At 35.8% G+C, this 72,089-nt stretch overlaps 3 protein-coding genes across 8 annotated transcripts; 2 read left to right on the top strand and 1 right to left on the bottom strand.

The window, feature by feature from the left end:
- The first annotated feature begins 15,458 nt into the window (after window positions 1-15,458).
- LOC131149567 (uncharacterized) lies at window positions 15,459-19,511 on the top strand. Of its 2 annotated transcripts, none has more exons than XR_009135248.1 (5): window positions 15,459-15,692; window positions 17,500-17,540; window positions 18,813-18,921; window positions 19,006-19,061; window positions 19,138-19,511. XR_009135248.1 is itself a non-coding variant. In XM_058100123.1 (5 exons), exons 1-5 carry the CDS (start codon window positions 16,306-16,308, stop codon window positions 19,208-19,210), a joined length of 387 nt encoding a protein of 128 aa, XP_057956106.1. In that variant the 5' UTR covers window positions 15,477-16,305; the 3' UTR covers window positions 19,211-19,511. The 2 variants fall into 2 exon arrangements, 1 of the variants encoding a protein (XP_057956106.1); XM_058100123.1 differs by having other exon boundaries at window positions 15,477-16,413.
- Window positions 19,512-20,180: 669 nt separating this feature from the next.
- Window positions 20,181-21,668, top strand: LOC131149566 (small RNA-binding protein 11, chloroplastic-like). Its single transcript, XM_058100121.1, has 4 exons — window positions 20,181-20,634; window positions 20,728-20,796; window positions 20,904-21,010; window positions 21,359-21,668. Exons 1-4 carry the CDS (start codon window positions 20,595-20,597, stop codon window positions 21,428-21,430), a joined length of 288 nt encoding a protein of 95 aa, XP_057956104.1. The 5' UTR covers window positions 20,181-20,594; the 3' UTR covers window positions 21,431-21,668.
- A 2,374-nt stretch (window positions 21,669-24,042) lies between these two features.
- On the bottom strand, window positions 24,043-62,571 carry LOC131149565 (glycine-rich RNA-binding protein 4, mitochondrial). 5 transcript variants are annotated; one of them, XM_058100118.1, is made up of 6 exons: window positions 62,363-62,571; window positions 57,903-58,030; window positions 49,638-49,706; window positions 49,439-49,545; window positions 49,264-49,326; window positions 24,043-24,424 (listed from the first exon to the last, which is right to left on the bottom strand). In XM_058100118.1, the coding sequence occupies exons 2-5, from the start codon at window positions 57,994-57,996 to the stop codon at window positions 49,273-49,275; spliced, it is 324 nt and encodes a 107-aa protein (XP_057956101.1). In that variant the 5' UTR covers window positions 57,997-58,030; window positions 62,363-62,571; the 3' UTR covers window positions 24,043-24,424; window positions 49,264-49,272. The 5 variants fall into 5 exon arrangements, with proteins under 5 accessions (XP_057956101.1, XP_057956098.1, XP_057956099.1 ...); XM_058100115.1 differs by having other exon boundaries at window positions 49,439-49,548; window positions 62,363-62,568; XM_058100116.1 differs by lacking the exon at window positions 24,043-24,424 and adding an exon at window positions 43,380-43,758 and having other exon boundaries at window positions 49,439-49,548; window positions 62,363-62,560.
- Between the last annotated feature and the right edge of the window lie 9,518 nt (window positions 62,572-72,089).

Genomic DNA, 72,089 nt, shown 5'->3' with positions numbered 1-72,089 from the left:
TTAAATACCTATATTTAAAAGTGAGTTCGATATTGTCGTATCCCTTTTTTTTTTTTTAAGATATCATTTCTCCCTTTTTACTTTTTCCTGATTATAAAAAGAGTCTGATATAGATGTTGCTTTTAGATTTTTCAATAGAGTCCAACAAAGTATCTTAATGGTACCATATGTCTTGATATGTTTGTTTTGTTAATTAATTAATTATTTATTTATTTTAGTATAAAAATACTTATATTTAAAAGTGAGTCCGATATTGTCGTGTCCTTTTTTTTTTTTTTTTTAACATGGTCTTTTCCCCTTTTACTTTTGTCATATATAGATGTTGCTTTTAGATTTTTCAATAAAGTCCGATGCATCTTAGCAGTACCACATGTCGTGTTATGTTTGTTTTGTTCATTAATTAAATAATTAATTTTTCTAGCATAAAAGGATCGAATTTTACGTGAACTCTTTAATATTTCATTTATGCTTATGGAATAATATACTACGAGTCAAACTCATTTTATTTGATTAAATTATTTTTTTTATATTTTTCTATTTATCACGTCGTACATACAAATAACTAGACTGATTGACTATTTGTTCAATAAAAGTTAATTCTAGAAATTAAAATATTTTGATAATAGAAAATAATAAAAAATAAAAAATTTAATTTTAAATTTTTTGCAAACAATTAAAAATCAACAATAAAAATAAAAGATTGTCAATACAAATAAATGCATTTTCATAATCTATTTTTTCACTATACATTAACGAAGAAAGCATAAACAATACCAACCAAACCCTTAATCTATTAGTTTCTACAATCAATTTGCTCTTTTTCATCTCTCCCTCTTCCTCTTTTTTTGTGCATTTTTCTCCATTGCTAAACTACTTGTTCTAATACGACCCTCAATTCTCATTCCTACATACATTATCAAAAAGAAATTCATGTTAGAGGTCTTGAATTCAAATCTTGGCAGGTTTCGAAAGAAATATAGAATGCAAGATGAACTACCTTCTGTTGTATAGTCAAAACCTAATTTAGGCTTGTAATCGGCCAAAAAAAAAGGCCGAAAAATGCCAACGAGATCCATTCATGACTGCAATTGAGAGTTTTTTTACATTTATAATTTAAAATAAATATTAACAAACCCCTTACAAACACCCATTATAAACAACCCATTTTTGATAATAATCAATTAATTCAACCCATTTGCTTTTCATTTTCTTTTTAAACAAAGATAAAAGAGCAAACATGACGCTTTAACATTTAAATCTCTAACGTAAGAATAAAAAATTATAAAACTTAAATTTATAACACTTGTCAATTGTTATTTTAGAGGATTAAGTGCCTAAGGGCTTGTAAGTGTGATTAATTAAGTGAAAGGTTGCGACTACATCATTTTCAAAATGTAAATAGCTTTAATGTTTTCAAAGACATAAAAAAAATTTTAAAGTATTTTTTTTTAAAAAATGTAATGAAATTAATAAAAAAAATAGAATTAGCAGTGGATTTGAGATGCTTGGAATAATTTGGCTGTTGGTAGGATGGAGTTGGTGGTGACTGAGGAATCATAGAGTAAGGTGGAGTATATGGAAAAGCCTTAGGAATATAGGTAGGTGAGGGAATTGGACGATGATCTCGTTCTATCTGAGATAATTGATCTTTAAGCCTTCTGATTTATGCTTCTTTATCATTAAACATGGATCCAAAATATCTTGCAGAAATAAATTGCCTCAGCTCAGCGTCAAGACTATCAATTCTTCTTTTGAGATCAACATACAAAGTCTCGATTCTAGAATCAAGGTGGTCAAATTGTTGGTCCATCTGAGTGCCATGATGTATGAGTTTATCAACCTTGTGATCAATGGCAGATAGAGTTGTATTCTGGGATCTGGCATTCTGAGTTTGCCAATTCAGAATTTGTTCAACCTATGAGGGAAGTTTTCTGGAACCGTATGGTTGGACTTCAGAGGGTTGCATGAAGGGCCTGGTATGAAGGTTGGAGTCTGTATATGATCTTGGTTCCAAGGGAGGAAACTGTTTGTCATATGGAGAGGCCATGAAATAGGGAATTGGTTGTGAATGGGGTAGTTTAGAAATTGGAGTTTGGTAAGGTTCTGGGGCAGGTTCTTCTGGAGGAAGGAGTCCTTCTTCACGAAGAATCTCAAGGGCTCTGTCATAGATCCATAAGGGCTTAGGTTTAGGATCTGGATGCCGGATACCTATCCATGGGTTGCTTGGGTTATCAGGTTTTATGTGAGGTGGAAAAGGTTTGCAGGATGGCTTGGTTTCTCTCTGTTGTGATTTGTGGCAGTCACAATCTGGATCGCACATCGAAGGATCAACATCCCAAATGAAATGTCCTTCAATTTTATCAGTGTAGATGGGGGATCCGTCTGCTTCAACGTGGCTTACAGGAATGTCATCTTCAAAAGTTACAAGCTTTATCATCAAGGATTGAAACACCGGAGGAGTGCTGGATGAAGCTGTATCTTTTGGGTTGAACACCGTCTTTACCGTTCCATCTGGAAGCCTTTGGAACTTGGGATCTGAGAGATGGATGGGTGACGATTGCTGATGAAGTTATTCATAACTGGAAATCCACTCTAGAGGAATGAGTTGCTTTAATTCTTCTCTGGGAATTGTTGTGGAATTTGGAGAATAGTGGGAACATCATCTTCTCTTTCAGCAGTGATCAGGATTATGTCTTCAGATTGTCCTGGAAGGGGGAGATCAACAGCATGATCTTGAAGTCTGTAGATGAGATGATGGTGAAGAGTAGCCATGTAGGTTGAAGAAACTTGCGGAGCACCAGTAATATGAAGTTGAACCTTTATGCAGTTCCTCATATTTTTGTCTTTCAGAGGAATATTGAAATTGGGAAAGAACGTGAGACAGACGCTACCAGCTTGGAGAGTGGTAAGCGAAGTGCCAATTGCTGCATGCTCATACTGAGTGTAGGTAGTATTGAGAAGAGTGATCCTGGCTGTGACAGGAAGTCCTTTACGGCCATGAAGAGTAAGAAGGAGTCTGATAGCACTAAAATGGAGATGAGTATAGCCTTCTTTGATCCATTGGTTGATTAGATCTTGATCAAGCTCAAGATCAACGTATTGTTCTTTGGAAGAGGCTGGGATGAGACACTTATCAAAGGCTATAGTCTGGACGAACTCCTTGACTTGCGGTCTGTTATGAGATATAAGAAGAGTATGGACTTGGTTGGTTAGAGATCTTTTTCTTCTGTAAATATTCTAGGGATTTACAAGTGGAAGGGAGGTTTCCTGGATCTAAGCAGAGTCAGGAATATAAGAGTATTCTACTAAGTTGGTAATTTTGGAAGAGGTGGTTCTTTTGATGGAGGGAGGAAGAGAAATGGAAGAAGAGAGTCGAGTAGGAGTGATTTCTGTACTTTGAGAGTGAGAATCCATGGGTGAAGTTTCCCCTTAAACTATTTGTACCTCGTTCTTCTAAAAATCACTTCTATGATCTTAACTCTCCTCGACTCCAGGAAAGGACATAGGCTCTGATACCACATGAAAGTCGGGAGCCCCAAGACCTACCAGAGGAAAGCAAACAATCTAGGACCACATCTCCAACACAGGCCTTCCCATGGCCACTCAAACGGAGAACTCGGGTCCTTCAACCAAATGCTTTACCAAAGGTGGTCTTCGGGGACCGTACAACCTTTCTGATGTGCAGGATCCTCCTTAGAGGCAAGCAAAGAGCATACTCGGTGCCATGTTATGATCATCAAAGGAACCCATTACAATTTCGTTAAACCAGAGGTTTGCCTTGCTCCAGCACCGTGATTTGGCAGGTTACGGGTATCCACTGTAAAGATATCTCTTATAATATCATAAAGATATTACAAGCTTATAGAAGTGGAAGATAGAAGCCCTTTGGACAAATAATCTTTAGGGGAAAAGAGGGTTTAGAAAGCCATGGAAGAGATAAGAATACAAAGAGGAATTTTATTTCTTGAAACTATTGTTCCAATTTGCTCTAAGTCTGCCTTACAAAAAGGGAAGGCAGTCCCTTATATAGAGGTCTGAGACCTCAAAACTTACACGCTAAGCAAACATTTTACAGACAACTGATAAGGAGATAAAGCAAAAGTGATAAAGACATAAAGTAGACGACGACATAAAGCAAAAGTGGGTGAAGACTTTTGTGGCGTTGACTGACTACTGAAAAAGACGTCCTAACAACTGACATAATTAAAAGGTGACAACACATGGGCGGCTGCATTTGTGCAGGAGTGACCCAACACCTTTAATCATGCAACAACTTTTGACTTATACACAAGCTTATTACATACGCAAACATAAGACGACCCACCATTGTGGACTTTGGTGCCAATAATACAACTCATGGGGCTAGATGCGATGTGACGGAGAGAGGTTGAGGTTGATGTAATCCTCATCAGTGATATCTCCATGGATCGGATAGTGGTAAGTTGGCTTCTTCCAAAGATAATTTTCATCAATATCCATAGGATCCTGATCAGGGTGGTCCTTGTCGGGTGGCTTGGGAGCTGGAATCTCATTTGGAATGGCTTTGACAAGTTCAGAATAGAACTTCAGATCATTTATTTAGCAGATATGATTCAATAGTGAAGGCTTGTAGTTAGGCCATGTATTGGGGAAGTTGTACAGCTTATCCCATTCGTAGACCTGATTCTGGGATCATAAGAGGTTTCGACTTGGATTGTAGAAGTATGGTCTATGTAGGATGAAGATACTGTGTACTGCGGCTGCTTCAGCTGGGTCCATCTTCCAAAGGTTGTGATTACCCATAAGGGTAGTCAACTTCTTTCTCCATGTGAACAGAGGATCAAACAGTTGGAGGAAAGTCCAAAATAGTGATTTCTAATTGGCTGGATCATCAAGATGAGCGTACGTCTCCTAAAGTGGGAGGAATACAGCATGTACCTGCAAAGCAGAGATATATCATAAATACCATAATACATGAGTATTAATGGATGATGGTTTGATAATGTAAGGATTGAGGAATGGGTAAGATGGGAAGGTCAGGTGATGGTCTATCAGACTAGCATAGTAGCCGTAGAAGGTTTTTGCATAGGATTTGATTTTGGATGGGTAATTGGTCTTAGGAAGCATTTCTGGAGGGAAGTGTATCTGGGTAGAGGCACCAAGGTAAAGGACATCTGGCGGTGAAGAGGAGGATGAGGCCATGGGGATAAGTGGAATGACTCGGTGTTTGGATATGAGGAAGGAAGTTTTCTGAGGGCGAGAAAACATATCAACGAGGACATTGTGATCGCCTTTTATATGCTTCACGGAGAAGTCATATCTGTAAAATCAGTCTTTCAGTCTGAGAATCTGTGGATCAGGGAGGACCTTGTTCCGGAATTCAAGCATCTTTGGGAAAGATGAGTTGTCCATTTCAACAATGAAGTGCTTTGATCTGACGTAAAAGTCAAATTTCTGAATTCCATTTTTCATAGCAATAATTTCTTTGAACACAGTGTGATAGTGCTTTTGAGAATCTTTGAATTCTCCATTGGTGTGTCCACAATAGGATCTCTTGTTATCCTTATCTTCAAGCAGTAAAGCACCCCAATAATGGTCACTAGCATCTGACTGTAGGATAAGATTTCCTGTGGATGGAATAGTCAGAGGCGGTGGATCCTTTGCAACTTTTTTGAGATACTTGACAGCCTATGTCTGGTCAGGGCCCCATAGGGGTGGTTTCTTTTTCAACAGCTGTGATAGGGAACTGGTGAACTTACTTGCATGTGGGATAAAGTCTCTGATGTAATTAATGATACCAAGAAATTGCTGTATTTCCTTGACAGAAAGATTATCATCAGGAAATTGTAATAATTGTTCAGCAAGATGAGGACCTGGGCAGATAGTTCCATGGGAAATTTTCAGTCCCGAAAAGTCAATTTCGTGGTGTCTAATCATGCTTTTCTTTTTTGACAGCATTAACCCGTACTGTGATGCCAGTTAGTGGAAATGTTCAAGAAGGTGATGATGATTTGCAAGACTTTTAGAAAATAATAGAATATCATCAATGTAGATCAAAGTACTGTGTAGGATAGGATTGAAAATTGTGGTCATCGCCTTTTGAAAAAGTGATGGAGCAATCTTTAATCCGAAGGGTAAAATAGTCCATTGGAACTGTTCATTTGGAATACAGAAAGCGGTCTTGAATCTGTCATCTGGATGGATACCAAGTTGCCAAAAAGCTCCTTTCAGATCAAATTTGGAGAATATCTTTGCCTTGGCAAGATGGATGAATTGTGTTCTAACTTTTGGAATAGGGAATTTATCATTCCTAATGAACACATTCAACGGCTTGTAATCAATAACCAATCTTTTCTTTCCTCTAATTTTCTCTGATCTTTTTTCAACATAAAACGTTTGACATGCCCAAGAGGAATTGGTTGGTTCAAATAGACCTTGCTTTAATAAAGAATAACATTCTTCTCTAAAAAGCTTAAGGTCTGATGGAGTCATTCCCAGATGGGAGGCTTTGGTCGGGCTAACATCTTCATTTAGTTTGAAAGGAATGTGAATGAAAAAGTCTAGGTTTTTCCAGTGTGGATGATCATGGATGAACTGGTCATGACTTTCTGCACACAGCTTGAGAAGTTTATTTTGAATGGGTTGGAAATCTGGAGGAGAATAGGAAAGAGAATAGATTTTTTTTGTCTGGGTAAAGGGTTTGAATTCTCTTTTGTAGTTAATTCTAGTGGGAAGAATCCTCAGGGATTTTGAAAGACAATAAACATCCCATCCTAATAAAACATCCTTTTGAGAAAGTGGACTGCCGATGACATGAGTCCAAATGATGCAATTAGGAAGGAGTTTAATCCCAATTTTTCTTTTGGAAATCAAAGTGGTAGTAAAAATTTGATCATTTGCAGCTCTAAAGAATTGAGTCTGGGAAAACCAACAATCTGATGGTAGAACTTTTGGATTAACCATGGTCTTATGGGATCCCGTATCAATGTATGCAACAACAGGTATGAGTTTACCATACTTTTCAGGGAGGAGCTAAATTTGAACATGAGGACTTATCTGAGAATCTTGAGAAGAGAGAATAGGTTAGACTTGGAAAGTTTCATCTAAATGATAGTCATCTTCAAAATCAGAATTTTATGAATCAATTAAGACGAGAATAGTTTCTTCAGTCATCTCTTCTTATTCTGAAAGAATAGATTCAGCATCTGCATCGAGTTCTTCATTCTGTAGTTGTTGGGCAAGCTTTGTAGATTTTGTCCTGTTCTTTCCTGGAGTCCAGGAAAGAACAGGACATTACAAAGGACTCCATGTGCTTTCCTGGAGTCCAGGAGAGTTAAGATCATAGAAGTGATTTTCAAAAGAACGAGATACAAATAGTTTAAGGGGAAACTTCACCCATGGATTCTCACTCTCAAAGTACAAGAAATCACTCCTGCTTGACTCTCTTGTTCCATTTCTCTTCCTCCCTCCATCAAAAGAACCACCTCTTCCAAAATTACCAACCTAGTAGAATACTCTTATATTCCTGACTCTGCTCAGATCCAGGAAACCTCCTTTTCACTTGTAAATCCCTACAATATTTTTAGAAGAAAAAGATCTCTAGCCAACCAAGTCCGTACTCTTCTTATATCTCATAACAGACCACAAGTCAAAGAGTTTGTCCAGATTACAGCCCTTGATAAGTGTCTCATCCCAGCCTCTTCCAAAGAACAATACGTTGGTCTTGAGCTTGATCAAGATCTAATCAACCAATGGATCAGAGAGGGCTATACTCATCTCCATTTTGGTGCTGTCAGACTCCTTCTTACTCTTCATGGCCGTAAAGGACTTCCTGTCACATCCAGGATCACTCTTCTCAATACTACCTACACTCAGTATGAGCATGTAGCAATTGACACTTCGCTTACCACTCTCCAAGCTAGTAGCATCTTTCTCACGTTCTTTCCCAATTTCAATATTCCTCTGAAGACAAAAATCTGAGGAACTGCATAAAGGTTCAACTTCAAATTACTGGTGCTCCGCAAGTTTCTTCAGCCTACATGACTAGTCTTCACCATCAGCTCATCTACAGACTTCAAGATCATGCTGTTGATCTCCCCCTTCCAAGACAATCTGAAGACACAATCCTGATCACTTCTAAAAGAGAAGATGATGTTCCCGCTATTCTCCAAATTCCACAACAAATTCCCAGAGAAGAATTAAAGCAACGCATTCCTCTGGAGTGGATTTCCAGTTATAGAAAACTTCATCAGCAATCGTCACCCATCTATCTCTCAGATCCCAAGTTCCAAAGGCTTCCAGATGGAACGGTAAATATGATGTTCAACCCAAAAGATACAGCTTTATCTAGAACTCCTCTGGTGTTTCAATCCTTGATGATAAAGCTTGTAACTTTTAAAGATGACATTCTTGTAAGCCACGTTGAAGCATACGGATCCCCCATCTACACTGATAAAATTGAAGGACATTTCATTTGGGATGTTGATCCTTCGATGTGTGATCCAGATTGTGACTGCCACAAATCACAACAGAGAGAAACCAAGCCATCCTGCAAACCTTTTCCACCTCACATAAAACCTGATAACCCAAGCAACCCATGGATAGGTATCCGGCGTCTAGATCCTAAACCTAAGCCCTTATGGATCTATGACAGAGCCCTTGAGATTCTTCGTGAAGAAGGACTCCTTCCTCCAGAAGAACCTAACCCAGAACCTTACCAAACTCCAATTTCTAAACTACCCCATTCACAACCAATTCCCTATTTCATGGCCTCTCCATATGACAAACAGTTTCCTCCCTTGGAACCAAGATCATATACAGACTCCAACCTTCATACCAGGTCCTTCATGCAACCCTCTGAAGTCCAACCATACGGTTCCAGAAAACTTCCCTTATAGGTTGAACAAATTTTGAATTGGCAAACTCAGAATGCCAGATCCCAGAATACAACTCTATCTGCCATTGATCATAAGGTTGATAAACTCATACATCATGGCACTCAGACGGACCAACAATTTGACCACCTTGATTCTAGAATCGAGACTTTGTATGTTGATCTCAAAAGAAGAATTAATAGTCTTGACGCTGAGCTGAGGCAATTTATTTCTGCAAGATATTTTGGATCCATGTTTAATGATAAAGAAGCAGAAATCAGAAGGCTTAAAGATCAATTATCTCAGATAGAACGAGATCATCGTCCAATTCCCTCACCTACCTATATTCCTAAGGCTTTTCCATATACTCCACCTTACTCTATAATTCCTCAGTCACCACCAACTCCATCCTACCAACAGCCAGATTATTCCAAGCATTTCAAATCCACTACTGAGATCTTTAAGAGACATTTTCTTATTCCATCAACCCCCATTTCTCCAAGATCTCCAATCCCGGAAAAACCCTTGCCCTCTGAGCCTGTTGGTCATAAACTCAAGAGCCCATTTTTATCACCTGATCAATCTCCATCTTTCCTTGCTGACTTTGTCCCTGAAATACCAACTAATGATAACAGTGATGTTTCCACTGAAACATTGTCCTCCTCCTCAGACCAAGAAATTACTGATCTCACCAATATGATGATGTCATCTCCTACTAATCCCGGATCATCTAGAACACAAGAATTTCATGAAGAAACAGACACCATAGTTCCCATTGTGGAAGAACCTTCTGAGGCTACTTCGACTACTCATCATTCGGTCCCCCATCATTCAACCAATGGTTCATGGTTCTCTTTTGATGGATTACCTCCAACTAAATGGAGAGATCGAATTGGTGAATTTGGAGCATGGATTGACCTTCAACTTTCCAAGCCTGGGAATACTTTAGAAACAGTTCTCATTGAATTCACATCCAGATTTACTAGAACTTTAAGAGACTAGTTTCAAAGTCTTGGTGAATACAGACAAGTAACGTTCATTAAATCCCAGACTCCCTCCTATGCTTTGAGAATGCTTTATCAAGAATTCATTGGAGATCCAGATACTCATGCCAATAAGGTCAGACAAGAATATTTTGAAATGAGATGCTGCTCTTTGAAAAGAAAAGATCTTGATTTTCACTATCAAAGAATGTCTAGGCAATATTATCTTCTTGGTGGATTTCATGATGATAATCTCAGACAAGTCTATATTAATTCTTTACCAGAAGACATCCAGCCAAATTTACAGAGAAAGATTGCATCTCTCTCACAACCACTCAGAGATATCTCGATAGGAGAAATTCATCAGCTGGCACTCTCTACTTTTGAAAAATTATGTGACACCCACCAGTTGTTCTCAAAGATGTTGAATCACAATCATAAGTTCACAAAGCAATGCAAGAAGCCTTATTTGCAGATCAAGTGCAAAGAAAATGATTGCATCTGCAGTCCTAAAAAGAAGAAACATTTCAAAGACTATGGTTCTGACAAGCGTTTCATAAAAAATCCCAGAAAAAGGGAAAAGTTCATATTCTTCAAAAATAAGTTTCGACGAGGATATGACAAATATCCTCGCTATTTCATTTGCAAGAAGAAATGCCACTATGCAAAGCAATGCCCTATGAACAGGACAAAATCTGCAAAACTTGCCCAACAATTACAGAATGAAGAACTCAATGCAGATGTTGAATCTATTCTTTTAGAACAAGAAGAGATGACTGAAGAAACTATTCTCGTCTTAACTGATTCAAAAAATTCTGATTCTGAAGATGACTATCATTCAGATGAAACTTTCCAAGTCCAACCTGTTCTCTCTTCTCAAGATTCTCAGATAAGTCCTCATGTTCAAATTCAGCTCCTCTCTGAAAAGTATGGTAAACCCATACCTGCTGTTACATACATTGATACGGGATCCCATAAGACCATGGTTAATCCAAAAGTTCTACCATCAGATTGTTGGTCTTCCTAGACTCAATTCTTTAAAGCTGCAAATGATCAAATTTTTACTACCACTTTGATTTCCAAAAGAAAAATTGGGATTAAACTCCTTCCTAATTGCATCATTTGGACTCATGTCATCGGCAGTCCACTTCCTCAAAAGGATGTTTTATTAGGATGGGATGTTTATTGTCTTTAGAAATCCCTGAGGATTCTTCCCACTGGAATTAAGTACAAAAGAGAATTCAAGCCCTTTACCCAGACAAACAAAATCTATTCTCTTTCCTATTCTCCTCCAGATTTCCAGCCCATTCAAAATAAACTCCTCAAGCTGTGTGCAGAGTCATGACCAATTCATCCATGATCATCCACTCTGGAAAAACCCAGACTTTTTCATTCACATTCCTTTCAAACTCAATCAAGATGTTAGCCCGACCAAAGCCTCCCATCCGGGAATGACTCCATTAGACCTTAAGCTTGCTAGAGAAGAATGTTATTCTTTATTAAAGCAAGGTCTAATTGAACCAACCAATTCCTCCCGGGCATGTCAAGCGTTTTATGTTGAAAAAAGATCAGAGAAAATTAGAGGAAAGAAAAGATTGGTTATTGATTACAAGCCGTTGAATGTGTTCATTAGGGATGATAAATTCCCTATTCCAAAAGTTAGAACATAATTCATCCATCTTGCCGAGGCAAAGATATTCTCCAAATTTGATCTGAAAGGAGCTTTTTGGCAACTTGGTATCCATCCAGATAACAGATTCAAGATCGCTTTCTGTATTCCAAATGAACAGTTCCAATGGACTGTTTTACCCTTTGGATTAAAGATTGCTCCATCACTTTTTCAAAAGGCGATGACCACGATTTTCAATCCTATCCTACACAGTACTTTGATCTACATTGATGATATTCTATTATTTTCTAAAAGTCTTGCAGATCATCATCACCTTCTTGAACATTTCCACCAGCTGGCATCACAGTACGGGATAATGCTGTCAGAAAAGAAAAGCATGATTGGACACCACGAAATTGACTTTTCGGGAATGAAAATTACCCATGGAACTATCTGCCCAGGTCCTCATCTTGCTGAACAATTATTACAATTTCCTGATGATAATCTTTTTGTCGAGGAAATACAGCAATTTCTTGGCATCATTAATTACATCAGAGACTTTATCCCGCATGCAAGTCAGTTCACCAGTTCCCTATCACAGCTGTTGAAAAAGAAACCACCCCTTTGGGGCCCTAACCAGACACAGGCTGTCAAGTATCTCAAGAAAGCTGCAAAGAATCCACCGCCTCTGACTATTCCATCCACAGGAAATCTTATCCTACAGTCATACGCTAGTGACCATTATTGGGGTGCTTTACTGCTTGAAGATAAGGATAACAAGAGATCCTATTGTGGACACGCCAGTGGAGAATTCAAAGATTCTCAAAAGCACTATCACACTGTGTTCAAAGAAATTATTGCTGTGAAAAATGGAATTCAGAAATTTGACTTCTACGTCAGATCAAAGCACTTCATTGTTGAAATGGACAACTCATCTTTCCCAAAGATGCTTGAATTCCAGAACAAGGTCCTCCCTGATCCACAGATTCTCAGACTGAAAGACTGGTTTTCTAGATATGACTTCTTCGTGAAGCATATAAAAGGCAATCACAATGTCCTCGCTGATATGTTATCTCGCCCTCGGAAAACTTCCTTCCTCATATCCAAACACCGAGCTATTCTACTTATCCTCATGGCCTCATCCTCCTCTTCACCGCCAGATGTCCTCTACCTTGGTGCCTCTACCCAGATGCACTTCCCTCCAGAAATGCTTCCTGAGACCAATGACCCATCCAAAATCAAATCCTATGCAAAAACCTTCTACGGCTACTATGCTAGTCTGATAGACCATCACCTGACCTTCCCATCTTACCCATTCCTCAATCCTTACATCATCAAACCATCATCCTTTAATACTCATGTATTATGGTATCTATGGTATATCTCTATTTTGCAGCTACATGTTGTATTCCTCCCACTTCAGGGGACGTACGCTCATCTTGATGATCCAACCAATCAGAAATCACTATTTTGGACTTTCCTCCAACTGTTTGATCCTCTGTTCACATGGAAAAAGAAGCTGACTACCCTTATGGGTAATCACAACCTTTGGAAGATGGACCCAGCTGAAGCAACCACAGTACACAGTATCTTCATCCTACATAGACCATACTTCTACAATCCAAGTAGGAACCTCTTATGGTCCCAAAATCAGGTCTACAAATGGGATACGCTGTACAACTTCCCCAATACATGACCTAGCTACAAGCCTCCACTATTGAATCATCTCTGCGAAATGAATGATCTGAAGTTCTGTTCTAAACTTGTCAAAGCCATTCCAGATGAGATTCCAGCTCCCAAGCCACCTGACAAGGACCACCCTAATCAGGATCCTATGGATACTGATGAAGATTATCTTTGGAAGCAGCCAACTTACCACCATCCAATCCATGGAGAGATCACTGATGAGGATTACATCAACCTCAACCTCTCTCCGTCACATCGCATCTAGCCCCATGAGCTGTATTATTGTCACCAAAGTCCACAATGGTGGGCCGTCTTACGTTTGCGTATGTAATAAGCTTGTGTATGAGTCAAAAGTTGTTGCATGATTAAAAGTGGTGGGTCACTCCCGCACAAATACAGCCGCCCATGTACTGTCACCTTTTATTATGTCGGTTGTTAGGATGTCTTTTTCAGTAGTCAGTCGATGCCACAAAAGTCTTCACTTTTGCTTTATGTCGTCGTCTACTTTATGTCTTTATCACTTTTCTTTATATCCTTATCAACTGTCTGTAAAATGTTTGCTTAGCATGTAAGCTTTGGGGTCTCAGACCTTTATATAAGGGACTGCCTTCCCTTTTGTAAAGTAGACTGAGAGCAGATTGGAACGAGAGTTTCAAGAAATAAAATTCCTTTTTGTATTCTTATTTCTTCCATGGCTTTCTAAACCCTCTTTTCCCCTACAGACTATTTGTCCAAAGGGCTTCTATCTTTCACTTCTATGAGCTTGTAATATTTTTATGATATTATAAGGGATATCTTTACAGTGGATACCCGTAACCTGCCGAGTCACGGTGTTGGCGCAAGGCAAACATCTGGTTTAACGAAAATGTAATGGGTTCCTTTGATGATCATAACATGGCACCGAGTATGCTCTGTGCTTGCCTCTAAAGAGGATCCTGCACATCAGAAAAGTTGTACGGTCCCCGAAGACCTCCTTTGGTAAAGCATTTGGTTGAAGGACCCGAGTTATCTGTTTGAGTAGCCATGGGGAGGCCTGTGTTGGAGATGTGGTCCTAGATTGTTTGCTTTCCTCTGGCAGGTCTTGGGGCTCCCGACTCTCGTGTGGTATCAGAGGACATGACAAAGGACTTTGTCATGTCCTGTTCTTTCCTGGAGTCCGGGAGAGTTAATATCATATATATATATATATATATATATATATGTATATATGTATGTATGTATGTATGCCTTTATCTATATCTAACTATCTTAATTTTATTAATTATTTTTTAAAAAAATATCGGAATGTGCGCTTTTGTATAACAAAAGAGAGGAGATTGACTTATGGATTTACATTTTTCGTTCTCTTATAATTATGTAGGATTGTGACGATTGCTTTTCTTAAGTGTATTTACTGATGTAGGTAAGTTGGGTTTAAAATCTTAATTAATTTGATCTTGTCGATTTGGTAAAAAGTCAATCCTAAATCAAGTTTTTGGGGGGTCAATTTGAGTCAGATTGCGTATTAGGTATGTTGGGTTAGATCAATGGTTTAACTTATTTAAAGGCAAAGTAGGAAAGAAAAAAGAAAACACAAAACGATATGTATGAAAAAGTTTGGCAAACATAATAATATATGTTAACATTGAAAATACTAAAGAAAATATATTAGATAGGTAGATTTCTCATAAAAAAAAAAAATAGTACCACTGTATAATAAGGATTTTGTAATTCTTTTTATTTTTTATTTTTATTGATAACACAATTCAAACAATGTTATGAAGATAATTAAAGAAAAAATATATTTGTTGTCTAATTAACATATATATATATATTATCAATAACATTAAATCACAAAATGTAAAATATATTCATTATTTTCCGAATAGACCAATGCATCATCTATAAATATCAGTATTGTAGAAAGAATTAAAAAATGTGTCTCGAAAAGTTGTAAGTTCTTATTAATTTTTTTTTAATATATATATGCATTAGAGGTGGGTCAGATGACTTAGACACTAAACTCACAAACTAACCCAAATGATTGGATTATATGGAGTGAGAAATCGCCAACTGATCTATAAATCATTCGAAACTAATTTTTTAGGTTGGTTCGATTTAGGTTTATAAACTTGAGTGAATTGTTGAACCCCCAGTTCTTCCTATAGTATAAGATTTACAAATTTTTTTTCATAATTACAAACAATTATTTTGTAAAACTGAAAATAAAATATTTCAATAATTCAGATTTAGCTAGCTCAAAAGTAGAAAGTGCTTAGTTGGGCTGTGTCATTTATTGGGATTAACAATTTTTATTTAATAAAATCTAATTTTTAACAAATTAATTACAGATTAGTTGTGATTTTTTTTGTGATGCTTTGTTGCGATTAATAGGGTTTTACCGAACTGCTCCCTCTCCTCTCTCGTCGTTTATTCTCGAGATGTTGTGGTCCCTTCTGCTGTAAATTGTAAAACCCTAGCTTCTACGGTTCCATCTCGATGGCTTTACTTAGGATTATCTTTGTGGAGCACATGTAAAGAGCAATGGTTAATTTCACAGCTTGATGTAGTTTGTCACTCGAGGTATGTTCATTTAATTCGCAGTTCTATACTACACAATCGTTGATCGCTATTTTTTCCTTCCCTCTGTTAATCAAATTTATGAAAATTTCATATATCCAGCTCTATCTTTTAACTTATTTAATTTTAATGTGGGAAGTGGGTAGGAAGGAGCAATTAGTTTAGTTCATTGCAATATCTCTGAAAGTAAGCAGAAGAAGCTGTAGTAGTCGAAGGAGTTATAAGCCAAATCCAACTCTATCTCGAATAATTATGAGTCATTTAACCCAATTGCTTGCTAGGGAAGGAGGGAATTAAATAAATTTCCTTTGAAAACAACTCCATAAAAGGTAAGCATCATGTCAAAAATGGGTATATGAGGAAAACCGTGGGACTCCAGCCGACCAGCATTCCCACTGTTCAAATTTGCTTTGAAAATTTACTTTTTAAAAACAATTCTTAAGCTAAAATCAAAATCCCCAAGAAAAAAATCTTACAAAAAAGAAACCGAGCCAGGTGGGTTAAAAAAGAAAAAAGACAATTAAACTGTTCATAACCACAACACACTCTTTATGTTTTGAGAATAATTGTGGAGAGAGGCGGCTTCAAAGGTTATTGATCAGCTTGGGTTTCTGCAATGGGGAGGCTCTTCCTGGTTGAATATGATCAAACACCGGACACCCAGTTCTACTCCTGTCGTGCTTGCCGAACCCCAATTGCCTTAGCAGATCAGCTTTTATACCAAGTACATATAATCTCTGTGTGTGTGTGTGTGTGTGTATGTGTGCGCGATTATTTGTGTTTACTTTGAACCATTCAATTTGCATGCTGTTATATTTTTACCTTGTCTGCCTTAAAATTTTAAAGAAAACAGATGTTTGCAGCTGGATACTTTAATTCTTAAATTTTTTTCCCTCTTTTTCTTTTTGGGTATTTGCATGTTTCATAAATTTTAAATCACTGACATTTGTGACAAAAAAGTTCATTTTCCACCTATTGTGAATAGTCTTACAGTATGTTTTGGATTTGAAGGGGAAGGAAAGGAAGGGTTTTTAAAGGAAGTGAAAAATGGAAGGGAATAGAAGGAATTTTTAATCAAATGTAATCATTGAGCTTACTCCCGTGTTCCATCAGAAACCCTCGATTTGGGGGTTTTATATTTTGGTGGTTCAAACATATTTGACTACATGTTTGGTATGTAGGAATAGAACAGAATTGAGGAAAATTGCATCGAGTTTATTACTTGATTTACTCATGTTTCCCATTCAAATTTCTATTTCATTCCTTTCCTGCTCCCATTCCATCCGGCATCCACAAACCAAATATGTCGTGAATGAGAAACCCTCAGATTTCCTTACTCTTTTAAAAAATAGAACTCCCAAATGAAGCTTTTAAAACACCTCCTTCCAGCTTCCATTCCATTCCCTTCCCTTCTGCCCCCTTCCTCACTTCCCAGACTTATTAAGCCGCTGTTTGGTTACTGAGAAAGCATGTGGTGGGAAATTGGAGAGCTAACTATTACATCTTCTCTTGCATGTTACCTTGCTTTTTACTCTAATTGCTATTAATTGGTGATTTTGTTAATGAGAAATGCACAAAAGAAGCTTAGTTGGCATGAAACATAGTTTGAATTTCAACTCAACTCTAGGGCATGCCATGAGTCATTTATTCACTTTCAACTCAAATGGGATCTTGGATTTGGAATTATGTAGAATTGGACAAACCAACAGTTCTATGTTCTCTAATGCATCTAGCTTGTGTTCTTGACATACCATGTTATATGCGGACAACAGTTCCATGTGCTCACTATTAATTTCAATGTGTGTTGCAGGATGAGAGTGAAAGGAGACCAGTCAGAGTGTTCAATAATGTGTAAGATATTATTGTTGTCATTATGGTAACCTGTGTATAGAACTTCTATGGATTGCATGCAAAAAATGATGAATAATTATCCATAATTGCTATTTTTATTAGTCTTCTTAAACCAAGACTCTGTTCTTCATTGTTTCATTGATTCATGGGTGCTAGTGATAATTCTTTTACTTATCTTACAACAATTCCTCACTTAATTCTCTGATAAATCCTGAAGGGATCCCAAACAAAACCTAAAACATAGTGCCACAGGAAGTTCCCAAGCAAAACCTAAAACGGATTCTTAGCTTTGCTGGATAGCCTCGAAATATAAACCTGTTGAATGACTCCATACAAAAGGTTTTAATACCTTTCTCAGCCTTTTGGCTGCCTATATTATTTGAGGATTGCAGGCTCCAATATGCATGTAACACATTTTCTTAAATTGTTCAGAAAACTAATATGAAGCATATACAAATATTTAAATGACATTGATACATACATTGATTAACTGAGTGTATTTGTTGAATACTTAATAACCACTTCAATTCAAGATTCTGAACCTTTTAGAACATGACCAGGGGCTCAAGGGAGGTACATGAAGGAAGTTCACAAGCAAGAATATCAGGAAGTGGCATAAGAAAAAAAAAATGAAGAATCAAGTTTCATGAACTTAATGCTAATTTGCAACACCTCAAGAAGTTTTATCTATATCATGATTGTGAGATTTTCAATTTCATCATGAAGGCAATTAAAATTCCATTATTTTTGGCTTTTCCCCTTCTGTTTTATTCATATACATATTCATATTCATATTAGTGTGTTTCAGCTGAATAAAATATAAATGTGGTGTGACTTGGGAGGAAAAAGCAAAAGCTTTTTGAGGAACCACCTAGCATTGCTAGATGATTTATCCTCTTAAGCTCTTCTAAAGTTACAATAAATGATTAATATTTAATATATGCCAACAAGATCTTATATGCCTTTTAAGTATGAATACGGAGGCAAAAAAATAGTATCTGCCTATGCGGGGCTTTTTTTTTGGGGAGGGGGGCGGGGGTGGGGGGCACTGTAATTGAGATAATTCACCCTGCTAGCATACCTTTGTTTTGAAAGGATAAACCGTGAATGATATGCAGTGTCAATGTCATCATTGACGACCCTGCACGTTATGAAGCAGCATTCTACTCTGAAAGAATTGGCAGTGAGGATTCCTGCAAACACTGTAATTGAGATAATTCACCCTGCTAGCATACCTTTGTTTTGAAATGATAAACCGTGAATGATATGCAGTGTCAATGTCATCATTGACGACCCTGCACGTTATGAAGAGGTGGCCTGCGGTGGCATCGTTGCGGGAGTTTACTGTACCAAATGCAACATACCATTGGGCAGAAAAATTGTAAGATTTTTTCACACGCCCATTAAGATTTCTTTCTAATTTTATGAAACTGGAAATCCTCTTACAGAATTTTGCTCTGTTCAGGTTAAACTACCAAAGTACACAACAAAGGTTGCAGAAGGGAATGTGACAATGAACATGTAAGTCTTCAAGATCAAAGTCTCAAGTACTATACTTTTTTGAGTGTGTGGCTTGACTGGAGCATGTTTTGAGCAGGACCAAGCTGTTGCTATGGGATGGACACCAATTTCTTAATGCCCATACACTGCAATTAGCTGAAAACATCTGATTTCTGTATTTGTGTCGATTTATGAACAGCAGAGTTCTTCCATTTGGTTGCTGTACTCATTGCCCCCTTACCATTTATTTGCTTCTTTTGGTACTTGTGAGAAAGTGAAATAAGTGTGGTGTTGTTGGTAGACGCATATTTTGTGATATAGAATGGTTGAAATGAAAATAAGTAGGGGATGTTGAGAGTTTTGAGGATTATTTATTGTAAGCAACATTTCCATATTGCAATGGCAATTATGTCAATGCTTTTGGCTATTTCTTTCCCAATCAAATGGAATGCCATGCAGAATCTTCATGAACTTGTTGGCTTGGGCCTTACAGTCTTTAGCACTTTTAACCCTTTTTTGTTACATTACACGGACCCTAGAAAACCCTAGGGCCCCAAAGTTATATGGTAGCATATATCGAGCCTACTAGCTTAAGCTTTTAGATTTTGAATCATGTATATCAATCCTTTACACAAGGTCTACAAATGACAATTTGGATTTTCAAAAATTAACTTCTGCATCTAAATCATTAATTCTTTTTTCTAATAAGCTATCTAGATTGTACTCTAGATTGGTTTGTGTGTTTTTGACAAATCTATTTTCGAAACCTCAATGGAAGTTATTGTCTTTTTATCAAACTTTAAGGAAGGTTAATGTTTTTTACTTTATTTTTTATTTTTCAGAAAAATTAAGAATTAAGAATATAATGCGAAAAAAAAAAAAGAAAAAAAAAACCCAACTCCTTAAAAGTATGAGACAATGTGAATTTCAAGACTCTACCTAAAATAGTCTTATAACTTACCCATAAATATCATATTGTTTTTAATTCATCAATTGCTCTTTTAAACAAATTTAAATATACCTTTCAACTCTTAATTATTTTCTTTACAATTTTTTTTTCCAAATAAATATATATATATATTTTAAAAAAATACGGATAAAATATATCCATAACTAATAATTTTTAATGTTATACCTCTTACCCACCTTTAACATTCATATTTTGATAACTTTTTCTTGTTGTACATATGGTTTTTTTGTTATATTTTGATTCATAAATCATAGTTAATCTTAGTTGCTTTCCTTTCAATTTTAAAAGTAGTAGAGAGCAGTAAGAGTTAAAAACTTATTTTTTTGTGGTTGTGGATGTAATCGTAAAGGATAGATTTAAAATAAGGGAGTGAAGAGCTCAATAATGGTGAATTTGTTGAAGAAATTTATTCATGATCGCATAATAATAATTCATATGCAACATACACAATTCCTGGAACAACCAACCGTTCACATGTCCGTGTTTGTTTGCGTTTAATCTAAGAAATCCTTCCCGAGGCTCGCTACCGTCCTTGATCCTCCGTCCCCCATCAGGCCAATTGCTATTTCTGCGGCGGAACTGCGATGGCAAAAAGACTGCTGAGCTCCAAGCTCTTCGTTAGCAGTATCTCTCTCTCTCTCTCGCCGGGTTTTTGTAAACCCTAGTTTGGATTCATTTCTTTCGCCAAACCCTAGTTTTGAATCGCTTCTTTTGCAGGATTATCATTCTACACCACAAACGAAGAACTGAAGCGATTGTTTCTGCCTTTTGGCGTGGTAAAAGAAGGTCCGGCGGTGCTTGATTAGATGCTTTCGATTATTAGAGGATCCATGATCAATTAACTGTTGCGCCATTTCTGCTGAAATTGCTCATTGATTGATTGGTTCTACCAGCTAGGCTCGTTAAGGACCCAATCACACAAAGGCCTAAAGGGTTTGGTTTCGTCACATTTGAGTCTGAGGTTGAAGCCCACAACGCCTTGCAGGCCATGAATGGCAGGGTATTTCTCTCTCTTTCTCCCTCCCCTGTTTAATTCTTAATTTATCTTTCAAAAATAATCTTTAAAGTTCTTCCTGCTCAGCATTTTGATTGGCGTCTCATCAATACAAAGCATCTGAACATACCCAAATTGAAACAGATGCAGGCCTTCGTAATTCGTATACAGCTTTTGCGCTTTGTTTTGCTTACTAGTTCTGTTCAAGTAAAGAAAAACTTTAAATTTTAGATTTTGGTTGCTTTGATTTTATTAATTTTAACGTTGATTGAATCTTTATTTTGAAACCTCCAACAATGTCGCATCAATCATTGTGCTGCTACTCTCTTTTTTTTTTTTTTGGGCCCCTTGCAGATTGTAAATGGAAGGCTGATATTTGTGGAAGTTGCAAACCCTAAAAGTCTCAATGAGGATCCCGACTCTTGAAAAATTACCTCTATTTGTTTTATTGATATTTGTGGAAGTTGCAAACCCTAAAAGTCTCAAAGAGGATCCCCACTCTTGAGAAATTACCTCTTTTTGTTTTATTGTTGCGTGAAAGAAAATCTTCTGTGGAATTCTGCCTTGAGAATCAAAGCCAACTAACTCCTATGAAAGTTAAATTCTATGGGATGAGCTTATGTATTAACTAATTTGGGTTGGTAAGCATGGATTTTTATTTGAATGTGATGTATGACAAAGCGGAGTGATGGAGTATTTCTATTGATGGGTCATGTCATATCGGGCTCATTCACACATCCAATTGCTTGAATTTGAATTATTCCAAGAAGATAGACAATCAAACTTATTTCTCAATTCAATAGAAGGTAGCCTAATTATGCCATTTCTAGATAGAAATTCATATGTAAACATAGTATCTATTTAGATATGCTTGAATCATCTTTTCGAGAATATATATATATTCCTATTTCGGTCTAGTTCGCTATGAAATGAGCTTTAAATCATTTCACGGATTTGAATGAAATTAAATTATGACATTTTATTTCAATTTAATATTCAAATTCTGAGCTCCCAACATCTAACTGGATTGCGTTTTTATTTAATTTACTGTTATTGGTTGTCCTCGAGGATTATATGTTTGGGATTCCTTTGGTTCGGTAGGATAAAGCATGTTTTATTATAGGCTCCTGTAGGATTGGGCTTGGTTCAATTAATGTTATTAAACACTTGAAACACTTTTTATTCAAAAAAGAAAATGTTGAATCAAAATTAAGAAATATATGAAATAATTATTCTTAACAATAAGATAAAATATAATAAGAAATTTATGAATAGATATAATAATTATTCCTCGTTAATTTTTTATTATTTCATTCAACATGAAGACATAATAGTTATTTTTTTTCATTTTTTTATTCCATCTAATATATATATATAATGAGCAGATTTATTCAGTGGTCTTTATTCCCTGTTATGAATTTATACAATTGTAAAATTTTCACTTATTTTGTAATATTAATATATTTTTATATAAATTTTCAAATTCTTATATTATAATTATGCTATTCTTATTTCTCTTATCTAAATGCAACACAAAATAATAATCAGTTTAATAGACTTTTATTTATCAATCATTTAGATCAATAACCCTCGTTTAAACAAAAAATATATACTTTTCTTATAAAAAAATTAAATAATTCAAGTATATTTAAAATAATAATAATAATAATAATAATAATAATAATAATAATTTGCCAACATTTAACTAAGGGTAGAAAATTTAACATACTGTAAGGTTAAATTTTGTTTTTAAGGGAATATCTATTCCAAAGAAATATAATATAACACAAAATATAATAAAAATTATATAAGGATACAATAATTTTTTTAAAAAAATTACCTTTATAAAAATTTGTGTTATCCCATACATCATAAGAGAATTGCATAATTAATAACATTATGATAATATATATTTGTATCATTATCAAATTCTTCTAATGTTACTGTATTTGTGTTCTAAATTTAGCCTAAGTTCTATATATATTTTATAACTATTGATTTGATAAATTACAGTTATTGAAATTGTTAAATCAAAATTGATCAACTAACAAATATTTTTAAAAAAAATAATAGGAATCGTTTTATTTAGTTTCATGATAAGGATCAAAATTCATTTTCATGATTCGTGGCTGGTGTACGCAAGACAAATTCTAGGCCTAATTGGAATACGAATTGATCAAATAAGAATTTCAATTAATATAATAATTCAACTGCCGTTAAAATAAACAGCAGAATAGATACTGCAATGGTATACGCTTGTTTCATCATAGATTCATATGCTTCATATGAAATGAACCAAAGAAAGGATTTCTCATTGTAGGCATTAGCACTAGTATCAAGCAGAATTTCCCCTCAAAGATCATTTTCACCAACCAACCTGCTGCTTAAATTCTTCCAAACAGTCCCATGAATATGCAGCTTCAAAATTTTTTAAAAAAAATTATTCACCAGATGGATCTACAAATCTACCCAAATTGGCGAGGAGGCAGCAGTAGCAGCTGAAGAAGTTAGAAGAGAGAGGGAGAAACAGGAAGAGATTTACAGTTTCAATGAATAATGCAGCTCATAACAAGATTGCTCCTAAGACAGCAGCGTGTATGCTAATGGGGTGTTAAAGAGGGTGGTGGGCAGGCTCGGATACTTTCCCTGCTTAGTGGAAGTTTAAAGTCTCTAATCATCAACAAGCATATGTACTGTGAGCATGCCCTAGGATTATGCATATACACGCACACTAAGCACCTCGAAAGAAAACTGAAAGAGAGACGCAGCAATTTAGCTTGTTTGGCAGTGTGCCTAGGTGTCTATAGAGCTCCTGCAAAATTCTCCACTATACTGTCAAGGAACACTGCTTGATGACTTCAACCCCGGGCTACAAACACAACACTCTGTAAGAACTCCTAAATATCCTTGTATACCAATATAATGACACTATACCTGTGCTTAAAACCTTCTCCTCAAAAGTAGACCACTCCTATAATATCTTTGAACACATCAAATTCCTCCAACTTCCCTTTTTTTCTCCCCAAGAAAAAAAGAAAGAAAAAAAAAATCCATTGCTCTTAATATTTGTCTATCATTTCAGCCATACAATGGTGAACAAAGACAAAGCCAATTAAAATAGCTTTATTTGAATTATAAGAGCAGATGAATCAACAAATACAGCAGTTCTATCTCAATCTAATTTTTTACACTTTTAACAATTAATTTTGATATGATTTAATTCCACTTGGGAGGCTTTTTCCTTAAAGAGGCTGATTGTCCACATATCATATCCTGGACATGGTTGGACATCACAGGCTATTTAAGTTCAAAGTCAGCTCACCATGCCAAGTTGCCAACAGCATCAATTCACCCACTTTTTGTTGAAAGAGTCGAGCCTTGGAGATCCAACCATGAGACCATCAGCAAATCCCAGCTTTCCTACACACGAATACAGAGAAGATGATGAAACAAATGAAAAGTTATAGGATAATGCTAGGCTCCCATCCTCTTCCCTGCCACTACAGATGAAAACTGAAAAAGAAATTTAATAATAGGGCGCCCCAGGCCATAAGGCTTCTCACTTTGCAAGGGTAAGGGGAGGGTTGTCACACAGACTTGCCCCGCTTTTATGCTGAGAGGCTGTTTCCTTAAACCCATGACCAGCAGGTCACAAAGAGAAAAATAAATTTAATAATAGTTCCATTAAAAATATTAGGCCATTAAGTGTATAGAAATCATGCTCCAACGTTTTAACCTAACAGTATCTAATACATGTCCGTAGAAATAAGAACACCACTCGCGACATGGTCCAGAACTCCGCTTTGCATAATGATCTGGACAACGAATTGGTAAATTGAATTATGTGATCCTGAATTGTGCTTTTTGAGGATGAATCATTCCTCTCAATTTACCCTGACAGATGAGATTATAAGTATCAAAAAAAGATCCAAGATGCTGTCATACTGTTAATGGGCTATATAAAAAATACATTATATCTTGAAAAAATGATAATATTTTTGGCAGTTGGAACTCTTGAAAACTTCTGAGTTCAGTTGGACTAAAGAAGAAGATGAGGTTTGGATCATAGAGCAAAGGGAAGGGTGAATTGCTTAAAGGTTACAAAGGAAGTGGTGCGTTGGGCTACAGATCTAGGCTCAACATTGGTTAATATGGAAGCAAAGAAGGAACAAGTCTACAACAGAGCAGCTGAGGAGCTGGACATCAGAGATGACATTTCCCTTAAAAGGGCTCCCACTTGGAGGAGTTGGTTACAGTTCCATGCAGGGAGAGATCGAAGGAAGAAATGCACAAATAGGAAGCCTTCTCCCAGACAACCTGAGTACTTGCTAAGAGAATATGTAGACATCTTTGCATGGATGATGGAGAATCTGCCAGGTATAGATTCAAACTCTACGTGGAGAGGTGGCATGATTGTTAAAAGCAGGATTATTAGAGAAATGAAATATCCAAAGTGGCTGGGACGTGTAGTATTAAGTCAAAATGGAGTATGAGCAGGATTGATTCTCCCATTTCAGGGTTGACGCACCTTAGGCCTTGAGGCTGGCGAGTAGAGTTGGTGCTACTTGGGTCCAGTGATTTAAAATTATTGGTAGGCCTCCAGGGAGAATACAAGACCCAAGGAATCAAAGTATCACAATACATGGACAAGGTAGCAGAGATTATCCTACCACTTAAATCCTTCCAAATACCACACAAGCTGCAGAAGGCAGATGCTGTATCAAAAACTAGCCTCCACAGATCCATTCAAGACTTTCTGAAAAAATAAAGGTGCCAAGAGACCCAACCAAGGTAAGGAAGCTGAAAAAGAAAGTACCATAGTATAAAGTTACTGATGATCCTCACTCCAGTGCCATTACCAAGTAGAAGCAAAATATGCAATGAAAGACAGACACATGGGGACATGTAGTAATCACCTAGGGAAAGAGATGTTGCCTCCAAGGCCCTACAACAAGGTTATTATTGCTGGTGATGGACCATGGGAAACAATTTAGTGTTAACAAATTCAAAGAGTTCTACTCATAGTCACAGATTAATTTACAATATGCCTTCATTGCACAGTACCCACATAGTAATGGTCAAGTGCAAAACATGAATGGAACCATCCTACACGGATTGGAGACGCGACTAAAGACGACACATTGACAGTGCACAAAGGAGCTATGTAACATTACATCACTCAGGCATTCCACACAGAGAAGAGACAGGAGAGACCCCGCCCAACCACCATTCAGAACAGAAGCAGTGATACCAACTAAGATTAGGGCAACTACCATTTGAATGCAAACCTTCAATTATGAAACATATGAGGAGAATTGGAGAACAAAGTTGGATCTAATTGAGGAGATTGGGAAGCAGGTCCACATCAGGTCCACTATATTACAATGCGAGGGTCAAACCTAGAACCTTCTCAATAGGGACTTCAGCAAAGTTTACTTCTTACTACTGAAGCCTCAAATCAAAAAGCTGAAGCTTAACTAGGAGTCTAGGAAGGGCCCTACCAAAGAGTGGGAGAAATAAAGCATGGAACCTACATTAAGGGAGAGAAAGAGGGCATTACATTAGGGAGATGGAAGGCCTATTTAGTGGTCGAAAATAGCTTTCATTTTCCATTTTTATCTTTCCAAAGAATTATTTTTAAAAAAAAAGTAGTTATTTTCCAATTTTAAGAACTGCAAAACATAAAAGCTTTTTGCACTATTCGCTTGCAGATAATAGTTTTGTTTTCCTATTTCTAGTTTTTTAAATAATTATAAAAATGCTATCTTGTTTTCCCTTTTTTTTTGTATAGGAAAGTTAGAAAACATTCTAGATTTCTAATTTCTTGTTAAATTTTGGAAATTTGAAAAACAAGGTTTTTTTTTTGTAATTATTTAGATATATAGAAAAATGAAAATTATTTTTCACAACTAAATAAACCCTTTATTATCTACCTTTTAAACACAAATCTTGTAAAACTAAAAAATAAGTTGGTATTCTTATAATTCTTTGAAAAACTAAAATTTAAATTGAACTTTTTGCACTACTAAACAGGTCTAGAGCTTCCCCAAGAAGCTTCCTAAAAAAGAAAAAATAAAGAAATACAACCCTCCTTTATCACAATCCAAATGCCTTAATTTTTAATTATTGTGTGAATTTTATCTTCTTGTTAAACAGTATAGTGGTTAAGTTATTGTTGCTTTTATGATTTCATGCATTGTGAATATTCATGTTGGTGGTGATCATGCATATATATGTTTTTTTATTTAAAAATAATAAAACATGAATGACTTAGCAAATGGATAGGCAAATATAACAATAAGACGGGAGGAATGATAAAACTAGATTGAATATACATTGCTGCAATGGCGCAAAGGAGGTCCAGGAGGTCATTACACAAAAAATAAAAAAAATAAAAATATATATATTTATAGTTATTAAGTAAATTGGAAGACCTCATCACAGGCATAGGTCTCTTCTTCTATTTTTAATATATGTCAAGTTAATGACCATAATACCCTTGCCAACTCTTAGCAACTAACATAGGAATATAATACTAAATGATCAATAACCAATAACGCTCCCCTGCCCTGCACCCCCCTTCCAATAAAAAAAGGAGCATAGGTATCATATACTCCTAGATTTTTACAGAAAGATAACCCAAGAAACCCCTAAAGCTTTAGTGAACAAATCAGTTCTGCAAAAGTTTCTCCTAGACAAAATAATATCAAGTTGGATTATAGGCAATGTTAATAGCAACCTAATTATTAGACAACTCCATATGCATGACCCTGCTGGAAACCAAATTCTTCCAACATGTTCTTTAGCTAATCCAGATGTCGTGTGTGCCATGGCCCTATATTCAGTCTCAACATTTAATCGAGCTTTGAGCCACAACAACTAGTTTATTACTCTTCCAGGATACACTATCACAAAGTGAATGCAATCTAATTAAAACCACCAAACGATCCTCTAGAGATTGCTTCAATACATATAAGGATATTTTTAGATGACACACCACCGCCCACTCCCTGAGCAACAAAACCAAGCAGCTGCTCTGTATAGACCTCCTGAAGAGTAGGAAGGCATTATTCACATCTAATTGATGCAAAGGCCAATGATACGTGGTGGCTGAGGAGATAAAGAAAGGCAAGTTTGGTAAGGAGAATGTATTAGAATAAGCCAAACCATGGGGAAGAGACAAGCCCTCAGACAAGCCAAAACCATCATGATTGACCTAAAAAGCAGGAAGGCATTCTTCACATCTAATTGATGCAAGGCCAATGATAGGTGGTGGCTAAGGAGATGAACAAAGGCAAGTTTGGTGATTAAGGAGAATGTGGAAGAATAAGCCAAACTATAGAGAGAGATGGGCCCTCAAGCAAGAAAAACCATCATATTGACCTTCAGAGGCAGCAATAGCCAATCATAGATTTTGCAGGAAGAGGAAAAGAGTTAGGAAGAACAATAATTGATATACTAACCAAAAAGTAATATGAAGGTGACAAGAAACCGTAGCAAACGAAATTAGAGATTAGATGCCACGCAAGGTCTTAAATTTCGATTTTGACTCAAATTTCAAAGCTCCAAAAGTATATAAATTTCGATTTCGATGTCAAGTTCGATTCAATTTGAAAAAAAAATGGAAATCAATAGCAAAGCATGGAATTCTTTTATGAAGCTTAGAAATGATTAATAGACATAATAATATAAGTTTTAGGACTAATATATTACAAGTATTTACATCTATGTTGTGTATAAGGTGGAGAAGTTGAAACATAATATGTGCATCAATCATATTTGTAAGATAATGTACATTAAACATATTTAGTGAATCAGATAATACAAATGAAATTCATAAATCATTTAAATATGATTTATTGTCCAAATAATGATAATTTAGACATGAATGGTTAAATAAAAAGTTGTTGTAAGTTTATTTTTTTATATAATTTCAAAAGCACTTGTAATAATATTTTGTTTCGATAAAAATAAATAAAATAAATTAAGAGAGAAATTTCATTTCACTCCTAAATATCTCATTTGAATTTCAAGGAAATTTCATTGCATAGTTCAAATTTCGACAAGTTTCGTTAAAATTTCTAGATTTCGATAATTTTCGGATGAGTTGTTGAGATTTCGACGAAATTATGCAAGACGAAAAATCTCCTGCCATTTCGATCTTGAGGATGACGGAAACCAAAAATTATGACAGAAATTTCCACAATTTCGTGGAAATTTAAGACCATGATACTAGGTACATAAATGTTTACCTTTTCAGATAACAGTAGAAAGATCATCTTGGGAAACTAGATCAGAAGACGAGGAAAAGAAAGGCATAGCAATTCAAGCTGAAGGATGCTCTCCTCCTTGAGTCAGTGTCATGTGTACATCTGCACTTAGAATGATCTATGCAACTAGAAAGACTCAAACTAGATAAAGATGTTGCAGAGATAACAGGTCAAAAATTGGAAGGCTAGGCCGAGCAAGCAACTCATCAAGTTCCGCAAGGCTCAAAGAATCAGAATAATATGTTGTAGACTTAAAAGAAAGTAACATTAGCACAATCAACAAGGTGATGCAAGGCAAAACGACAATAACGATATTTCTTTTGAGAACAAGCATGACCCAAAAAAATGCATTTGGTATTCTATTGATAAGTACAACACCACTCCAAACTTAGGTACATTCATCTAATATAGCAGGGCACAAGTGACTTCAAGGATGTGTCTATTTTTTCTCTTTGCAACCCCATTTTGTTGTAGTGTGGGCACAAGGTAACAAATGGGTCATACTAGACTTAGTCATGTAGGTAGTGATTTAGGTACTCAAGTACTCCGCAACATTATTGCTACCAAGTGTATGAACAAGTAAATCAAATTTAGTCTTTATCTCAAAATGAAAGGCTTATAATGATCCTTTATTAAATAAAGTCAAGTCATCCTTGAGTAGTCATCTACAAAAGTGACAAAATATCATAAACCCAACTTTGGCAACCCGACTAGGACTACAAACGTCAAAATAGACTAATGTGAAAGGGCTTATTGCCTTTTTATTGAATCGAGAAGCAAATGGAACATGTTGATGCTTTCCTACCTAATAGAACTCTCTCAAGACTATACACATGACTCAAAGTAGGAACAATTACTTTAACTTGCTCGGTGAGGGATGACCAAGGCAACAAATGGATTTGAAGTGGTGTAACAACAACAGTGCAAGCAGTAGAAGGAGATAGCAACTCAAAGTCGTAAAGTCCACTAGCCTCATGTCCTCTACCGCCTATCTTCCTCATCAACAAATCCAGAATGACAATAGGATTGGAAAAGAATGCTACGGAACAATGCATGAATTTTGTAGTCTTGCTCATTGACAAAAGATTTAAAGGAAAACTTACAAATGTATAAAACAAAGAGAGAGAGTAGGATTTACTATCCCTATTCCCTTAATGGTAGTAATGGACCCTTGTTGAGGGTGGAAAATGGTTATAGTTGTCATATCATAAGGGGAGAAATATTGGATGATAAGCAAGTTGTAGGGTTACCAATCTGAGCAAGAGATTCAATGGGAAGAGAATCTTGCTTGGATGCTCAATACTGCAAGAACTTTGAATACTCTTTCTCTAATAAGTACACTTGCATGGGGGGCCTTCTAGCACATCCATTCCTTCTGCCATGGCCACTTGAATCGTCTTGGAAACCTCTGCAGCTACTTAGCTACAACTGCCCTTGTGTAACAAAAGTAGTCCTCTTAGAGCTAGAAGTCGAAACACAAGAACGAGGAATTGAGAAATTGGTGTAAGGGAAGCACCAAGAGCACAAGAATAAACATTGGCAAATGAAGGAACTCTACACTACCTAGAACCAAGCTTCTTTGAACTTGGGTCTCAAACTTGCTAGGATAGACTATCATCTGCTCCCGCTTTGGTATCTCACGAACATTGGATATTACGGATTGCACAATCTCCAATTCCCTGTAAATGTGCTTCATCTCTGGAAAGTACTACGTGACATTCTGACTCTCTATTGTAACTGAAAGTACAACAGGTAAGTATCATACATACAAGTAAAGTTACCAAAATATGAGATTTTGGCATAATCCCCAATCTCCTAGAATGCATCTAGATGCATGCACATCCATGTGATCTGGGCTCTATCGAGTTCCATAGTATGGAGAATCAATGCAATTTGAACCCACACATCTTCTCATCTATTGTGACGGAGCATGGCGTTCATATTTGCTTAAGCCTGTCAAATAGATCTTAATAGTCTTAGACCACTACAAATAATTTTTTCCATCCAACTTCTCAGTCGTAATATGTAGCAAGAAGGAAACAAACTTTTGGGATTCATGGACTCTAGCTACGCAGATCACCATCAAACAAGAAAAACAACTGGAAGAAATCACAAACACATCAACATAACACTGATTTCACGCCCCAATGAACTTGGCTACCATTGACAAACAGCCTATAGTAATAATATACGATAATTCATGGAGTGTTGCACATAAATAACTAAAAGATGGGGTCTTTGCACAAAACTCCATCACCCAAAATTTGATACTATGGTTTATACACGGTTTTAACAATGTACGACAAGTTCAGGCCAAAAAAATCATCATGTGAAGCCTCGTGCACCGGCACATGGAGTTGACTTTGCCAGCCTTCAATTGGCGTGAGAGAGGCTCCGTGATGGGATTTTAGGACTCTTTTGGCTATGGCCACAGCACTTAGGGCTTGGGTCTCGAGACCATGCTCTCATACCATGTTAAAGTGTTTTGAAAATTAGAAGGCCTTATCACAACAACAAGTCTCCTCTTTTATAATATATGTCAAGTACACCACAATGACTAATATCCTCACTTACTCTTAATTACCAAATAACAATAACATTAGTAAAAATTATTTTTTTTAAATGATAAAAGAAGATATATTAGGAGAAAAACATAATACAAGCAAGGGAGAACAAGTGATGCAGGGGCAGCATCAAGGTTCCGCAGCCATAGAGAAATTAGAAGAGAGGGAGGAATGGGAAGGGAGGAGAGAGGAGATACCAAGGGGGGAAACTCACGTTCACTTCAATTCAAATTCATCAACAACTGCCTATAACATGACTTTCACACTATCTACAAGAAAGCCTCTTTACATGAAATTACACTTATACCCCTAAAACTACATAACATACAAATATACCCATACTTTATACAAATATTACAAACAACCCCCAAATACACATAATCCTATAATAATTAATACTAAACACACGTGATAAACTACTAACTTAACCCCAAAATTCCTTAACCCTACTCTTCTTAATTGTTCTCCAGCAAGGATCCTCCCAAAGTTTTATTTCTTGTCCTACATCAACTCTCTACCAGTTAGAAAAAAGTCGGCCTCAAATTTTGAAATGTTGGAGGATCAAAAGGGAGAAGCAAACTTGGATTCTTTGAAAGCCAACGCTTGAGTGATACAAGAAACCACAATCCTTTGGCAGCATCTTAGACTTGAATTGAGAGTTGGCATCAATGAGCACATTGGCAATGACCAACTCTACAATAGGAATGTTTAAAGGACTTTAGATGTCTTCAAACACATTCATTTCCTTCCTTGTATTGTCCTCAAGCTGAGTATTTATGACTGCTTCTTTTTCTTGGTTCATTGGTAGAGTGGACTTCAAAACGATTTTCTTCCCATTATAGTGGAAGACTTATGTGTTCTCATGTCCTTGAGTTACACCTAAATCATCCAACCAAGGAGTACATGGCCAATCTTCATAGGTAGGATATCACACCAAACATTAGCCAAATATTCACCCATTTGGATGGGGAACCAAACATCTTTCATAAACATTGTAAAGTAGTGTTATACAAGATATGTCATAAGGCTTTTGATGGGGTTCCGGACAAAGTTGCATACAAATGACTCCATTTATGGAAAGCACATTCATTGGACATCTCCCATCAATGATGATTTTGCAAACCTTTTCTCCACACTTGAGGTAGGTGTTGAAGAGCTTGAAATTGTGCCCAAGGTATGATAAATGGCATTCCTTTTTCCTATAATTTGTCACCATGTGGCTGAACTTATGAAGTTATACACTGCAACATAGATATCACCAACAACGCTTCAACACAATTTTCCACAAGCCCGTACTCCCAATTTCGCAAAAACTATCTTCAATTATATTGATTGTCGTACTGAAATGAAACAAATTCACAAAGAAAACTCACAAATTACAGCAACAAAACCTAATTTTTAGTAATGAAGTGACAATTTCTAGGGTTCCATGCCAAACATTATCGCATATGCTTGCAATATATTATGTCTTACAATCAAAATATCGTCTTGAGCCTCAAAATATCGCACAGACAATCTAAAATATCGTGGCTAGGCAATTTCTCGTGATAATGGAAATAAGAGATGCTCGCAGACACTCTCACTCGCAGTTGCCGGCGCATGGGGTGTGTAAGCCGTTGGCAATGGTGCTCCGGTGATGATTTTTCAGGCGAGAGTAGATCAGTGGGTGGGGAATGCAGTGCTGGTGTCTGTTTGTCAAAAGAACTCCAGCAATGGTGGATTTTGAAGGGGTCGGCAGCTGGAGAAGTTTTGCCAACGCGTTAGGTTCCTCCAGTGGTCGGACGGCGATGAAATTTTGAGGGGAATGGTTTCAGGGGGTTCTGTTTTTGGTGGTATGAGTGGTGTTGCAAGATGGTGGCTGGAAGGTGGCATGTCAAGAAATGAGGACACGACTGAAATTTTTTGAAAAGTTACGAAACTGTAGAATTGTTTTTCATCTTAAAAAAAAAAAAAAACTGAAATTCAGAGAGAGAGAGAATTAAGAAACTGAAGGAGACAAAAGAAGATGGGAGGGTGGAGGCGTTGCTGGACAGATACTGCCAAGAGACAGCCATGGAATTCAGAAATGAGAAAGAGAGTTGAGTGAGTTATGGGAGAGAATTAAAGAGAAGAGGAAGAAAAGAAGACACAAGAGGGCGGAAGGCTGCTAAGCAGCAAAGGATTAGGGATAGAGCAGAAGATACGAACAGAAAACCAGAGAACAAGAAGTGAAGAAAGAAGAAGCAGCAGCAGAGAGGGAGCGGAAGTTACAGAACAAAGGAGAGAAGGAAAGAAGAAGAGGAGGAGGAGGAGAAGCAGCAGGAGGGAGGGAGAGAGAATTTACGAAACAGAGGAGGAGAAAGAAAGAAGTCGCAGCAGAGGAAGATAGAAATTGCTAAACAGTGGGCGGAAAGGAAGAAGAGAAGAAGCGGAGGGGAAGAAGAAGATTGAAAAGAAAAGATGGGGGAATTGAAATGGAAGAAAGAGATCGTGGTTGGGCTCTGATACCAAATGATGCAAAGGCAGCATCAAGGTTCTACAGCCATGGAGAAATTAGAAGAGAAGAAAGAAGGGGAAGGGAGGAGAGAGGAGAAACAGGAGGAAACTCACTTTCACTTCAATTCAAATTCATCAACAAATGCCTATAACATGGCTTTCACAAACTATTTATAAGAAAACCTCTTTACGTGAAATTACACTTAAAACCCTAAAACTACATTACATACAAACATATCTCTACTTTACACAAATATTAAAAACAACCCCCAAATACACATAATCCTATACCAATTAATACTAAACACACATAATAAACTACTAACTTAACCCCAAAATTCCTTAACCCAACTCTTCTTGATTGTTCTCTGGCAAGGATCCTCCCAAGGTCTTACTTCTTGTCCTACATCAACAAGATATCCTCAAAAAATAAATAAATAATAATAATAATAATATAACCCAAGCCACAACTACCCAACCCCAAAACAGAACCTAAGCAAACCTACACCACAAGTGCCTGCCCCCCAAACAAAATGCTAACTAAGAAAACCACATTTTAAACCCTTCCCATCATAGTTGATAAAGCAATTAGCCAGTTCCTGTTGTCCCTTTCTAGCCTTGATTTTACCGCCATCCAAATGGACTCCTTTCCCTCTAAATCAACAAACTGCATGCCCTTTTTATCCACAAAATGTCAAAAGTGACACACAAAGGAAGGAGAGAAACTGGTCTCAACCTGCACAATCTTGTCTTCTCCCTCATTTGCTTCATCATTCCCCAAACAAGATCTCCTTTTACATCACGCGCTGAAGATAGAGACTTCAAGGAGGGCACACCCATAAAATCTGAATTATCTGATCCAAACCTCCTTGCTAGCAAATCTCATCTGTAAGTAGTCATCTATCATAATCAAAATCACTATCCAAATAATCCCCTTCGCCTGGTACATCTCCCCATTTCTTCTTCATAGTAGGATTTTCCTCACTAACCTTCTTTTTTAGATCTATTTTCACCCTACTCAAGCCCTTGATGTAAAATTTCCATGACTACTTTTCAGGAATTTAATTGGTCTCTCAGCAACCTTTGAAATCCCCTCAACAGAATAAATCCCTCTATCTCTACTGTCATGGCCCTGACAAGTGTAAACCTTTGAATTTACTGATTTTTCAGCAACCTGAGGATGTTTCATCCTACCCAACCTCAACTTATCAGTGCTGGAATTTGCACCATCTTGGTTCTCACCATGAATAGCCATAGTCGTTCCATTATATCCCTTGTGGGCCTCCTGACAACCATCCTCCTTAGAAACCTCTCTGATAGGCTCAACACTCTTCAATGCTTCCTTGTCCCATCTCCAGTTCAGCCCCTTGTTGGCTTTGACCAAGGCTGGTTCTGCTGTGTTCAATCATTTCACCCACTGTCCCACAATGTTCTCCCACACTTCCAGTCTTCTGAAGGAAGGACTAAGTTTGAGGGTTCAGTAGCACAACCCTCTTCAAATGTACTGTGAGTCCCCAAGTTTGGATGGGCATGGCCCTGAAAAGAAGAAGCAGTCCTATTGCAGCCCAAACAACCCTCTTGTGTTATAGTCTTATAGAAGGCCTACAAGCCTGTAAGACCTAGTAGAAAGCCCTTGAAAAACAGTTTGGCATCTATTCCTAAATTCATTTTGCAAATGGGCCACACTTCCCTGACAAGCCCATGGCTTATTCTCCAAAAACAGCTGGTTAATTGTAATTTGTAACGTTGATTATCCCTGGCCCATTAAATTTGAGGCCTGAAGCGCACTTATTTGTCCCCTTCCTCTCACAAACTCCCAAGCTTCCCCAGAGCCTCTTAAACCACCAGCCACAGCTGTTCCAAAACTTCTTGTTTGGTAACTTCCACAACCCCCACCACACCATCCACCCTTCACTGTCTCTGCAATAGCGAAAAGAACCTTCTTCCACTCCAGAAGTCTTGATTCCCCACACGTTGAGCCTCAATTTTGCTTGTCTCCTTCTATCCTACGGGCTTCCGCATCTGTTGCAGAAATCTACACCAGCTTTCCCCTTTCCATGCTGCCAGGAATGAAAATCGATTGACCCTTGCCATTTGATTATAATTCCAGCTTCAGGAAATAAAAAATAAACCATATTTATTTGATTTAATTGCCACTCGGTACTGAATCTTGCAGAATTCCCAGTGACATGACCTACTCCAACCTAGATAACAACAATGGCAAGCACTTATAAACCCATCTTGCAGCAGATGGCAATCCTTATCCTCCGGCCGCAAAACTAAGATTTCTCCTCCAATCAAATGAAGCCTCCTACCTCCACCTTTTCCAAGGGCAGAGTTAAAGCTTACCTTTTCATCTGCACCAGCTTGAAGGATTCATCTCCACCAATTTGTAGAAGTTTTCTTCCATACCCAACTTTGAATGAATCCATCAAGAACTAGAATAGAGAGCAGGAGAAACTACAAGAGCAAGAGTTATTAATAATAACCTATAACCAAGAACAATAATATCAATAAAAATTATTAATAATCATGAAAATAATTAAATGAAAAAGTACCCTAAGCTAACAAAAGATCATTAGGGAGGCCCACACTAAAAATATTGGAGGAAGAAATATGATAGACAAAAGGAAGGTATCAACAAAGAAATTTTAATTGGGATAGAAAATACAAAGCAAATAGTTTGAATTATTGGACCACCAAGGAGATTCAATGGGTGAAGGGGAATAAGAAATGTTAAAGAATGCAATCAAAAGATCACCTCATGAATGCCAAGGAGGTTCTTTAAAAAATGAAACAATACAAACAAGATAAAATTAAAATATGTTACGCAACATAATAACAATAATGATAATAACAGCAATAATACTGACCGAGTAAGTAAGGAGCAAAAACATAAGACCAAATAAATAACGAAAAAATAGATGGTAACACTTAAAGAACTAAGAGGAATAAGAACAAAATAGTAGGAGGAAATGTGAATACAAGTTAACTAAGCATTTAAAAATCAACCAGTAATAAAGAAGAAAATACTAACTACTCAAATCGAATAAAATGCCAAATAATCAAATATCAAAATGAGAATTATTAGATCACCCTAAGAGTATTATGGAAGCCTTGAAAGAATAAAATATAAATGGGAGAACTAAGAACAAAGATGCAAAAATACAAAATCTTAGTCCAATGTCAAGGACTCGTGCAGTGGCAGAGTACACGATGCTTTTCAGGTGCAAAAACCTTAGAAGGGGCTGACTACAAGTGCCTAAAAACCCCCCAAAGCATTTTTGGACATTTAACTCTTGAAAGTTGCAAATGTAAGAAGCAAAATTACATTTGATTGTTTATTTAAAAGAATAACATTTTGTTTTTTTTTTAATTGTTTTGTAAATAATCCAATATTGGAGCCTTTCATAAGGTGAGGGGGTCCTCATTTATTTATCTAAGAGTGTTTGTAGAATGATGAGGGAAACCTATATTAAAATGTTAGAAGATTAAATATTTTGAGAATTTATTTGCTGTGTTCTCAATAAATTTTGAACAATCCAAGGATAGAATCTCTCCTAAGAAAGAGTTGTGGATGCCCTAAACGTAGGCTCCTAAGGTGAGGGATCTTTATTCATTTGATCAGGAGTATGAACGGAAAATTAAATGCTAGCATTTAAAAATATTTTATTATCAGTGACAGCCTTGAGGAAGCTACTGAATTGAGGCTGTCGAGTTGTCCTTGCTAACTTGACTGAGAGTGTCAAGGAGGCGACAAGGGCTTTCTCAATATCTAAATATCTGGAAATAAAAAGTTGATGCTTTATTTCTGTCAGTGTCATTTCCCAAGAGAAACAAGTGAATTTCTCTTAGAAAACTGTGAAAAATAAATGATCGTTTACTTATTTAAGGCCGAGTCATAACTCACAGATTTTAGGGTTTATCGAACAGTCATTGGTGATACTGTTTTAATGCCTTCCTCAAGCATAACCACACTCTCAAAACCCTGACTCTAATTCTATGCTTGGTTTGCAAAAAAGAATTGAAGCTGGAAAGAATCAAAATAGGAACATAATAAGACAAGATTAGAAATGCTGTTGAAATGCAATTACTGTGTTGGTTACCACATTTATTTGATTCACTTCCAATGTTTGGTATATTTTGGTGGCATCAATGGAATGAAAAATTCCCATAATTTAGAATTATTTAATTTTGTAATCTTTCGATATATGACTTCAATTCAACTTTATTTATTAAAATATTCTTTGTTTTTTTAGATCTTAATATCTTTGACATTTCTAAAAACAACAACAATAAGTGTTTTAAAGGCACGCCTCAATGCTCTTCGAGCGTAAAATGCCCCCAAGCATATTTTGAAATGAGCAAATCCTAAAACATGAACACATTTGATAGTTGGGTGTATACCTCAACCCAAAAGTCACATGTTTCACACTCAGACCCTCTGGCGTACGCATAGTGAGATGTCCATTTACCTATTTTTAACATAAAAATCTAACATAAATTAGAAAAGAAGCCATTAGGGGTCAAAAGAACCACTTGTGCTATTCATGCAAACTTCAAAGCAAAAGCAACCTTGCATTGATTCCTTACTTCTTAAAAGAATTATTCTTTATGTTTTCTTTATCCTATATAACTCCGCTTATGATGCACTCAATGTCCTAAATCTTTTCACGCACAGCCAGTCCCAAGATTGGGTAAAAGACGGGGGTTGCATTGGGTAGCTAGTAGCGAGCGTAGAACTTCTCAAATCTCTATATATGAATCCTTACTGTTTATGCATTGGGGCTTCACCTGCAAGAGACACTTTGTACTTATAACCACCTGGTTCTAGCGAAAAAATGGGCAAGGGTGGGCTAGGTAGTGCCCCAAAGCGACGCACTGTGTCAACACCTAGGTACAAAGTCAAATATGTGAGGATTGACACATCATTTTAGATGAGAGCTGGTAAAGAAGTTAGTTTAAGAGACTACCGTTAAATTAGCAACATGGAATAATGGAGATAGTTTACACAGTGATTATAAGAAACATTAATGTAATTTGCCTTCAAAAGACTAAGTGGGCAGGGAAGAAAGCTAGAGAAATTGAAAAATCAAGATTTAAACTTTGGAATACTAAAAAATAAAAACATAAGAATGAGGTAGGAATTATTATAGACAAAGACTAAACAATAGTGTTGTAGATGTTAAGAGTATGAGATAGAATCAGAAAAATCAAATGATCTTAGGTCAAGAGATGATAAATGTCATTAGTGCTTATGCTCCTCAAATAGGCTTAGTAGAAAACCTTAAAAGACAATTTTGGGAGGATATAGATAGTATTATACGAGGGATATCAAGGACTACGAAAATATTCATAGGAGCTAATCTGAATGGACACAATGGAAAGGACAGCAAAGTTTATGAGAGGATCATGGAGGACATGGATATGGAGATAAAAATGAGTCCAAAGATATGATCTTAGACTTTGTCATGTCATATGATCTTATTACAATAAAATCATGCTTTAAGAAGAGGGAAGAACACTTAATAACCTACAAGAGAGGAAAAAAATAAAAGTCAAATAGATTTTTGCCTAACTAAGAGATAGATCGTTTAGGATAGCTAACTCTATTAAAAAGGTAGCAAAGAGATTTTAGGTGAATTTAGAGGAAGATTTGACTAGTAAAGAAAGTTGGTGGTGGAATCCAGATGTTCAAAAAGTTGCAAAGACGGAGAATTTGATATAAAACATCACAAAAATATAGAAACATGGAAAACTTTGAAAAAAGTGTAAAAAAGGCAAGAAACAATGCAAAAAAAAGGTCGTTAGTGAAGTTAAACATAGAGCATACAATAATTTTATATGCTAGATTAGATACAAAAGAAGGGAAAAAGACATATTTAAACTTTCTAGAGAAGGAGAAAGAAAACGCAAGAACTTAGCTAAAGTAAAATGCATAAAAAATAAGTATGATATTATCTTGGTTAAAGAAGAAAACATAAAATAAAGATGGCAAAATTACTTTAGTAAACTATTTAGTGAAAACCAAGTAGACACTTAAAGTTAGATTTAAAAAATGAGGAAAAAGATAAAATCTTGAGATTTATTAGCAAATTAGAGTTAATCAAGTTAAGTATGCATTAAAAAATGGAAAAGCTATAAAACCGGATGATATCCCAATTGAAGTTTGGAAATGTCTAGGTAATAATGGAATTATATATCTAATTAATTTATTTAACACACTTATAAAAACTAAGAAAATGTCTAACAAATGGAGGAAAAACAATTTAATGCCTATATACAAAATAATGGAGATATTCAAAATTGTAATAACGATCGTGGAATTAAACTTATAAGTCATACAATAAAATTGTGCGAAAGGGTAATTGAATAAGGACTAAGGTCATGTTGAGATTTTGATTAAAATGAGGGACCTAACTCAAAGATAGGTCTCTCCCTCTATTTATAATACAAATCAAACACATTTTAATGACCATAATACCCTTGCTAACTCTCACCAATTAAACATACGAACACACTTAATAATAATACTAAAAGACTAAAATAACGATTAATACTCCCCCTTATGCTAGAGCATAGATATCATATGCTCCCACCTTAAGCAACCCCCCCCCAAAAAAAAGCTTTGGTAAACAAATTAGCAAGCTGCATATAGAACTTCACATAAGTGGTAGTAATGAGCTTTTGCACAAGTTTCTCCTAAACAAAATGGAAATCAACTTCAATGTGTTTCATTCGCTCATGGGAGACCAGGTTAAAGGCAATATGAAGAGCAACTTGATTATCACACATCAACTCCATGGACTGGGAATGTGGAAAACCCAATTCGTCCAACATGTTCTTTGACCAAAAAAGTTCACAAGTAGTGTGAGTCATAGCTTCTATACTCTGATTCAGCACTTGACCTGACCATCACAATTTGTTCCTTAGTCTCCCAAGAAACCAAATTACCACCAACCAAGATACATTCCCGATTGTGGATCTTCAGTCGAAAGGTGACCTAACCAAATCTGCATTTGTATATCCCTGAATATAAGTGTGACATTGATTCCAGGTGCACCTTTTGTGATATCTCAAGATGCAAATTATTGCGTCTCTATGACTTGTCCTCTGAGAATCTAGAAAGTGACTAACACTTGTTGCAAAAGATATGTCCAAGTGAGTGACTGTGAGATAATTCAACTTTTCAATAAGTCTCCTATATTACGCAAGATTAGGCAACAAATCACCCATATCCAACACTAAATTGGTGTGAGGATCCATGGGTGTATCAACCAATTTGTCCAGTCTCAACCAACAGATCAAGAACATACTTCCTCTATGACAAAATAATTTCCATACAAGATCTAGATACTTCTATACCCAAAAAGTATTTCAATGGTCCCAAATCTTTGGTTCGAAACGTAATTTGTAGAAATTGTTTAAGGCTCTAAATACCTTATCATCATCACCTGTAATAATAATACCATCCACATACACAATAAGAATGATCCTACCCGATGAAGTATGACAATTAAACACAGAATGATCCATTGCACACTTTTGAAGGCCAAACTCAAGTATTACAACATTGAATCGACCAAACCATGCTCTGAGAGACTATTTAAACCATATAGTGTCTTCTTGAGCCAACACACTAAGCCTGACTCTCTTTGAGCAACAAACCTAAGTAGTTGCTCCATATAGACCTCCTCCTCAAGATCACCATGCAAGACGCCTAGACGGCATTCTTCACATCTAACAAATGCAGAGGCCAAAAAGTGGTAGCCAAGGATATGAACAGACATACTAATGTAAGTTTGGCAACCAGAGAAAAAATGTTGAAATAATCCAAATCATACACCCCCTTAACGACAAAAGTGCCTTCAAACGAGCCATAGAACTACTAGGGTCGACTTTTCATAATGTACACCTAACAACAACTAACCATAAACTTGTCAGGAGGAAGAGATACCAAATCCCAAGTATCGTTGCCCAATAAAGTATTCATCTCTTCAACCATGGCATTCCTCCACCCACGGTGGGCTAAGGCTTCCGAAACAGATTCAGGAAGAGCATAAAATTATAGAGTAGTAACAAAACAATAATAGGAGAGTGATAAGAAGTTATAGCGAATATAGTTGGAAATGGGATGTTGTGTACATGTGTTTACCTTTTCGGACAACAATGGGAGGATCAACATCATGGACTCTCTTCCTTGGATCCACTATCGTGAATACGCCTGCAAATTATGACAATCGAGACGATGAGGACTCAAACTACATGGAGACACAAGTGATTGATTGGGTAAGGACAACAAACTAGTATCTATAAGATTAAGCAAAGGAAGAGACTCATTGGGATTAGAAGCACTTAGGGACTCAGTGTAGTACGATGTAAATTCAAAGAAGGTAACATCTACAGAAACAAAGATGTGATGTAGCATAGGACTATAACAACAATATCCCTTTTGAATAAATGAGTAGCTCAGAAAGACACATTTTATAGCATGAGGATCCTTTATCCACCCTAGGAATTAGTTGATGAACGAAGGTCACACACTTGAATATACGAGGAGGTAAAGAGAATAGAGGTGAATTAGGAAACTAAATGGAGTAGGGAATTTTACCACTAAGAATAGAGGATGGCATCCTATTAATAAGATAGCAAGTAGTAAGCACAACATCACTCCAAAACACTTTAGGTACATGTATTTGATAAAGTAAGGTGTGAGTGATTTTAAGGATATGTCTATTTTTCCTCTTTGCAACCCCATTTTGTTGAGGAGTGAGGGCACAAGATGACTGATGAAAAATACCAAACTAAATCATACAAGTAGGGAATTAAGTACTGAAATACTTTTAGCATTATCACTTCAAAGTATTCAAACTGGCAAAACAAATTGATTCTTTATTTCATAACAAAAGGCATAAAATATATGAAATAACTTAGAACGATCTTTTATTAAATATAGCCAAGTCATCCTTGAATAATCATCCAAAAAGGTTACAAAGTACCAAAAATTCAACTTGGACACAAACATGAACTAACATGAAATATATGTGAAAAGTCAACAATATGAAATAACTCAGAACGATCTTTTATTAAATATAGCCAAGTCATCCTTGAATAATCATCCACGAAGGTTACGAAGTACTGAAAACCCAGCTTGGACACAAACATGAACTAACATGAAAAGGCTTGTAGCATGTTTATTGACTCGGGAAGCAAAAGGGACATGATGATGCTTTGCTAACTAATAAGACTCACAATCCAGACTAGACACAAAATTCAAACTAGAAACTACATGTTTCAACTTTTCTAACAAAGGATGACCAAAGCGACAATGTATTTGGTGAGGTGTGGCAGCAGTAGTGCAAGCGGTAGAAGGAGATAGTGGCTCAAAGCGATAAAGTCCACCAGCTTCGCGCCCTCCGCCAATCATCTTCCTCATCTTCAAATCCTAAATAACCACAAAATTAGGAAGAATGTTACTAAGCAATTCATGGATTCGGTAATCTTGCTAATGGGCACAAGATTGAAAGAAAACTTGGGAATATACAAAACCAAAGGAAGAGAAATTGAAGAAGAGGGATTTATAGTCCTAATTCCCTCATCGATAGTGGTGGATCCATCAACAAGAGTAACACAATGTCAATTTTCAGGATAGTAAAGACAAGAAGTATTGGATGACATGCATGTTGCGGGATTACCTATTTGGGCAAGAGATGCAACAGGTAGAGAAGCTTCTTGTGATGCTTGATACTGCTAGAATTTGGAATACTCTTCCTCTGACATAGATACAATACATTGCCCCCCACTTAGCCCTAAAGGTGTGGAGTCAGTGGTGGTGGCATTGGCAACACGTGAAGGTCTACCATGGAGATCCCAACACTGCTTAATAGTATGATCACCTCATCCACAATGGGTGCGCTTGCAGGAGGGTCTCTACCTCGTCCATCTCTACCCCAACATTTGCTTGAACCACCTGATAACTTCTGCAATTGTGTGGCAAAAAACTAGGATCACCATGTGTGGAAAAGGTTGTCCTCTCAGAGCCAGATGCAAGAACAAGAGAATGTGTGCTAAAGGAAGCATGAAGGACATGAGAATAAACATTGACAAGTTATGGCAACTCTACACTACTACATATCTGGGACTAGACTGCCTCAAACTCAAGTTTCAAGCTCGCTAGAACCCAAAGAACTGTCATCTGCTCCCTCTGCTTCTACATTCACGAACATCGGTGGTTATAGGTTGCACGATGTTAAGCTCCTCATGAATACGCTTCATCTCTCCAAAATAACCTGTAATGCTCCTATCTCCTTGTTGTAACTGAAAGTACTCCTCAGATTAATCATACAAACGTGCAAGTTACTATTAAAGCTTGATATACACTGTTTAGCCTACAACCTAATAGCTTAAGCTTTTAGGTAAAGTAGTAATCTAACATGGTATCAAAGTTAATTACTAGGAGGTTCTAGGTTAGTCTTTTCACTTGCATTTATTATGTGGTGTTTTAAAAAATTATTGTATTCCCTATAATGGGTGTTATCTACCTTGTATTTATCTCTCTATGTGTTGTTGGGTTACACTGCATGTGCGGAGGAGTGTTAAGGCTTGATATACATTGTTTAGCCTACAAGCTAACAGTTTAAGCTTGGCAAAATCCCAAATATCCTTACATGTATTTAGTTGCATGCACATCCGTGCAATCTGGGGCTCCATCAAATTCCACACGAGGGAAACAATCAAGGCATCTTCCTAAATCCACACTTCTTTTCTCTTCTCATCAGAAGGACCAAATTGGAGCAAGTGGCTAGATTTTCCTAATCTTGCTAAATAAACCCAAACAGCCTTAGACCACTGAACATAATTCTTTCCATCCAACTTTTCAGTTGTTATTTGTGGCATCATAGACTCCATCCCAACACTCACAAACTAGCAGCGATACCACTGTCAAACAAGATAAACAGTCAAAACTAATTGGGACCACTACAAACAAGGTGAAGCACTAAGGGTGTGTAATCGGTCAACTCGGTTGATTCGATTCGAAAAAATGAAGAGCCAAATTTTTTGGATTTTGTATGAGAACAAACTAAATCGAACCGATTTAATTCGGTTCTTCATGGCAAAAACTGAACCAAACTGAGGTTTTACAAAATCAAAAGGGTCTACGGTTTGGTTCAATTCCCTCCCTTTTCAACAGTGCTTCCATCCCAACCTGCATGAGTGTGTGGCTGTGTTGAAACTTGCAATTGACGACTACAAAAAAAGAATAAAAGACCAAATAAGAAAAGGAAGAAGCACTAGAGTTGGTTCAAGATACCCAAACCTTGAAGGCTCCTGCTAGTGGTAGTGTCTAGATCCAACACGAACCGCCCTCCTTTGCAAAAGTTTTGGAGGGATAGTACACTTCTCCATTGCATCCAAATCTAATGGACCACTAGCAATCAAAGAAGATAATAAACTAGTGTAGCATTTGAATCGTCATAACGAGTCCTTCTCAAACAAATTTGTTGATTTCAAGGAGTGATACTATGATGATCTTGGCTTCTCCTTAACTAACCCCATTCTCTTTGGCTGCTTCGTTCAATCATTCTCTCCTCATGCCCCGTTCTGGCATTCTCCCTACGAAGCTTTGATGTCGTTCAAAAGAATACACCCTCACTCCCTCAGTACCCATTCTAAGGCCCCCCAAATTACTACCAAGAACCACAATTGTTCCGTCAGGGTGAGTAAGATGCAAGGCTACAAGCTGCAAGCACAGAGGGATCGGGTGGCTGGGTCGTCAAAGGTTGGGCTACTGTACTAAATTGGAAAACTTTGGTCGTTTCAAACCAAAAATTGTTCTGGAAAAACTAATCCGATTTTATTTTGATAGGATAATTAAGACCAAACCAAACCGAATTTATTACGAAACTGAACCGATTGGGCCAAACTAGTTTGATTGGGTTGGTTATGTCGATTTCCACCAAAAACTGCAAACCTGTATAAAGCACCGAACCAACCACGGACGAGGCGAACCACCTACAAACTAATATAACACTGCCATAGCCTCACAAATCTGCTTATGAGCACTGCCACTGCTCCAAGAAACTCAGAAAAGCCCTTACGAACACCGAACAACAACTAATGGATTAGCAAGAGTTAATGGTTGAAAGAGGTCGGAAACTTGAGAAAAAAACATGCCCAACAGCTTGAAAATATGCTCCAGGGAAGGAATCAGAACATGCTGGAGGAAACAATCAGAAAAAGGTGACTAGAATCACTTTCACGTGTCGGCGCGTGGGGTCAAGACTGCATACAGTTGGTCGGCGAGTGGTGGTGTATAGGGAGTTTCCAGCAATGGGATTTTGTAGGATTATGTTTCATAGGATTCTGTTTTTGGCTATATGGTTAGTTTTGTGAAATAATGATGGATTGTGATGGTTTTGAGAAGGGCAGCAACAGGAGGGTGCTTTCCAGCGATGGCCGAGTATGATAAGGTATAGGTTGGATCACACTCTGATACTATGTTGATACTTTGATTAAAATGAATGACCTAACTCAAAGATAGGTGTCTCCCTCTATTTATAATACAAATCAAATACATTCTAATGACCATAATACCCTTACTAACTCTCACAATTTAACATACTAACATACTTAATAATAATACTGAAAGACTAAAATAACCATTAATAGGTTAGAAATAAAGGTCTCACAAAGTCATATCTTTTAACAACATTAATGGAAAAGTTTAGGGAAAAGAAGAGGGACTTGCATATGATTTGTATTGACTTAGAAAAGGCCTATGATAGGGCACCTAGAGACATTCTATGGTTGGTTTTACGAAAAAAAAGGGGACACGTAGTAGGTATACTAAAGGATATGTACAATAGCATAATGATTAACGTTAGGACTACAAGTGGAGGGTCCAAGGAATTTTAATCACAATAGGTGTACATCAAGGATCTGCTTTAAGCCGCTATCTTTTTTGCATTAGTGATGGATAAACTTACTAGGAGTATCCAAAATGAGGTTCCTTGGTGTATGATGTATACAGATGAAACTAGAGGTGGAGTAGAATTTGATGAAACTAGAGGTGAAGTAGAATCTAAATTAGAATTATGGAGAGAAGCTTTAGAATTTAAAGAGGGTAAAAAGAAAAAAGAAAGAATATACGAAATGTAATTTTAGTCATGGTAGGAAGAATATTAGGAAAAGATTAAAATTGATGGTCAAGAAATTAGTAGCACTACTAGATTTAGATACCATGGATCTACTATGCAAGTTGAAGGAGAAATCGAAAAAGATGTTATGCATATAGTTAAAACAGAGTAGGTAAAATAGAGAAGGATGTGTTGTGTGATCCTAGAATACTCTTAAAATTTTTTTTTACAAAAAAAAATTTATAGGATGGCTATACGACGAACTATGCCATATGGATCAAAATGTTAGACAAAAAGTAGAAGTTACTAAAATGAGAAGGTTAAGGTGGATGAGTTGTATAACATTAAGGATAAAAATTAAGGAAAAAACATATTCACACTAAGTTAGGTATACACCTATAGATGATAACATAAGGGAGGGCGACTTGGATGGTTTAGGCATGTGCAACATAAGCCAAATAGTGCACCCATAAGGAGAAGTGAGCTAGTCAGTGAGTGGCAATAGAAAGGGTAGGGATAGACCTAAAATAACTTGGAACAAGATATCGAGTAAGGATTTAGTAGCCCTTAAATTGTCAGAGGAAATTGCCGACGGTTGTGTAAATTGGCAAAAAAAGGATTCCTGAAGCCAACCCCACCTAGTGGGACTTAAGGCTGGGTTTGTTGTTCTGCTTACCCTGCCAAATCTAGAGCATCATATTTGCTCCTCAAACAGTTATTTTGAAATTCAAATGTGTTTCTTGTTGCTAAATGTGTGCAATTAGAATTTATATGCATTTGACTTTATCTTTTGGCGAATACCTTGCTTTAGTTTCTTAAAACAAACCGAACACAATCTTTCTTTATTTGAAGTTGTTGTATGTACAAGGTAACCATATTTTAATGAGATTTGGAAACTATTTTTTATCAAGGAATGCAATGTTGGTTGCAAAGTGATGTTACTCCATGTCTAACGGCAAAACCTAGCCTCCCTTTTCTATTTAATATTTTCTTCTGTGGCATTAAATGCAGTAGAACATGTTCAATGCAACATACAAGAGAACCAAATTCTGCATGCACCCTTCAACATGAAGCAGTGAGCTTGCCTTCATGTTTCTCATATTAAGTTATTTTTAACAAGCAATCTTTACAGGGTTCTTCACCTGCTTTGAACCTAGGAACTTCTTTAGAGATTCAAAGTTCCTAAAGTTATTAACATTTAGTACATAAGCTGCTGATAAGTTTGACTCATAAGCGCAACTCATTGGATCCATAAGTCAACTCATGCAGAAACTCATGGAATTCTGAGCCACAGTTCTGACATGTTAATCTTCAGTATCATCGAGGTTCTGATTTGAAATTGATTGTATTGTCTTATTTACTACTTCTTGCCACTTTGGGTGGAGTATCCAATTGACTCAAGTATTCTTGGACTAGTTGTCCAATTGATTTTATAATGTTTGTATTTGATCTAGGATCCATTTGCCATCTGTATGTTTATTAGTTGATTTACTAGTAGAATCCCCAAGCAAGTTTCTTGAAGAGTGGATGCTAGATTACGTGGGAGTTGGGGCTGAACCACTATAAATCATGTGTTTGATTGTCTTTTTTATTTTGCTTACTCACTTTGAGTAATTGCTTCTACACTTCGCTCTTTAGTTAGAAATGTTTGTAAATTTGATCACACACAATTCACACATACACCCTTCTTGGGTGCCATAATTGGTCAACAATGTTAATGCATCCAATTGGAATTCATTCAACATTTTGACATCGTAAAAACCATAATAATTAGTAGAACAAAAACATAATGAAAATTATCTACTGAATCAGACCTAAGGTTCTCAAAGTCGCCCTCTGTGAGCATAATCCACACGAATATTTCTGCCATCGAGTAACTGAGAAGCAAAAAATACAATATTAGTGGATAGATTATTAGTATTTTATTAAAGAACTTAATAGGACTCATTAACATGTACATAAAGTTATATCAAGAAATTCAAAATATACCTGACCATCCATTTCTTTTAGAGCTGTGCTAGCTGCAGTTTCAGATGTGAACTGCACAAACCCATATCCCTTGGATTTCCCAGTGACATGATGGCATATAACTTTAACTGCTAAACATGGAAATGTGACTGCCTCAAAAACTTCATAGAAATATAGAACCACCAGAATGAAAGGACACCAAAATCATCCATAGGTTTACCTTCAATTATTTCACCATGCTGTACAAAAGCATCCTTCAGAACAGTTTCATTTGTGTCATAAGAAAGTCCTGCAGCTTGAAACACTAATTTCACTTACAACTTGAGAACAGTAATTATATTAGGGACAAGAAATTCAGTGTTAAAATAAATAATACATAATAAAATAATCCATAACTTTTGAAAATTGTTCAAGAAACCAACTTGGTTCTATACTTCTTTCATCTATGATCACTACCATCTTTTAAAACCTAACAACTAGGGGCCTGTTTGTTGGTCTTCATGACCTCTTAACAGTACTAGTCTCAAGTTCATTCTGCAATAAGTGAACCAGTCCTGTTTGTGTCATTCTATTAACGTCCTCTGAGCACCTTATATTCACTCAGAATCCCAACAACTCCTCAATGATATTCAGCATCTCAATGTGAAGAAACAATAATCTTCCCCCCCGCCCCCACCCCAACCCCTCCTCTCCTATCCCAGTCTCTTCTCCTCCCTTCACGCCCATCACTTACCTCCATAGTAGTCAAAGACACAAGGCGCAGAGGGTACTTGGAGCCGAGGTGCGAGGCGAAGGCGCGTGCCTCACGAAGGTGAGGCGCACAATTATTAAAATTGTGTACAATGCCTATTTGATAGGTAATTGATATAAAAACACATCAATAGTTATCTTAGAATTTAAAATGCCAAAATATTCAATAGTAATTATGACAACCAAGTACCAAGTGAAACAAACATAGTTCAACATAAGAAATTACGCATGCAAAATTTCAAGCTTCAAATTAGAAATGAAATAAAACTGTCAGGCTGAAAGCCCAAAAGCATCTTCAATATCAAAAGAAAAGAGTACAAGAAAACAGCAGCTAAATTCAGTAAACAATGTTATATATTTATATATTTCAGAAAAATGTAAAGTTTGTACCCTGCATTTCCAAACAAATTACAAAACAGCAGCAAAATGCAGCAAAAAAATGTTATGTATTAATTATAAAGTATAAACTTGCATTAAACTACATAATTAATTGCACATTACATAATATTAACTTAGAGGCTTAATGCAAGTTAATATTATAAGAAGCAGCCAGAAGGAGGCAGCAGAGGCGAAGAAGAACTGAAGAAGAAGAAGAAGAAGAAGAAGAAGTTACGAAGGGTCGAAGGCTGGAAGACGAGCTTGCAAAGGGCCCTTGGTGGTTCGAACGATCGAAGACGAGCTCGCGAGGGCTCCTGCTGGTTTGCAATGTCGAAGACGAACTCACACTGCTGCTTCGAAGGCTGGAAGAGAAGCTTGCAAAGGGCTCCTGGTGGTTCAAAGGCTGGAAGACGAGCTCGCGAAGGGCTCTTGGTGATTCGAAGGCTCGAAGACGAGCTCGCGAGGGCTCCTGCTGGTTCGAAATGTCGAAGATGAACTCACGCTGCTGGTTCGAAGGCTCGCAGATGAACTCGCAAAGGCTCCTGCTGGTTCGAAATGTGGAAGACGAACTCGTGAAGGGTCGTGGGGCTTTGAAGGGTCGAAGAAGAAGGGTTTCGTGCTGGATCCTGTTAGTTGCAGTCGAATTAGGGCTAAGGCCCCTTCTACTCTGGCTATTTCTTTATTTAACAGGTTTAAAAAGTTCAAGGCGCGACTCATGTCGCCTAGCGCCCCTCTGCGCCTCATTGCGCCTCCCTGCGACTCTTGCAGGTACCTTCACCTCGCCTGGGATGAGGCACTGGACTCCTCGCCTCTCTGCGCCTCACGCCTAGGAGGTGCGCTTTTAACCACTATGCTTACCTCCATTACTAGTCAAATAGAAATCAGCGAAGTCGCTAGTTGCAGATTCGAGTTCTTTTAAATCTTCAAAGAAGCATTGAATCAAAAGGGTTCATGCAATAGCAGTGGACTCTACAGTACCAGAGGTAAAAGAGAAAGTGAAGAATGGCTGAGAGGATGGGTGCAGAAAAGATTGCAATGGCTAAGAACAAGGTTCAGATTTGGAGAAATGAGTCTTGATAGCATAGTAATTTTGTCTGCAACAAGTTAATATTTGTGTAAAAAACATTTGTATTTTTCCTAGAATGTAATTTTTATGTAATTTGTTTGGTAACCAGCGTCTGGATTGTTGGGGGTTGGGCAAGAGAAGGAGAAGGAGAAGAAGAAGAAGAAGAAGAAGAAGAGGACTGGGAGTCTGGTAGTCTGTGTTTCAATGGTTGCACAGTTTTTCTCCATTCCTGCACTTTTTGATATAGTCTTTCCTTCATATATATATATATATAGTGTGTGTGTGTGTGTGTGTGTAATATAAGACGTATGATTTTGATGCATTTCTTACTCTATTTACGATATTTAATTTTCCTGCAATATGTAAGATGCATTATTTTCTATTTAGAAAATGAACAGTTATTAGGCTTTATCATTTTCCACATTTCATCACAACATTTAAAGGGATGAATGATGAAAACATATATTTATAGCTGCTTAAACTAGTTAGTACTTTACAACCTAAACTGTTCAGCATGGTTTTAAATAATGGCCGCAATCGTTACATAACGCCGTTATGTAACGGTTTTTTGGGTTACGGATACCGTTACACACCGCTAAATCAGTGGGAAGAAAAATCACGGCTATGGTGGCCGTTACAAACCGCAACCGTTACATAAAGGAAGCTACAGCCATTACGTAACCGCTATAGGACTATTACACCAAAAAATTTATTTTATTTTTTATTTTTTCTTCTCACTTTTTCCCTCTCTTTCAAAAATCATTCTCAATATGCCATGTAGCGAGAGGGGAAAAAGATTATAATGAGGATGAAAATGATACAAAGTTAACTATTTCTTTAAATACTAGCAAAAGATGCATTAATTAACAATATGAAAATACTAACCTGTTAGGAAAATATTTTATTTTGATAATATTAGTAATGGGATATTTATATTCTATATTTTTCAACTTCAGTCTTCTTTCTTTTCTAGATATTTTATATTTGTATTATTCGTATGTCTTATGTATCTAATAGATTAATGGAGTGTATGATGTATTTTGTATTAATTAATTTAGCACACATAACAATTTATCACAGATAAGAACAATGAGAAGTATAAATATGCGCGCACACGTAATTTTTCTCTCAATGGTGGTTTAAAACAAATGTAAACTAGTTGCCCTTACCAAATAACTTAGTTACTTGAGTTAAAGAATCCAAAATACACTAAAACTCTTTCCTAGAAGGGCTAAAAGCTTAAAATATACAAGTATGCTAATATGCATAAGGTTGTGTGTGCTTCAAAAAAATTCACAGCCGTTACACCCGCTTCCCATCATATATCATCCGCTACTCCCGCTTCCTGTTACACCTGCTTCCCATTACACCCGTTACCGTTACATTACCCTACATGCTACTGCGATTTAAAACCATGTTGTTCAGTGTTCACTGGTTTGCTAAACAACTAAAATTATTCAGATGGTTCATCCAAGAGCTGAATCCGGTTAACAGATGGAAAACTTGATTCAGTATTCGGCACTAAATACTTAATTTTATAAAACACCACATAATAATGTACCAGAGTTAAAAATATTCTCCACTACCATTCTGCTACCTCTCAATTATCATCCCTATATTTTAATATAGTTGAAAGATCATGGTTGATCACAAAAAATAATTCCACCATGAAAGTTCGCATTTCAATAACCATTTTAGTTTTTTATTCTGGAGTTGTGTCAAAGAAAAGTTTTCGTGTGCCATAAAGGCAGGGAACAATAATTCAAGTCTATAAAATATCAAATGACCTTTTTTAGTCCAGCAACATGTTTGTACCTTTAAAATATACTTTGATATTAGATTAGATGAGGTCATTTTAACCCCGGAGTTGGGCCTGAGACTTTAATATTTGGTATCAGAGTCACCTGAGCATACTATCATTTGGATGGATCCAACAAAAAGATATAGACCACTCTGATGAGAGCGTCAAAGATTGGATGGAGGAGCATGTCAAAGTCCCACATTGGATGTGTACTAAGAAGATCTTGGACTTACAAGGATGATTTGAACTCCAATTACATGAGGCACCTTTGACAGGATAAAACCAATGTACCAAAACAGACAATACCTCACTAGGGGTGGCAAAACGGGTTCACGGGTCAACTCTGGACGGGTCGTGAATGGGCCGAATCACAAACTGGTCAGAGTTAAATGGGTTACAATCATATAAACCCTAACCCACCCGTTTATTACACGTTTTAAAAAAAATAATTTAATTATTTTAAAATTTTAAAGCCAAATTAAGAACAGAAGTTACAAAACTCTCAGACCTCTCAATTGACGTGTTGGGGAAGAAGAAGAAGAAGAAGGGGGGGGGGTTTAAATCCAAATCAAAATCAAAATCAGTTTGAAGAAGAAGAAGACACCCTCACTGTGGTGTGCTTCGTGCTTGGCAACGAGGCCACGGAGAACATGTCGCATTTGGAGAACAGCTATGAGAACAACCCTCTCAGCCCATTTCTGCAACCGGACTACGAGTGGCAGAAGCAATTCGACGACATCATTGCGGACGAATTTCGGACGAATACGTCAGAGGATGAGATGATAAGGTACATGGAGAAGGAGTCCAACAATGGGGAAGAGATGGTGACAGTGATAAAAAGTATGGAGCACAATTACGATATGTACGTGGTGGGGAAAGGGGACAAGTTGTTGTCGCCTTTAACGTTGGGGTTGAATGATTGGAGCGACTGGCTGGAGCTAGGGGCGGTGGGGGATATACTGGCGTCGTCGGAGTTTGTGTCGAGGTCTTCGGTGCTAGTGCTGCAACAGCAAGCCGGAGCTGCGCTAGTGAGAGAGGGGATGAAGACGAAGAAGAATGGTAGCCCTGCGACCGCCAGACGGGCAAGGGAGTGAAGTCGTGAAGGGACCTCACCAGCGGCAGTGGAGTGCAGGTGACAGGTGACTGCCTGGTAGTGGTCCTAGATATGGACTCTGGAGGCGGCGGGAACGGCCGAACGGGATACGCTGATTGGGAATTTGGGGATAGGGTTTTATGTGTAAGGAATTTGGGCAAATAAACGGGTCACCCGGCAAGTGACCCGACCCGTACCCGAATTGACCCATTTATAAACAAGTTGACTTTTATGAACTTGAACCCATTTTAAATAGACGGGTTACACGTGACCCGTCTGGTCATGACCCGTTTTGCCACCCCTATATCTCACCAGATTTGGGTCAACATCATTAAATTTGGTATCATGCAAAACTATTTGCAAGCAATAATATAAAATTCTATTAATCTGGTTTTTTTTAGTGTGGCAATTAATTAAAATATATGATTTTCTAGAACTTCAAAATAAGGTACAGGGCCGGCTCTTCCATTAGGCTACTGAGGTACTTGCCTAGGGCCCCAAAAATTTTGGGGCCCCTAAATATTTTTTTAATATAATAATATTAACATTATTTATTGAATTTATGTGTTTGGTGGGTGGAGTGCAAATACAGTGTAGTTAAAATTATTTGATATACTTAGAAAAATTAATTTTAAATAAAAATAAAAATTAAATAAAATATTAAAGACCTCTAATTAAATTATTCGCCTAGGGCCCCATATTGTGAAGAGCCGCTACTGATAAGGTATAAGCCTCTCTTATGTATTCATTGTTGGAGAAAAACCTACAGTAACATAAAATAAAAATAAAAATAAAAAAACAAGGGAACAGAAAAGCAGTTCATTCTTCATGCTCAGTATTTTGTTAATCAGCAAAACGTCACATTGGAATATGAGCATGAAGAGCCCTTGAGCGTGACATTAAAATTTCATTTCATCAAGGCCCAGTACGTTGTAGACTATAAACTATACAACATTTTCTTATGAAATTGGAAAAAAAAAAAAAATGATCTTGCAAAAACCATTGCAAAATTATCATGTCCTCATTTACAACCATATCTATGCCCCAGCGGAGGAGCAATGCCCCTACAATTGTCTTGTAAAGGAAATGTGAAGGCTTGATATACAATGTTGACCCAGAACAGGTACAGTAGTTATCTAACATGGTATCAGAAGTATGGTTGCCAAGAGATCCTACATTCTAGTCTTGTTGCCCGTGTTTGTAGGGTGATGGTTAAAATTGATCTTATTCCTTGTATTGAGTGTTTATGGACCACAATCTAATAGTTTGAGCTTTAGGTAAAGTGGTAATCGAAGAGGGAAAAAATCATATAACACTTCAACAATATTCCAAAATTTGATCGTCAAGAGGGAGAGTTGAAGAGACTTGCATGAAATGCCTATCCATAGCTTGTTCCATCATTAAATTGTTGCAAGTAGCAAAGTGCAACCATCTCAATCTAACTTCCATAAGGTATTGTCCACTTTAGCCCACTGGCCTCAATAGCTTTTTTCCAATAAACAACACCTCAAATAGTTGGCATCTGAACTATCCTCTAGCCCAAGATCTCCATAGTACACATCTGATGTGGGAACATGACATTCTCTCTCGTTTGATCTGAAGCCCTCATCAGGGTGGCTCGCACCTCTATGTAGGATCCGCCCATATAATAGTACCCCAAAATGGCTTTGATACCAAATGTAACGGTCTCACTACACCTCCAGTGAGGTATTGTCCGCTTTGGCACACCAACCTCACAATTTTGTCCTATAAAAGGTACCTCATATAGCTGGCGTCTGAACCATTCTTATAAGCCAAAGATCTCCCTAATACACCTAATGTGTAACCGTGACACAAAACGTATGAAGCTAAGTGTAAATACTTAACAATAAAAGCAAACATGCAAGTGTATTTGTGAAAATGGCGAAGTTTCCTTTGCCACAAAAGTAACAAAGGCACCTCAACTTTCATTTTGTAAACAAGAATATGCTATTTTTTCATGAACTTGTCACCTTTATTCCACTTTTTTTGTTGGCTAGGCGCCCTTTATTCTACTTATCATAGATATAAATCTAACATTCATCAACTGAGAAAGCCTATCGTAGTATTTATCTTAGTTGCAAAGTCATGAAGAAGCCAAAGGGTACATTCTAATTTTTAACATAAAAGCCATTACCTCATACCATCTTGCACAAGTGATCATTGAAGAAATGAACCAAAATAGGTCCTATCATTCTGCATTTCAACCTACAAATGGAATCTTTTGAGTTCAGAATACAGGATCAAAAGCTTGGGGAAGGATCAGTCCACAATCTACTGGCCTATCAAGTGTGTTTAGAAATGAACTATTAAACTCAAGGCATTCAATTGTTTGCATTGAGAAGCACAGCTCAACCATACAGCAAATACTACAAGTTTACAACTAGTTGACCACTTCACCTCAGAGAAACCAGTAGATAAATCAATTCACCCAACTTAAATGCTAAGTTTCAAGCTCTAGGAATGTTTCTAAGGCAAATTAATGCGTCTAATAGATATCATTTTGCAAGTTTTAATCTTTGAGATAAAACATTATTTTTGATTTGTTCTCAATAGCAAGATATGTTCCCATGGACTGCTTGTCAAGCAAATATTTCAAATATTTTTATTATCACATCAAATTCAAAAGAAAATCATTTCCAACAATTTACAATCTTGCAAATAGTAAAATTCAAACTCCAAAGCATTATAACTTACATGTGTTAGCAGAGGGTAGTCCTCGCAAGGGATCAATAATTGATATACATGTGTGAAGTGTGAACACCAACTTGACTCAAAATCTTAAGCAGGTTTGGGTCCATCAATGCATACAAGCCACTCCTCCACTCTTTTTTTGCAATGTAGGAAAACTCACAAGAGGATATTTCCAAAAATCTCCCCTTCACTTGTAAGTTGTAACCCATGAGTTACATGCTTCAAATTGCATTCCACATGCCTTTGAATCAATCCTACCTCCCATGCCTTTACCCCATTTGGATCCATCTATTCAACCTAGATATGGATAATCCTCACCTGCTTCAGTCACAAGCTTGGTCCTACAAGTGTTAGGAGTTAGGACACAAGGAGAATCAACTCTTATTGTCCTTTGCTCGAAGTTACAAACCATCATCTCATATATAACTTATTAGCACAGAGGATGAGTCCTTGTGCAAGCTTGGTATATATAGGTGAGCAACCGACCCAAAAGCTGAAGCCATTTATAAGTCACTCTTCCTCCACTCATTTTCCCAATATGAGACAACCCACAAGCGTATGTTTCCAATAACATGTATATATTATATATGTTCATGTGTAATATATGCAAATGCAAGCATCACACTCACAGTCAGCACACATGCAGGAGAGAGAGAGAGAGAGAGAGAGAGAGAGGGAGAGTGACCTCCAACAAACAATTTGCTGCATGAATGCCGAGCAAACAACCATTTGGTGGAAGGGAAGGTGCGGGCAAGAGAGACACCATTCAAACACAGCATTTTCCTCAACAAGCAAACCCCCAAGATGAGAAATCTGAAAGGGAAAAAAGAAATGAAGAGGAAGGTTAGGATTGCCTGCATAATAGCCCCAGATACAAGAGAAATTATAGAGGGAATCATCCCCACCACATGGCCCTGTGCCATCTGTCACAGCAACAACATTTGGAGGGCCCCCAATACATTGGCTAGCCATGCAGATCAGAACGCATTAAACACCGTTTACAAAAATCGCAAAGGCAATATATGAAAAAAATAAAGGCCGTACCCAGTGCACAAGGCTCCCACTTTGAGTGGGGTCTGGGAGAGGTGGATGTCGGCAAGCCTTACCCCCATTTTTGGAGAGGCCGCTCCCAAGTCTCGAACCCGAGACCACTCGTACCGAGGCGGAGGCACTTGCCATCGCACCAAGGCACGACCTCTTAATATATGAAAAAAATAATAAATAAAAAACAAAAAAAGGCACACTAACAAATTTGAATATCAGATTTGCTAAAGATCAATCAAATCACTAATTCCCTTTGAAGTACAGCATGATTGTGCTTCAAAATATCAAATATGCATGCACAGGCCACAGAGGTCTCCACCAACACCAAGGCAAGGCCACCGAAGGCAACTGTGAACCTCAGTCTGCTCTCTGTGCTAGAAATCTCACTTCCATCTTTTCAAATATTTTAGGTGCAATCTAGTGGCCTCATTTGTTAAAATTTTTCCGTCTCTGTTTGTTAAAATGCCCCCAAGAACTCTCTCTCATGTATTATATTTTTTTGTTTGAAAGATCTCTGAAAAGTGATTTGTTTTGTTGTTTGATATATTAAGCAGTAGTCGTGTCTACCTACATGATGCAGAATGCATGGAGGAAAGACACTGTAGAATCGTTCAGATTATAAATATGACATATCATTAACTGCAGCAATATTTAGTGGCACATAGAGATCCTGTTGCACAGAAGCACAGCAGAAGCTATGGAAGGAACCACTGGGTCAACCCACACTTCCTAGTTTGGGAAAATTCTGAACATACCAGAATAGACAACCAAAATAGAAACGAAAATTTTGTATTGTCTCTTCATTATTTGGGCTAGTATAAATACAAGTGCATGACAACTTTGGGCATTAAATGTACCTAAGAAATTGACTATTGTTGACTACAACTGATTGCCTTCTCTAGACTCAAAAGACTTCATAAATAAATTTGGAACTAAACTCAAAAACGAACTTTGTAAATAATAGACTTGGACTTGGGAAATGACACACATGACTGACCATAATAATGACTCCTAAGAACAGTTGTAAATATAATTACTAACAATATTAAGTATGCTATTCCTGGTGCAGCAATACTACATCATTCCCCATTGTGATAAGAAACTTGCCCCTGCACGAGTGGCCTAATTTTGCAGCTACAAACTTGCGACATTATCAAATGAGTCCAATACAACATGAAGTTGCAGAAACAAATGTCAGAGTTATTATGAAAGGGATTTTAAATTCAAGAAAGTTTTTGTCCATGCATGTACCTGCTTGACTAACACAAAAGAAGAATGAGACATGGCAAATGTGCAACAGTCACATGAACAGCTGAGCAAGCAACGAAAAAACAATCAAGTCAAGGTTCTCTATACCTGGACTTGATGATATTGGATATGTTATGCGGCATAAAGGTGTTATCTAAATTGGATTTGAAGAGTGACTACGACCAAACTCGTATTCAGGAGGTATGAATGGAAGACAACATTCTACACAAGGATGTATTTTACAAATGGCTTGTAATGCCACTTGGGCTTTCCAAAGCACCTAACACTTTCATGAGGTTTATGAACCAGATGCTTACATTTTTATTAGAAAGTTTGGGGCATTCTACTTTGATGATATTCTAATTTATAGCAAGGATCCTGAGGCTCATACCAAACATTTGAGGGCCCTGCAAGTTTTGGAGAAAAATAATCTATATAAAAATATGAAGTGCATCTTAATGGTCGACAGATTGGAAATTCTTGGAAATGTGGTCCCTGTTCACGGTATAGAAGTGGATCCAACAAAAATACAAGCAATTGTGGACTGGCCTACTCCAGTGTTAGTTTTACCAGAGTTTGCAAAGGTCCTTGAAGTGATTGTGATGCATCCAAAGTAGGATTGGAGCTGATCTAAGTCAAGAAGAGTGTCCAATTTCTTATTTCAGCAAGAAACTTAACGGGACACAACAGAATTACTGCACCTATAATCTGGAATTCTATGCTATTGTCCAAGCCTTAAAATTTTGCCACCATTACTTGATTAAAAGAGAGTTTATTTTACATTCAGATCATGAAGCTTTACATTATTTAAACTCTCAAAAGAAACTGAGTCATAGACGTATGAAGTGAGTGGCCTTCTTGCAATAATACACTCTCATAATGCGCTATGAGGCTGGTTCGCAGAAGAGCATGCACTAAGTAGTAGAGTGTGTTTGCTGGTAACCATGTTTAAGAGTGTTGTTGGAATGAAAGCAAGGATCAATACATGGAAGACCCCTATTTCAAAGGCGTCTTAAAAAGACATGAAGTCAGGGACAAGGCAGTGCTTGCTGAATTGTAATCTGATCAGAATTTTCATAAGATGTAGAAGTGTGGGTTGAGGATTCACCAGCAGCTCCTTCCCTGGCCTCGACAGCTGCGTTTCCACATGATAAGATCTCCCTTTTGCCATTATATCTCCATATAATTATCCTAATCTGTCAGATTTCTAATCTGACGTATTATACATTTGTCTTCCTCCATGCACACTATATCTCTCACGTATATTGTTTCTTAAAATGCTCAATCTCTAATTCTTAGAATGCCTCAACTCACTCTAAACTTTTTCTATGTGATTTTGGATTCGCTATGCCGATGAGATTATGTTTAACTTAAAGCATGCAATCTTTAAACAGAAAAATACTCCATTGTGCAATCAATAGAAATAGGCATCTTTAAGTTTAAGAATTAATCAACGATTCAATCCACTGTTTCGCTATAGGTTTGCTGGTGTAAGAATTAATCATTGTGGTCCTCTCTCTCTCTCTCTCTCCCTCTCTCTCTCACAATATGATTTTGGATTTGCAATGTCTATTAGATTATGTTTAACTTAAAGCATGCAGTCTTTAAACAGAAATACTCCATCAAGCAATCAATTGAAATTGGCAACTTCAAAAACAAATCAATGATTCAGTCTATTGCTTCACTATAGGTTTGCTGGTGTAAGAATTAATCATTCTAATTCCATATATCGGTCCTCAGTGTTTTTAAAATGGTTGGTGCCAAAATTTTACATCTCTATTTATATTTTTTATATTTGTTAACAGGTTTGTACAATTCAATATGAAAAATGGAACGAACGAGATTCTGGACTTATCATTGATGAAGACATACTTATTGGTAGCAAAGATCAACTGAAACCATATTCATGGTCCAGTAGGATGTGAGGATGCTGAAGAGGCAGAGGATGACCGCCATTGAAGCTTCAACGGATGAAAATGCATCATCAGTGGTGCTTATAGTGGGATTTAGGCACTGTTTATTTGTTTATTCAGTAATATGATTTATTTCAAGTTATTTGGATTTAAAGCAGTGATCGGCTCAGCAGCTATTTCTTTCTTCAATACAACTAATAAATTATGTAGGTTCCAAACCAATTTCCCAAAAGGGACAAATGTTTCATTTCGATGAGGACAGCCCAAGCATATATGAAAGGTGTTTCAGAATTTGAGAGAGCACAGAAAACCTTAATCTGCCGTATCAAAACTTCTAATGTACCATCAGAGTAACACCATAATATCCATTTAAGAATTCCTAGTCCGTAGAATATTAGAATTAATATCATGGACAGTAGAAAACACTTGCCAGGAATAAATGCATCCGATAAAGGGTAGTCTGTAGAAGTTTCAAACCCAAATACAATGAGGCTTCACAATTACAAACGGGAATCAAACCCAACGCAAAGTGCCAAGTTCATATTACGTCACAAACCATACGAATCCATATTTTCGAAGAAAAAATTCGTTTAGCAAGTGCTTAGACAAACAAAAATATGAAGCATCATCAAAACACAAACAAGACCCACAAGGCCACAACAGCCGATATAGCAAACAATCATATTCAGGCATTTCGACAAACACTTAATACGCATGTTGGATAACAAGCAGAATTAAACAAACTGGTGTCCGGGGAATTTGATTTAAACGCTTAAACAATCCTCCGTTTGGACTCTAAGAAGCTGTGGAACAGGAACGCTAAATAAAATTCATTCCAAACAATTGAAAGCAAGTCATAATATTTTTCTTCTTCTCAGCAAGACCGACACGATTATAATTTTCTTTAATTTGAACATTCATGAGGGGGAGAGAGACGTACCAGAGGAAGGAAGAGAAATATTTCTACTCTTTAACTCAACTTTCTCACGAACTGAACAACTAAAAGATTAAAGATCAAGCAGCGTAACCCAATTAACAAATGAATTTCGACGAGAGAAAAAGAAGGAGAGAGCTATAACCGTTCGAGAGGAAGAGCAAAAGTTGCCAAGGGATGTTTGGAACGGCTGAAGTATTTTTTTTTAAATTGCTAAATTTAATAAGCGTTCGTAATAATTATTGAATTGGAAAAATACTGAAAATTATAAATAATATTTAATTATATTTAAAATAAATAATATTTGAATCTTTATTTTTGTTATAAGTTACTATATAATTATTATTAAATATATTTTAAATTATAAATATTAACATTTTTAATTAATAATTTAATTAATAATTATTTTAATTATTTGAAACTAAAATTTAAATATTTTATATTAAAAAATAATATAAGATTATTATTTTTAATTAAAAAGACTTATTATTAATGTATATTCACTACAAATTGCAATCATATTACATTATGATAGAAATAAAATTACTAATAAAGTTAAAATTTTAAATTTTTTTAATATTAACTTAAATTAATAAATAGGTCTTATTCAATATAGTTATCTTTAAAACTATTTTAATAAAAATATAAATATTTTATAATTAAAAATTTAAATGATAATTACATTAATTTTCTAATTAAAAGTTTAAATATTTCTATTACTAAAATAATATAATGTTATTTATTAATTAAAAATAATCATGTTATTAATTTATATTTATAACATATGATTATACATTAATTCTTGTTAAATATAGTATTAATAACTCAATTAAAATTTTTAGTATATTTCATGTTAATTTAAATTATATATGATTCTTCTTATTCATTATAGAATTTAATTATATTTTATAAATAATTAATAGCTTATAATGCATAATAAAATAATATATGGTTAACTTTTAATTAAAAAATTAATTGATAATTATTTTAACTGTTATTTTTAGTTAATATTTAAATATTTTTATTAAGCAAAAATAATATAATATTAATTTTTTATTAACAAAAATTTCTTTCTTAATTTATATTTATAAAATAAAATTATCATATTAATTTATGCTAAAAATAATATTATTAATTAAATTAGTATTTTAAAATTTTAATATAATTTAAATTAATAGATGGATCTTCTTCTTCATTTCAGAATTGAATTATATTTCATTAATAATTAATATATTGTAATACATAATAAAATAGTATACATTGTCTTCTAATATATTTTTTAATTATGAAATAGTCACTAAATGTTTTATATTTATAAAATTGACCCGCATATAAACAATGTCACTTATAAGAAGTCAAAAAACTCTCTTAGATTGTTTCTTAAAACTCATTTAAATAGTTTTCAAAAAAGTAGTTTTGGAAAAGCATATTTTTTAATAAGTGTTAGTTATAATGCGTCAAACATCACTTTTTTTGTAAAAGTACTTTTTTTTAAGTAATAAAGACCAAATGTGTTTTTCCAAATCCAATTTTTTTGAAATTATTTAAGTGAATTTTGAGAAACAATGTAAAATAATTTTTTGATCACTTATAAGTGACACTATTCAAGGTGGGGTCAATTTTGTAAATATGAAAAATTTAATGACAATTTATAATTTAAAAATAATGAGAAATGAGAATTTAGGTATACTCCCAAGAGGGGGTGAATTGGGTTTTTAAAATTTGTTTGTAATTTAGATTTGTAAATACCTTTAAATATTACCCTTTTCAATTTAATTTCCAATAACTACACAATCAGCAACCGCACAAGTTCAGTTAACAATCCTGTGTTTAATCCAAATGCAATCTATTATAAATGAATGATTTTAAATACTAGCTCTTAAATTCCAATCACAAATATCAATCTCAAAATTCAATATTCAGAATCAAAATGGTTCTTCAACAATGAATATTAACAATATCAAGAATAATTTGAGAAGCTTGATTTTATAAAGTCTGCATCTTTCCTTCAATGGAATAATTAATTTAACAAAATTAAGTTCAGTTGTGATATTCAAAAATCAGTATTCAATTTTACTCTGAGTTTGTTAAACCAATCAATGATAAACAATTTAGTTTCTTGATTTCAAGTAAGAACTAAAATCAGTATTTCAGCAACTTCCAATATGCAGCAAGTTCTCAATAAACATACACGCAGATTATAAACTTGCATTAAAGTAGTGAGATTAGGGAAGAAGAGAGAAATACCGGTTTTTTTACAAGGTTCAACCAGTGGCCTACATCCTTACCCCAAGCAACACGCTGTGAGGTTTTTCCTTTCCAACTTTTTTTCAGACAAAGTTACAGCCTCTCTCTGTATGAGGTGAAGACCCCTCTATAACAAGAATACCCCTTCTTGTTAGGCAACGATTGTTGACTCTATGAGTCTGATCCCGTTTTGATTATGACAAAACTAATGTTTCTCACCTGTGCACTGAGCTTCTTGAATAGGTTCATCATTAGCATGCACTGATGGTAGGAACTCAAGGAGGTCGTACAGACTACAAAGATCATGCTTCATATATATGGCATCTGAAGAAGTGAAAGAATGAAGACCTATTTGATATTGTATTTGTATTCAATTTTTACTTGACTTGTAATATAATATGGTCTATAATAACTACATCACGTGCATGAAAGGATTATGTCGACCGACGCCAAGTTTTTTAGGTTAAGTTAAATAGTCTTGGCCTTAGATAAACCCTAGGTCCCTGCACTTAAATTTTAACTCAAACAGGACCAAAATCTTAAGTTTGAAAGGGATTCGGACGACCGAACCAGGCAAGTCAAATTGTCTCAGTCGATCGAATTGTGGACCGATCAAAAAGTTGACCAGGATTCGAGCAACCGAACTCAAATGACTTGAGTGTCCACGGTTAACCGAACTTGTACCATGAACTTTTCCATCGTCCCAAAGCGCCTGAACTTACAGCTCATTTTACCCTCGAGCGACCGATATTGGCAATTCGGTAAACTGAACTATGGTTCAGACGACCGAATCTCGGACAAAATGAAAATCGCCTTCGGTCAACAAACCGAACCCACACTCAGGCACCCGAACTTCAAAATTCACTATTTCCAGTTGTGTCTATTCGAGCGACCGAACCTATGGCTCTCTCCACCGAAATCCTCGGGTTGGCCAAATTTTTACCACAATTAATTAGGGTAAAACAGGGTTAATTTCTTAAACACATTTAAAACATTTTTAATAATTCCCTATATGTCTCAAACGGTTATAACTTTGGTCTCCTCTATATGTATGAGTTCATTTGCAAAAATTAAGGGAGATTAACATATTTGATTAACCGAAATTCTCTGTATTTTCAAGATCATATTTTTCATACTACAAAGCCCAAACACTCGTTGCTTGTTATTCCTTTGACAAATCCAACTTCCTAAGAGTGTTATTGAGTGATTCATATTACTCAAACTCTCTTTGTTATAGATTGCTTGTTCTTTTTGTTGAGAGTTGTTAGCTAGGGTTTTTCTCCCGATTTAATCAATCGATCTTTGTGTGGGAAAATCCTTGTAGCTAGTGAGTCTTTGCATCTTGTTTGCAAGACTCATCAAGTTTGTGTGTTTTTGACTTGCATAAATATTTTTCACAAGCTTACATTTTTCAAATATCTCTTGAGCTATTATTTTAAGAAAAATTTTGTTTGAGATATTTTGAATATTCTTATTGAAACACTTTGAAACTTGCAGTGATTGATTTGCTTTGATTATTTGTTTCAAAGTTTGCTTGGAAATACACTCTAGATCTTGATTGTATATTCACATTAGATTGAGTGTTTAGCACACATTATTAAGCATTGAGCATATTTACTATCATCTGTGTTTGCATTATTCTCTAGACTATATTGTGGAACCTATCTGCTTGTTGAGAAGCATATTTCCGTGTATGCAAAATTTATACTGAATATTTGTTGTATTCCAGACGTGGGCCTGAAGAGGGAGACTAGCCCTATTGAATAGGCTCGGATTGGCTTAGACCCGGTTAGAAAAGTTATGTGCACCATCCTGGTAAGGTGTTGTATACGGTATCGCTTCACCCGTGAAGTGAGCCCTTAGTAGAATCCTTGTGCTTATGAGCCAAGGCGGGGATGTAGGCAGGACTAGCCGAACTTCAATATCATTTTTGGTGTCAAGTTTACATTTCCCGCATTATATTATGCTTTGTGCTTGATTTAATTTTCTTGCTAAATATATTGCATTTGACTGGGAAATACTGGAATTGCATTGTATGTACTGAAAGGTGATTAATATATCGTATCTGCAATTTCATATACACTTAGTCTGCCCTTAGGTTGCGTAATACTGTTACTAGATTAGCTGAACCTAGGAGGAAATTTTTAAATTTCCAATTCACCCCCCTCTTGGGATTGCACCAAAGTCAACAACGATCCAATAACCCTGATTCGTCAAAAATAGAAACAAGAAACAATTTCTATCCGTACAAGTAGAACTCTCAGTTATAACAGATTTGTATAATTAAAATCAATATACTTCAATCAATAAACAATAGAAAAGATGAAGCTCAGTAGAAGATCACCAAATTTCTTATTTAGAGTTGAGAAGATCACAAAATTTTTTATTTAGAGTTGAGAATCGCAGTAGAGAGATTCAGAATATCGTGAATTAAATCAGAAAGAGCATAACAGTTCTTCAGAAAACTTTCAACAAGATAACTATGAATATTTGATTTTATGTGCTTGATCTTGTATATAATTTTGTAAAATTAACAAGTATTTATAGAGTAGTAAAGTTACTTGACGTTTTCCCCAAGTTTCTTGCAATATTTCCCAAGTATTTTCCAAGTTTGGAGCCCAACAAATCAAATTTGAAAACTTTTCAAACGTTATTTAAAAGTTAAAACATGAACTTCAGTCAACTGTGACACGAGGGTCAGTCGCCTGAGCTTTATAAGTTCAGTGTATTTTGAAACACAGTATTGGGTCAGTTGACTGTACTTTAATGAGTCAATCACCTGTCTCGATTCCGTTTGCTTCTCAAAAAGCACATAAAAATGTCAGGTGCCTGATGATATTACATGAGTCGCCTATCCTGCTTTCAACTTTTTATATTTTTATAAATTTGATTTCAATTATTAACTTTAATCTTGGAAAAACGTATGTAAGACTTTAAAAACATTTTCCATGATTTTAAAATAAGGTCTCTAAGTCAAAGATATTTTTTAAGAGCTTCATGCATCAATACTGAATTTGTAAAGTACTTGCATAAGACTTGTATATGATAAAACTATCTTAAACACTAAGTCTTCATGCTTCAGCTTCCATGCTATGTCCAACTTGTACTTCTTCCTTCAATATGCTTTAACATCCATCATAACTTATTGCCTTGAGTATAAACTTCATTCATCTTCTTCAAACACATGAACTTGATCTCATAAGCTCTTTTTAAAGTCCTAGTAGATATTTTAACAAACATGTTAAGTACACCCTTAATTTGTTATTATCAAAACGAGATTAAACTTTGTAAGGCCAACAAGAAGATAATCACATACTATTTTATTATATATTATAATACATTAATTATTAATGAAACATAATTCAATTATGGAATGAAGAAGAAGAAGGATCATCTAATATTTTAAATTAATATCAAAAATTAAAAATACTAATTTAATTAATAATATTATTTTAAGATAAATTAATATAATAATCATATGTAACAAATATAAATTAAGAACAAGATTATTTTTAATCAAAAAATAATATTATATTATTTTTACTTAACAAAAATATTTAAATATTAATTAAAAAGTGCAGTTAACATGATTATTAATTAATTATTTATTTAATAATTAACCATTTTTTTATTTATTATGCGTAATAACCTATTAGTTATTAATAAAATATAACTAAATTATGGAATGAATAAAAGGAACCATCTACAAATTTAAATTAATATTAAATAAACTAAAAATTAAATTAATGCGACAATCATATGTTATAAATATACATTAATAACAATATCATTTTTAATTAATAAATAGTATTATATTGTTTTAGTTAGTAAAAAATATTTACATTTTGATTATAAAATTAATATAATTATCATTTAAATTTTGTATTAGAAAAACATCAATATTTTCATTTAAAATATATTTTTTAAAATTTTATATTTTTATTATAATTAAATTATGGATTGAACAAAAAATATTTATTAATTCAAATTAACATTAAATAAGTTAAAAATTATTTAATTAATATTATTATTTTTATCATAATTTAATATAATAGTTATATGTTATTAGTATACATTAATAACAACAATATTATTAATTAAAAATAATAATCTTATATTATTTTTTAATAGAAAATATTAAAATTTTAATTGTAAATAATTAAAATAACTATTAGTGAAATTATTAATTAAAAATATTAATATTTTTAATTTAAAATATTTAAAAAAATCATATAATACTCTATAATAAAAGTAAATATTCTAATATTACTTATTTTAGAATACAATCAAACACTTTTTATAACTTTCAACACTTATTAACTTTAACACTTTTTCTGAAAGGCACTCCTAAAAATGATGGGGATCGGCATGCGATACCCCTTTCTTTTGCAGATGTTATGGCACGTGGACGACCTCCAGATGTCCACATTTTCTTTGCCGACATGTTAACACATGGACGACCTCTGAATGCCCCTTTTGTTCATTGCTACACAGGAACTCACAGAGTATCTAGAAGAAGTTCCAGTGTGAGAAAGACCCCAACAGAGATGCCAAAGCAAATCTAAGACCAAGACCCCTTGTGGGTCTCACACGGTCTTGTGGGCCCCACATAGTTTCATATTAGGCCCCACACGACTGGGCCTCCCCTTTGACTTACTTTGTATTATTGCAAGATAACTTAACTTGCAAGTGTGCTTAGTATTTAATATGTGTTGTAAGTTGTGTGCTTTGTGAGTTGTGTTTAGTATTTATGATGTTAGAATTAGTGTAGTATTTATTTTACTAAAAGTTTGTGAGTGTTGAGAGTTGTGTGTCTCCCATGCTTACATGGGAATTAATTGTGTGCATTTATTTTGTCCCCCCATGCTAGCTTAGCTAGTTATGTTTGTGTCTTCCCCTTCCCCATGTCAAGTCTCTGTATATCTCCATTGTAATAGTTGTAATAGCAGAAAGTTAGAGAATATATTGTTATTCAGTTAAAGACTTTGTCTTTGTGAGTTTGTTTAAGTTTGCTTCGATCCTTGTGACTGAGTGGCGAGAGGCTACGTTCGTTCACCCTAAAGATCAAGTGGTGAGAGACCACTAACTATCCAATAATTCCTTTTATTTCCCTCTTTCACATCCTCCATCCATCACCCACACGGCCACCACCAGGTTACCCCCACACGGCCAACAATACATCATTTCATTTGTAGTATATTCATCCATATATCAAAGTGTGCACAAAGGATTTCAGAGCTAGTCTAACTTGTGAAGAATAACATCAATATATCCTTCATAATTATTGGTAGCGTCAGTATTCACTTGGACCATCACAAGTGCATAGCAGTTCCATTGCAACTCAAAGCTTGATTAAGAAATTCCAAGGTGTGTTTTGATTTGTGGTGAATCAAATTGAGTTATCCAATGATTTCCTTTAGTAAGATTGTTCTTTATTTAACCCTTGAATTGCTTGAGAACCCTTATTTGAAGCCCTATAAGCTTTGGGTGAGAAATTGCTTTGAATCCTTGCATTTTTATTTAAACCCGTAGTAGGTCAGTAGACTACCCTAATGGTCAGTTGACTAACCTTGATGGTCAATCGACTAACCTGCTACTGACTATCGGTATTTTTTGTCTAAATCTCAGATAGCCGATTGAGGACCTTGGCCCAATTGACAAACCCAACATTGCCACTTCAGAAAGTTGTTCTTAAATTCATCAGGCGACTAATCCTTTAATACCAGTCGATTGTAGCCACCAAAAATCTGAACTTTCAATATTATTTCATATTATTTGAGTCCTTGCTTAACCTTATGTAATCCCAAGCTTGAAATTTGAACTTCCATGTTTAAATATCGCATTTGGGCCATCAGATTTCATTATTGATACTTGCTAGCTTTAAATCAATCAATGGGAATATTGTTTGCTAAGTTTAGAATTTAATTCTTGAAACTTTGAAATTGCATCTTTCCGCATTTAACTTAATATCTTTTTGAAAGAATCAATTGGGACTTATTTCTTAACAGCATCATACACCTTTTCAAAATTCCATAACATGTGAAAATATAATTAACATGATTTATTGTGTTTGTATTAATTAATTGAATTCTTAATTTAAAGTGTTTGAGTGCGTATACTTGCTTGTGAGGATTGAAATCAGTAGAACTAGGTCACCCTTATTCGTCCTACATCAAAAAAAGCCTTAACCCGGTTTTTTTTTTTACGATTTTTACGCCAAAATGATCGCATTTAATTGTAGAGTGAAAAGTCAAAACCATGCATGGTAACATTATTAATAAATTTATTAGGTGATTAATAAACAAAACGACATCCCTTTTTTTTCTGTAAAAGACAATAATATCAAAAAATGACATTATTTTTATAAGGAAATTACCTAGGAGCACGTGCAATTCAAACAATATATTTTATCTATGTTGAAAAAAGCTTTAGAAGATATAAGAATTGTGGGGAATGTCTGAAGCTAATTTGGAAAGGGAGGAAAATTGAGAAATTGTTTTAATTCTTGTTTATGTCATAAACATAGGGAAATTATAAGGGGGAATAATAATAATAATAATAAAGGTAACTTCAAGAAACGTAACTTGAATATTCCCCTCTGCCCTGGTCTCTCGCCTCAATGCAAAACCTAAATTTCTTTCAACGAAGCTTTTCGACGTCTTCAGTTATGTAGTCTTTCATCAAGAGCTTGGTTTGCCTTCAATCATTCAACGAAGCTTTGCACAGTATTTGATTAAGAGTCGGTGGTAGGTCTTTAATCAAGAAATTAAGATTTACCGGTGAAATTTTTTTCCCAAGAAATCAAGAGTTTGGATATAATATGATGAGTTTGGTTTCTGCGTGCACGATTTTTGGGGAAAAGCAGGGGAGGTCAAAGGAGAAGACCGAGATATTGGTGATGGAAAAATTGAATTACTATTAGTTCCATGAATCAGTGGGACACCATTGATTTCCTGCAGTATGCACTCAATGTTAGTATGTAGGGATGGAATGAAATCAATTTTAGTACTAAAATTAGAATGAATAATTTGTCACAAGTAGGCTTGTTAGTTTTGTGTCTGTTTCGGGCCTCTGTTAAAGACTAGTTGGGCCGGTCATGCTTTAAACAGACCTGGAACCCTTGGCCTAATTTAGCCCATGCATATTCCATATTTCATTTAGTAGTTACGTAGAACGAATCTTACTGTTTGCAACAATTAGAGGAGAGAGAAAGTTAGTTCCCTTTATCAAGGGAATTGAACCAACTCGCTGGACATTCAGAATTGGCTAAACTAAATCTGAGTCTGGAGGATGCTCCCTCGAAAGAGCTTGGTTCCTTTCCCCTGTGATTATTTTCTTTCTCGGTTCTTGTAGTTTCAATCTTTTGGCATTAATTCATCACAATCATTCCACAATTCTATCATTCCTCTCATTTCTTTTCTACTTCATTCCATCACCTATCATAAATCCCTATTATTACAGACCATAAACACAGGAACAAGCTCAG

Source organism: Malania oleifera, chromosome 2 (genome assembly GCF_029873635.1).
Source record: "Malania oleifera isolate guangnan ecotype guangnan chromosome 2, ASM2987363v1, whole genome shotgun sequence".
NCBI lineage: Eukaryota > Viridiplantae > Streptophyta > Magnoliopsida > Santalales > Ximeniaceae > Malania > Malania oleifera.
The sequence above is the reverse complement of the archived record's forward strand: the minus strand, read 5'-3'. Positions and strand labels throughout refer to the sequence as shown.

Coding starts and splice junctions, on each gene's coding strand:
- LOC131149567 (XM_058100123.1), top strand. CDS start 16,306: ATGGGGAGGCTCTTCCTGGTTGAATATGATCAAACACCGGACACCCAG. Junction 17,541..18,812: donor GTCAGAGTGTTCAATAATGT/GTAAGATATTAT, acceptor AATGATATGCAG/TGTCAATGTCATCATTGACG. Junction 19,062..19,137: donor GGGAATGTGACAATGAACAT/GTAAGTCTTCAA, acceptor TGTTTTGAGCAG/GACCAAGCTGTTGCTATGGG.
- LOC131149566 (XM_058100121.1), top strand. CDS start 20,595: ATGGCAAAAAGACTGCTGAGCTCCAAGCTCTTCGTTAGCA. Junction 20,797..20,903: donor TTTTGGCGTGGTAAAAGAAG/GTCCGGCGGTGC, acceptor TGGTTCTACCAG/CTAGGCTCGTTAAGGACCCA. Junction 21,011..21,358: donor TGCAGGCCATGAATGGCAGG/GTATTTCTCTCT, acceptor GGCCCCTTGCAG/ATTGTAAATGGAAGGCTGAT.
- LOC131149565 (XM_058100115.1), bottom strand. CDS start 57,996: ATGCTGTGTTTGAATGGTGTCTCTCTTGCCCGCACCTTCCCTTCCACC. Junction 49,707..57,902: donor CAGCAAATTGTTTGTTGGAG/GTCACTCTCCCT, acceptor TTCAAGCTGCAG/GACTTTCTTATGACACAAAT. Junction 49,549..49,637: donor GCATGGTGAAATAATTGAAG/GTAAACCTATGG, acceptor TTCCATGTTTAG/CAGTTAAAGTTATATGCCAT.